At 51.1% G+C, this 70,906-nt stretch overlaps 2 protein-coding genes across 2 annotated transcripts in view; both read left to right on the forward strand.

Moving 5' to 3' along the window:
- LOC142475786 (uncharacterized) overlaps nt 1–9,444 on the forward strand; it is a 17,041-nt gene extending 7,597 nt beyond the window's left edge. Inside the window, exons 6-8 of the mRNA XM_075581506.1 lie at nt 225–635; nt 1,332–1,487; nt 9,358–9,444. Of these exons, the coding sequence (XP_075437621.1) occupies nt 225–635; nt 1,332–1,487; nt 9,358–9,444 (654 nt within the window). The remainder of the gene's footprint in view (nt 1–224; nt 636–1,331; nt 1,488–9,357) is intronic.
- Nucleotides 9,445–22,298: 12,854 nt separating this feature from the next.
- On the forward strand, nt 22,299–49,259 carry LOC142475787 (uncharacterized). Its single transcript, XM_075581507.1, has 8 exons — nt 22,299–22,370; nt 23,444–23,494; nt 40,194–40,604; nt 41,066–41,473; nt 42,323–42,730; nt 43,754–44,164; nt 48,133–48,535; nt 49,234–49,259. The coding sequence occupies exons 1-8, from the start codon at nt 22,299–22,301 to the stop codon at nt 49,257–49,259; spliced, it is 2,190 nt and encodes a 729-aa protein (XP_075437622.1).
- The last annotated feature ends 21,647 nt before the right edge of the window (nt 49,260–70,906 follow it).

Raw genomic sequence — 70,906 nt, forward strand, 5'->3', positions numbered from 1 at the left:
GGCTTCGGTAGAGGGTTGAGTGAGAGGGATATTGGAGTGAGAGGGTGAGTGAGACTCAGGAGATATGTAGGACTGCTGTGTGAGATGAAGGTACTAAAGGGTGGAGTGAGAGGGATATTGGAGTGAGAGGGTAGTGAGACTCAGGAGATATGCAGGAGGAAAGTATTTTCATGGACTAATAGACCCTTACAGATTATTCTTTCATTTCTGCTTTACTCCTGCAGGTTTTGGGAATGACGCATGAGAATAAAGGAAGAGGAGACCTGGAAGTGGATGTGGAAGAGGAAGACAGAAACATGGGAGACGTCAATGTGGAGGACGTCCATAACAAGGTCATTGAGGCTACGAACGAGAGGGACTTCACTGAGGACGTGGAAGATGAGGCCTCTTTTTACTATGTGACCGATTCAAGCCTGGGTGAAGAGCTCAGCTTGCACCGGGAGGATGTGGTCACAGAGGATGACGAAGACTGGATACCGGAGTACGTGGACAGCGATGATGATGTATGGATTAAGAAGGAGGTGGACAACGGGGACAACATTGTGGACGTGGCCACTGAAGACACTGGCAACAAGGTTGCTGAAGAGGTTGAGGCCTCTTTTTACTATGTGTCCGATTCAAGCCTGGGTGAAGAGGTCAGCTTGCACCTTCTTCTTCTTCTCTCTCTCCTCCTCTTTTTTCTCTCTCCCTCTATTTTCACTCTCCAGCTCCCTCTTTTTTCTCTTTCCCTCTCTCCCTCTGCATATATATCTGTGTGTGTGTATATATATATATATAAAAATAAAAAGGGTCTTTTTATTAAATCGCACTGTACAACTGAGTGTGCACTCCCTCTCTTACCACCCTCCTGCTCTCACTCCCCTTCCTGCTCACCCCACCATCTGCTCTAACCTCTCCGCCCTTCTGCTCTCACCCCTCTCCCCTCCTGCTGCTCTCAGCCCTCCACCCCCCCACCCTCCTGCTCTTACTCCCCCTTCCTGCTCACCCCCGCCATCTGCTCTAACCTCTCCGCCCCTCCTGCTCTCACTCTCACCCTGCTCACGCCAAAGGACTGTATTATCATAACGCTCCAAGTAAATTACACACAAAATTATTCTGCAAAGAAGCTTTTATAACAATGTAAAGGGAAAAGGAAAGGGATTTTTATCTCCGCAAATGGATTTGGTTAAATGACTGAAACAGTTTCAAAATGTACCTGGTATACAGTGACCTGTAGCAAGAGACATACAGGGATACAGAGCCCAAACTCCCATGGTGTTGGTGCTGTGTGATTGGGGGCAGCTTAGATCCAGTTCTAACAAGATGTCTATGTTCTCTTTTGGAATTTTTAGGCATTGGACCAGGATCCGGAGGATGAGGCGGTACCACTGCCATGTGTTCCGGAGGATTATTTCCATGGGTATAAAACACAGCCGGCACAGGGCACAGAGGGGGATTGGGACGAAGACCAGGAGACACCTGCCCGTTGGTACTGCTGCATCTGTCCAGTAAGACCAAAAAGATCCGTGTTTACTTCCATCAGGAGATGGATCAATAAAAGGAGAGGTAATGTCGTCTCCTTTTAACCCAGCTGCAGGATCCAGTCAACACTAAGACCGTCAGAGAGACCATATTTTCTATGGAAGCCCCTGTGCTAGAGGGGTCTGTAATACATTGTAAAGCAATATAATAACATGCAGAACATGTATAACAAGCCCCTCTGGTAGCAAAGCATCTGTGTCCCCAACACAGAGGGTAAGTGACATAGGGGCGCGCGGGTCCCTTATCCCATAAGCGCAGCCGCGCGTCTGCGCACCTTCATAGAAACAAAGATGCTGAGTGAGTAACATCAACACCTTGCTCCTCACATTTATTTATCACAACGCTTCAGCAGAGAAGTCAGGAACGGGCCCCCGCATGGAACTAGCAGGCGGCCTCAGGAAACAACGCTTCAGCAAAGAAGTCAGGAACGGGCCCCCGCATGGAACTAGCAGGCGGCCTCAGGAAACAACGCTTCAGCAGAGAACTCAGGAACGGGCCCCCGCATGGAACTAGCAGGCGGCCTCAGGAACTAGGAACAAGAACTAGAGAAGTTAGTACACCAGGATACAAGCCAGAACGGCTTGTGGCAGAGACTGTAACGTCCAGGGTAGGAATTATGCTCGGCACTGTTTCAGTGCCAACGCCCAGGGTATAAAGGGCGGAGATCCAATCACAGGAGGAGGGTGTGTGAGCATTCCTCCAATGATAGAGCACAGAGCAGAAGCTGCAATGAGAGACAGCACATGTGCCATTGATTGCCAGAGGAAGCTTGCAACTGCAGATGTCTGCAAGGCTATAGTAAAAGCCAGGAGTGGATTCCTTACAGTACCCCCCCCCCCCATCACAGATTTGGGGGACATGGAGTTGTTTCTAAACCTCCTTAGGCGAGAGGTGGTGTTGAAAGCCCACGGTGTGTTGGGATTCCTTACAGTGCTCCCACCACTGGGTGAGAAGCCTGGGTGGGCAGGACCATTCATAGGTCTGGGAGACATTGAGTTGTTCCTGAAGTGTCTCAGGCGAGATTTAGGTCCAAAATCCAGGTGTACATTGGCGAGTGCCGCAAAGAACAGTGGTGGCACTGCGGTTTTTGGTACACGGGCAATGGGACCAGGGAACTCCGGAATAGGGACATCAGAAGGGCAGCAGCCAGGTGTCCGGTGCATAGTAATAGTCCAAGAATACGGAACACAGGACACTGATTGTCGGACAAAAATGATATTGGGGAATTCGGTGCAGACAATGGCTTTGGTGGAATCAGCATGTAAGAAGTTGCGAGAGTCTGTAGCTCCCAAGGAATTCAGGGCGGTGGTTAGCGAGGGTATTGGGCGGGCGGGTTCACTGCAAGATATTGGAGCAGTAGTCTTGATACGAACCAGGCTTGTAATCCCAAGCAATTCGAGAGAGCTGGTAGTAGTGTTTACGTGATTGTTGGTTGTGGTACATGCAGTTGCAGGATCCGCCTCCTTTAGCCTCTGAAATTTCGGGGGAATCAAATCCGAAGTTATGGCCTTGGCGAAGGGCATAGTTGGCATCATGGAGACAGTAGGGGATAGCACGTCCAAACCCATATCTAGAACAGGGATGGACGCCTCAGACAAAGCAAACAGGTCCAGCATGAGTATCTTCGTCCTAGAGAATGAAGACATGCAATCCAGAAAGGACACTTCAGACACCGCACAGAAACCTGCAAGTAAAGACTCTGTTTGAAAGGTGAGAAAACAGATCTTATCCGAGAAAGCAGGAATCCAGGTAAGCGGTGCAACCAGCTTAGGAATAGAAGTCTTGGGGTTAACACTGGGTACCTCCAACACAGAGAAGGAAAACAGAGAACTAGAGCTTGGCTTAGGAGTGGAGGTCCCAGGTACCCAGGTCTCGCCTGATACTGTGGGAGAAGAAATGCGAGATATTACTGTTTTAAACATAGGGTTCTCAACATCGGTAGCTCCAGGCACTTTCCTGAGAGGTAACCCAAGTTTTGTAACAGGACAGTCAATAGTAAGTACCCCAAGTATTGTGGGAGACACAGGGAAATATAATTCCATTTTAAAGACGGGGTCTTTTGAAAAAAGAGACACAGCGGGTATTACTGAAAGTTCCAAATGCGATACCCCTGAGTTCGTGGTAGTAGACATACAGTCAGAAGTGGATACCCCGAATACTGTGGGCGAATCAGCGTGAAACAGTATTATTAAAGGAGTGGGTATCCCAGACTTAAAGTCATCTTTAATCATCCCAGAGGCTGTGGCATGATCCATGAAAGAAACTGGGGTAGACTTTTCAATAGAAACAAGGGACATCTTGCTTGTCACTGAAGTGGGTGATTGAAAACCAGCAGGAACTGAACTAGCTGCTGTAATAAGATCAGAGAACATTGTGCTTGTTTCTGAATTGGGTCCCTGAGAATCCCTAGTGAGAGCATCAGACTCCATAGGAGACTCAGTGACAGGGGTCTTAGAACCAATTAAAGGAATTGCAGGTATCACAGACTTAATAGGAGAAATACCTTGCAAAACAGGAATCTTAGTAAAGGTGATAGGCATCTCACAGACTACCGCAGAGGTGGAGAGCAGGCAGTCAGGTTCTACCTCAGGAGTCAGAGAGAAGCCAAGGGTTAACACAGGGAGTGCTGGGGAGACCCTAGAAGCCATAAGGGGAGACTCAGACCCTAGTAAGGGATCAGGGGCAGATAAGTTGATCTCTGAAGTGATAGCCTGAGGGACCGTAGAAGGGACGCTAATAGCTGTCACCAGTCCCAAGGAGACAGACTTAGAGTCAAGGACAGGAAGTGAATTAGGGAAGGTTGCTTCTTCAACAGAAGTTTTAGCAGCGGCAGAGCTTAACTCAGCGGCTGCTGGATAACCTTTAACTACAGTGAGAAGGGACTGCAGGTTCACAAAATCAGGGGAAAAGGGAGTTTGAAATTTGAAAACCTGAGCCTTCAAAAAGGAGGGCCCTAACTGTAATTGTACTAAGGGAGTCACAGCAGATACGCTGATCTCAGAAGGGGTCACTTGGAAAGGGGCATAATATGTACTGTTTGCTTTTAACCCTAGGATTTGAGAAGAGGAGAACACAGACAGTACAAGGGGGGCAACCACAACTGTGCTGGTCTCTGAAGTGGGTATTTGGGAAAAAGTGTCTGGGACATCAGAAACGACTACAGATTCCACGGAAAGGGGTCTATGCTCAGAAGCAGGGATTTCAGCTCTCTGAGTGACAGACTGGGTAAGCGACATACCTAGGAGTGGGGATTCTGCTAACAGGCTTAGGGAAACAAACGGTTCCAGAATACTTTTAACTGGAGCCAGTATTATTGCCGAAAGTTCAGGGGGCATAGCCCCGAGAATTTTAGCTGAGTCAGGGGACATAAGGGGTTCAGCCTCTGAAACTAAGGAGGTGCCCTTGACTAGCGGACTACAGGGATTTACCAAGGGAGGTTCACAGGGCTGACCTGCAGGGGTTAACATAGGAAAAACCTCAAGGGTTAAGTTAGGCTGTACCTGAGAATCAGGAGAAGATACGCTAGTCTCCGAGAGTGGGGACATAGGGTTTTCAGCTTCTTGCCCTAGAGACCTCAGCTTAGTCTGCGGGATACAAGGGTTAACAATGGGGACCTCAAATAGCAGACTAGCAGGGGTTAAAACAGAAATAACCTCGGGAACAGAGCTTAGAAATTCTGGTTTAGAACGAGAGGGCAAACAGGATTCATTTTCTGGTGCTAGGGAAGACACACTGACCTGGGGGATGCAGGGATTTACAGTGGGGGACTCATAGACCTGACTAGCAGGGGTTAAGACAGGAATAACCTCGGGGACAGAACCCAGGGAGGTTAACTCAGGACTAGGGACAGTGGCAGCTTCTTCCTTAGCGGGAGTGACAGGGAGATGGTTTGGCCTTTCTTAGGAGAGGGTGGTAACCCCACAGGTTTAGTAACAGGACTGGCAGCATAGAAATTGTGATTAGAAAGTGCGTAGGCAGTGAGAAGAGGGTCCCGCTCACTTAAGATTAGGTCAAAATCTTGGTATAACACACGGGCGGCATCTAGAATCTGATCTAGAGTCTTTCGATCTGGGGTGGAAATAGCAAGGTGCATCTGGGAGGACAGGGCCTGTTGAGTCTTTCTTTCCTCTTTAAATTGCTGAGATCTAGTAAGGAGTTCTTTACGAATCAGTATTTCCAGAGGGGTTAAACCTTTATATCAGAACTCACTCTCAGGCGGAGGCAGTCTCTCAAACAGGTATGGTCTTCCAAACAGGGACTGGTCCGCAGCCTGGGACATAGGTACAGTAAAAAATTTACCAACCCCCGCCACGGCGCGGTCCAGTTTTGTGGGGCCGAGCATACTGTTACGATTGTGCTCGCCACAAACCGGGACCGGACCGTGGGGCTGAGGTGGGGTTATATAATCACCGATCTTAGTCCGCGCAGACTGATCCGGAGTGCGCAGTTCGTAGTCGTACGTAGCAGGGTAAGGATTGGAGAAGGCAGCATCGTCGTTATTCAAGTAGGAGTTCGGCAACAGGTAGTCAGGAGTTCCCCGCTTCAGCTTAGGAGCGTGAGCGCGGGAGTGGCCTCTTCGTGAGGAGCGGCCTCGGCCCATGACGCCGGTCTCAGCAGAAGGAGACAGCAGGCTGTCCGAAGTACACCGCAAGGCAGCGTCGGGAAACCAACGCTTCAGCACAGAAGTCAGGAACGGGCCCCCGCATGGGACTAGCAGGCGGCCTCAGGAACTAGGAACAAGAACTAGAGAAGTTAGTACACCAGGATACAAGCCAGAACGGCTTGTGGCAGAGACTGTAACGTCCAGGGTAGGAATTATGCTCGGCACTGTTTCAGTGCCAACGCCCAGGGTATAAAGGGCGGAGATCCAATCACAGGAGGAGGGTGTGTGAGCATTCCTCCAATGATAGGGCACAGAGCAGAAGCTGCAATGAGAGACAGCACATGTGCCATTGATTGCCAGAGGAAGCTTGCAACTGCAGATGTCTGCAAGGCTATAGTAAAAGCCAGGAGTGGATTCCTTACAGTGCCGGAACAGCGCATGCGCCATGCAATGCTGCCGGACTGAGGGGGTATGGCCTTGGGTAGCTCCGGTGGAAGTTTGGGGACCCACCTGTTCACCTGGGAAGCGCTAATGCTGTGACACGAATGGCTGGGTGGTAAGTGGAGGGCCTTGCCCTCTGTGTCTTTTAATATTGATTATTTTCCCATCCCAGTGGGGTATAGGTGGGGTTTCTCCCTCACTTGTGCTCCCGCTGGGATGTGAGGGAGAGACTCCTACTTATACCCCCAGTCGTATGGACTCGGGGGGAGACCCCACTTATACCCTTCCGGGATTTGGATCAGAGATGGAATGGGAGGAAGAGAGACCCACTTATACCCCCTTTGGGTTTGAGGTGGGCTGAGATCCCATTCATTTGGCAGGGCTCTCCGTATGTCCATATGGTGAAATTGGGGGCAGGAAATCACCCCTATATCGGGGATCATGCTGTATTGGTGGATTTTAGGGGTGAGATACTATTTTGCTGTCAAACTACAGGGAGGTGTTGGCAGTGTGTAGCATGAAGGATGAACAGGAGGAGCCTCGGGGCTCATACAGCTGGTGGCAGTTGAGCCAGTCAACTTGAGTTAATGGCCGAGTTCAGTCTCAGCCAATGGGAGGGGGAGGGGGAATTGTACATTCCGGTAAGATTAAGATGAGTTTGGGGGTCACTGAGCTGGTTGGACGTGTTGCAGCAGACAAGTTGAAAGAAAGGCTGAGTTAATCTCAGACAGTGGAAGGATAAAGTTGGACAGATATGGAAATTGGAGGGTGTATATGGGTCTCAAAGTAGGTGCCTGGGGGTGTAGCGGCCTCCATTATGGAGCAGTGGGGGGTGTAGTGGCCTCCAGCATGGAGCTGTTGGGGGGGGGCCTTGCCTTGCTGGCAAAGGTCAGTTATTGCCAGGGCCGTGCCTAGCTTGCTCTGGGTGGAGAGACTGTGGTGGCGCTGCCTGGCCTCTCAGTGGTACCAGCTGACGCGGGAAAAGTTTTTGATAGTTGTTTTAATTCGCTTATACGTGCATCACCAGATGGTTGGGGTGACATTTACCAGCCGAGCTAGAGAAGATCCAGAGAGGATAGTGAGGTATCGTTGCTCACAGGCTTCATCTAGCTAGAAGGGCGGCTAGGTTGAGCTTATGGCTCACAGGGCTAGTTGGCAGTGTTGCACCAGACAGGTGAAGGTAAAAGAGGAAGAAGAAATTGGGCAGCTATAAAAATTTGGACAGGTCATGTGGTTGTCAAGGGGGTAAGCTGTCGCTAGTACAAATGCCTGGGGTTGTAGACGAGTCCAGCAACGCTGGAGCAGGGGAAGTGGTCCCCCATTTGCAGGCCGTGGTAAGTTCTTGCCTGGGTAAGACTAAGTAGCAAGTGAAGGGGTGTCGCCTGCTCTGGGGAGAGGTGGCGGTGGCGCTGTCTGACCCTCGGTGGGCCTATCTGACATAGCTAAAGTCTCTCATGGTGCGTTCAGTATTTGTGTAGTGGTGGCATTTATTGGCGAGTGGGCAGGACTCATTGTGCTTTGGGTTCCTGGGGCCCTTTCTCACCGGAGATTAAGAGGAAGATAGGGACGAAGACCACACGTCATCTGCCTGTTGGTATTTCTGCATCTGTGCAGTAACACCCAAAAGGTCCCTGTTTAGGAGATGGACCAATAAGAGGAGAGGCAATTTCGCCTCCTTTTAAACCAGCTGCAGGATCCAGTCAACACTAGGACAGTCAGAGAGACCATATTTTCTATGGAAGCCCCTGTGCTAGAGGGGTCTGTAATACATTGTAATGCAATATAATAACATGCAGAACATGTGTAACAAGCCCCTCTGGTAGCAAAGCATCTGTGTCCCCAACACAGAGGGTAAGTACCATAGGGGCGCGCGGGTCCCTTATCCCATAAGCGCAGCCGCGCGTCTGCGCACCTTCATAGAAACAAAGATGCTGAGTGAGTAACATCAACACCTTGCTCCTCACATTTATCCTAACAGTGTAAGATTATTACGCCAGTCAGCTTCTCACATATTACACGTGTGTGAGTAAAATGTCCCCAGCAGGAACCCACCTCGTTTTGGGATTTTCTCTCTGTCCTATTAAGCGGGGTTTGTGTTACTGTGCGTAGATAGGAGGGGGCTCACTTGTAGGAAGAAACATGACCTGGAGTCCCTTAGATTAAAGGGTCCATGACCAACAGGGTTCGGCTCTGAGGTGCCACAGGAAGGTAATTTAAATCCTGTGCAGGGGTCTAAAGTCAGTCAGTGCCCTGCCACAAAGGTTCTTAGTCTGGAGCTGGCTGTAGGGTCCAGGCCTTGGCCTGCTCCGACGTTGCGGCCAACTAGGTGGCATTCACCAGCCTAGGTGGAGAATAAGATCAAATGAGGGGGATTTGGAGGCATATCTGCTGACAGGCTTCAGGGAAGCGGTGGCTACAGTAGCTAGAAAGGCAGATAGGTTGACCTTGTTGGTCACGGGGCTGGGGGGCAATGTTGCACCAAACATGTTGAGGTAAAGGCTGGGTTCCATTAGCCTGAAAAAATATCAAATTGGGACCTGAAAGGGTCATATGTGGGTTAAAGGGGGTGTGCTGGTGCAAGTAGCTACGCCTGGGGGTGTAGCGACCTTCAGAATAGAGCTGTGGGGGGTTGGGCCCTGCCTTGCTGACAAAGGTCAGTTATTGCCAGGGCAGTGCCTAGTTTGCTCTGGGTGGAGAGACTGTGGTGGCGCTGCCTGGCCTCTCAGTGGTCCCAACTGACGCGGGAAATGTTTTTGATAGTTGTTTTAATTCGCTTATACGTGCATCACCAGATGGTTGGGGTGACATTTACCAGCCGAGCTAGTGAAGATCCAGAGAGGATTGTGAGTTATCGTTGCTCGCAGGCTTCATCTAGCTAGAAGGGCGGCTAGGTTGAGCTTATGGCTCACAGGGCTGGTTGGCAGTGTTGCACCAGAAAAGTGAAGGTACTGTAAAAGAGGAGGAAGAAATTGGGCAGCTATAAAAATTTGGACAGGTCATGTGGTTGTCAAAGGGGGTAAGCTGTCGCTAGTACACATGCCTGGGGTTGTAGTGGAGTCCAGCAAGGCAGCAGCAGGGGAAGAGGTCCCGCATTTGTTGGCCGTGGTCAGTTCTTGCCTGGGTGAGGCTAAGTAGCAAGTGAAGGGGCGGCGCCTGCTCCAGGGGAGAGGTGGCGGTGGCGCTGTCTGACCCTCGGAGGGCATATCTGACATAGCTAAAGTCTCTCATGGTGCGTTCAGTAATTGTGTAGTGGTGGCATTTATTGGCGAGTGGGCAGGACTCGTTGTGCTTTGGGTTCTTGGTCCCTTTCTCGCTGAAGATTAAGAGGAAGATAGGGACGAAGACCACACGTCATCTGCCTGTTGGTATTTCTGCATCTGTGCAGTAACACCCAAAAGGTCCCTGTTTAGGAGATGGATCAAGAAGAGGAGAGGCAATTTCGCCTCCTTTTTAACCAGCTGCAGCATCCAGTCAACACTAAGACCATCAGAGAGACCATATTTTCTATGGAAGCCCCTGTGCTAGAGGGGTCTGTAATACATTGTAATGCAATATAATAACATGCAGAACATTTGTAACAAGCCCCTCTGGTAGCAAAGCATCTGTGTCCCCAACACAGAGGGTAAGTAACATAGGGGCGCGCGGGTCCCTTATCCCATAAGCGCAGCCGCGCGTCTGCGCACCTTCATAGAAACAAAGATTCTGAGTGAGTAACATCAACACCTTGCTCCTCACATTTATCCTAACAGTGTAAGATTATTACGCCAGTCAGCTCCTCGCATATTACACGTGTGTGAGTAAAATGTCTCCAGCAGGAACCCAACTCGTCTTGGGATTTTCTCTCTGTCCTATTAAGCGGGGTTTGTGTTACTGTGCATAGATAGGAGGGGGCTCACTTGTAGGAAGAAACATGACCTGGAGTCCCTTAGGTGAAAGGGTCCATGACCGACAGGGTTCGGCTCTGAGGTGCCACAGGAAGGTAATTTAAATCCTGTGCAGGGGTCTAAAGTCAGTCAGTGCCCTGCCACAAAGATTCTTAGTCTGGAGCTGGCTGTAGGGTCCAGGCCTTGGCCTGCTCCCACGTTGCGGCCAACTAGGTGGCATTCACCAGCCTAGGTGGAGAATAAGATCAAATGAGGGGGATTTTGAGGCATATCTGCTGACAGGCTTCAGGGAAGCGGTGGCTAGCTAGAAAGGCAGATAGTTTGACCTTGTTGGTCACGGGGCTGGGGGGCAATGTTGCACCAAACATGTTGAGGTAAAGGCTGGGTTCCATTAGCCTGAAAAAATATCAAATTGGGACCTGAAATGGTCATATGTGGGTTAAAGGGGGTGTGCTGGTGCAAGTAGCTACGCCTGGGGTTGTAGCGACCTTCAGAATAGAGCTGTGGGGGTTTGGGCCCTGCCTTGCTGACAAAGGTCAGTTATTGCCAGGGCAGTGCCTAGTTTGCTCTGGGTGGAGAGACTGTGGTGGCGCTGCCTGGCCTCTCAGTGGTCCCAACTGACGCGGGAAATGTTTTTGATAGTTGTTTTAATTCGCTTATACGTGCATCACCAGATGGTTGGGGTGACATTTACCAGCCGAGCTAGTGAAGATCCAGAGAGGATTGTGAGTTATCGTTGCTCGCAGGCTTCATCTAGCTAGAAGGGCGGCTAGGTTGAGCTTATGGCTCACAGGGCTGGTTGGCAGTGTTGCACCAGAAAAGTGAAGGTAAAAGAGGAGGAAGAAATTGGGCAGCTATAAAAATTTGGACAGGTCATGTGGTTGTCAAAGGGGGTAAGCTGTCGCTAGTACACATGCCTGGGGTTGTAGTGGAGTCCAGCAAGGCAGCAGCAGGGGAAGAGGTCCCGCATTTGTTGGCCGTGGTTAGTTCTTGCCTGGGTGAGGCTAAGTAGCAAGTGAAGGGGCGGCGCCTGCTCCAGGGGAGAGGTGGCGGTGGCGCTGTCTGACCCTCGGAGGGCATATCTGACATAGCTAAAGTCTCTCATGGTGCGTTCAGTAATTGTGTAGTGGTGGCATTTATTGGCGAGTGGGCAGGACTCATTGTGCTTTGGGTTCTTGGTCCCTTTCTCGCTGAAGATTAAGAGGAAGATAGGGACGAAGACCACACGTCATCTGCCTGTTGGTATTTCTGCATCTGTACAGTAACACCCAAAAGGTCCCTGTTTAGGAGATGGACCAATAAGAGGAGAGGCAATTTCGCCTCCTTTTAAACCAGCTGCAGGATCCAGTCAACACTAGGACAGTCAGAAAGACCATATTTTATATGGAAGCCCCTGTGCTAGAGGGGTCTGTAATACATTGTAATGCAATATAATAACATGCAGAACATGTGTAACAAGCCCCTCTGGTAGCAAAGCATCTGTGTCCCCAACACAGAGGGTAAGTACCATAGGGACGCGCGGGTCCCTTATCCCATAAGCGCAGCCGCGCGTCTGCGCGCCTTCATAAAAACAAAGATGCTGAGTGAGTAACATCGACACCTTGCTCCTCACATTTATCCCAACAGTGTAAGATTATTACGCCAGTCAGGTCCTCACATATTACACGTGTGTGAGTAAAAGGTCCCCAGCAGGAACCCAAATCCTCTTGGGATTTTCTCTCTGTCCTATTAAGCGGGGGTTCTGTTATTGTGCGTGGATAGGAGGGGGCTCACTTGTAGGAAGCAACATCACCTGGAGTCCCTTAGGTGACATGGTCCATGACCGACAGGATTAGGCTCTGATGTGCCCTTGGGAGGTTATTTAAATCCTGGGCAGGGGTGTAAATCAGTCAGTGCCCTGCCACGACAGTTCTCAGTCTGGAGCTGGTTGTAGGGTCCAGGCCTTGGCCTGCTCCCACGTGGCGGCCAGCTAGGCGGCATTTACCAACCTAGGTGGAGAATAAGATCAAATGAGGGGAGATTTTGAGGCATATCTATTGACAGGCTTCAGGGAAGCGGTGGCTAGCTAGAAAGGCAAATACCTTGTAGGTCACAGGGCTGGGGGGCAATGTTGCACCAAACATGTTGAGGTAAAGGCTGGCTTCAATCAGCCTGAAAAAAGATAAAATTGGGACCTGATAGGGTCATATATGGGCAAAAGGGTGTGTGCTGGTGCAAGTAGCTATGCCTGGGGGTGTAGCGGCCTCCAGCATGGGCAGTGGGAGATGGGGCCCTGCCTTGCTGGCAAAGGTCAGTTATTGCCAGGGCAGTGCCTAGTTTGCTCTGGGTGGAGAGACTGTGGTGGCGCTGCCTGGCCTCTCTGTGGCCCAGCTGACGCGGGAAATGTTTTTGATAGTTGTTTTAATTAGCTCATACGTGCATCACCAAATGGTTGGGGTGACATTTACCAGCCGAGCTAGAGAAGATCCAGAGAGGACAGTGAGGTATCGTTGCTCACAGGCTTCATCTAGCTAGAAGGGCGGCTAGGTTGAGCTTATGGCTCACAGGGCTAGTTGGCAGTGTTGCACCAGACAAGTGAAGGTAAATGAGGAGGAAGAAATTGGGAAGCTATAAAAATTTGGACAGGTCATGTGGTTGTCAAAGGGGATAAGCTATCACTAGTACACATGCCTGGGGTTGCAGTGGAGTCCAGCAAGGCAGCAGCAAGGGAAGGGGCCCCCATTTGTTGGCCGTGGTCAGTTCTTGCCTGGGGAAGACAAAGTAGCAAGTGAAGGTGCAGCGCCTTCTCTGGAGGAGAGGTGGCGGTGGCGCTGTCTGGCCCTCGGTGGCCCTATCTGATATAGTCTCTCATGGTGCGTTCAGTAATTGTGTAGTGGTGGCATTTATTGGCGAGTGAGCAGGACTCATTGTGCTTTGGGTTCCTGGTCCCTTTCTCGCTGAAGATTAAGAGGAAGATAGGGACGAAGACCACACATCATCTGCCTGTTGGTATTTCTGCATCTGTGCAGTAACACCCAAAAGGTCCCTGTTTAGGAGATGGATCAAGATGAAGAGAGGCAATTTCGCCTCCTTTTTAACCGGCTGCAGCATCCAGTCAACACTAAGACCGTCAGAGAGACCATATTTTCTATGGAAGCCCCTGTGCTAGAGGGGTCTGTAATACATTGTAATGCAATATAATAACATGCAGAACATGTGTAACAAGCCCCTCTGGTAGCAAAGCATCTGTGTCCCCAACACAGAGGGTAAGTACCATAGGGACGCGCGGGTCCCTTATCCCATAAGCGCAGCCGCGCGTCTGCGCGCCTTCATAAAAACAAAGATGCTGAGTGAGTAACATCGACACCTTGCTCCTCACATTTATCCTAACAGTGTAAGATTATTACGCCAGTCAGCTTCTCACATATTACACGTGTGTGAGTAAAATGTCCCCAGCAGGAACCCAACTCGTTTTGGGATTTTCTCTCTGTCCTATTAAGCGGGGTTTGTGTTACTGTGCGTAGATAGGAGGGGGCTCACTTGTAGGAAGAAACATGACCTGGAGTCCCTTAGGTGAAAGGGTCCATGACCGACAGGGTTCGGCTCTGAGGTGCCACAGGAAGGTAATTTAAATCCTGTGCAGGGGTCTAAAGTCAGTCAGTGCCCTGCCACAAAGGTTCTTAGTCTGGAGCTGGTTGTAGGGTCCAGGCCTTGGCCAGCTCCCACATTGCGGCCAACTAGGTGGCATTCACCAGCCTAGGTGGAGAATAAGATCAAATGAGGGGGATTTTGAGGCATATCTGCTGACAGGCTTCAGGGAAGCGGTGGCTAGCTAGAAAGGCAGATAGGTTGACCTTGTTGGTCACGGGGCTGGGGGGCAATGTTGCACCAAACATGTTGAGGTAAAGGCTGGGTTCCATTAGCCTGAAAAAATATCAAATTGGGACCTGAAAGGGTCATATGTGGGTTAAAGGGGGTGTGCTGGTGCAATTAGCTACGCCTGGGGGTGTAGCGACCTTCAGAATAGAGCTGTGGGGGGTTGGGCCCTGCCTTGCTGACAAAGGTCAGTTATTGCCAGGGCAGTGCCTAGTTTGCTCTGGGTGGAGAGACTGTGGTGGCGCTGCCTGGCCTCTCAGTGGTCCCAACTGACGCGGGAAATGTTTTTGATAGTTGTTTTAATTCGCTTATACGTGCATCACCAGATGGTTGGGGTGACATTTACCAGCCGAGCTAGTGAAGATCCAGAGAGGATTGTGAGTTATCGTTGCTCGCAGGCTTCATCTAGCTAGAAGGGCGGCTAGGTTGAGCTTATGGCTCACAGGGCTGGTTGGCAGTGTTGCACCAGAAAAGTGAAGGTACTGTAAAAGAGGAGGAAGAAATTGGGCAGCTATAAAAATTTGGACAGGTCATGTGGTTGTCAAAGGGGGTAAGCTGTCGCTAGTACACATGCCTGGGGTTGTAGTGGAGTCCAGCAAGGCAGCAGCAGGGGAAGAGGTCCCGCATTTGTTGGCCGTGGTCAGTTCTTGCCTGGGTGAGGCTAAGTAGCAAGTGAAGGGGCGGCGCCTGCTCCAGGGGAGAGGTGGCGGTGGCGCTGTCTGACCCTCGGAGGGCATATCTGACATAGCTAAAGTCTCTCATGGTGCGTTCAGTAATTGTGTAGTGGTGGCATTTATTGGCGAGTGGGCAGGACTCATTGTGCTTTGGGTTCTTGGTCCCTTTCTCGCTGAAGATTAAGAGGAAGATAGGGACGAAGACCACACGTCATCTGCCTGTTGGTATTTCTGCATCTGTGCAGTAACACCCAAAAGGTCCCTGTTTAGGAGATGGATCAAGAAGAGGAGAGGCAATTTCGCCTCCTTTTTAACCAGCTGCAGCATCCAGTCAACACTAAGACCGTCAGAGAGACCATATTTTCTATGGAAGCCCCTGTGCTAGAGGGGTCTGTAATACATTGTAATGCAATATAATAACATGCAGAACATGTGTAACAAGCCCCTCTGGTAGCAAAGCATCTGTGTCCCCAACACAGAGGGTAAGTAACATAGGGGCGCGCGGGTCCCTTATCCCATAAGCGCAGCCGCGCGTCTGCGCACCTTCATAGAAACAAAGATTCTGAGTGAGTAACATCAACACCTTGCTCCTCACATTTATCCTAACAGTGTAAGATTATTACGCCAGTCAGCTCCTCGCATATTACACGTGTGTGAGTAAAATGTCTCCAGCAGGAACCCAACTCGTCTTGGGATTTTCTCTCTGTCCTATTAAGCGGGGTTTGTGTTACTGTGCATAGATAGGAGGGGGCTCACTTGTAGGAAGAAACATGACCTGGAGTCCCTTAGGTGAAAGGGTCCATGACCGACAGGGTTCGGCTCTGAGGTGCCACAGGAAGGTAATTTAAATCCTGTGCAGGGGTCTAAAGTCAGTCAGTGCCCTGCCACAAAGGTTCTTAGTCTGGAGCTGGCTGTAGGGTCCAGGCCTTGGCCTGCTCCCACGTTGTGGCCAACTAGGTGGCATTCACCAGCCTAGGTGGAGAATAAGATCAAATGAGGGGGATTTTGAGGCATATCTGCTGACAGGCTTCAGGGAAGCGGTGGCTAGCTAGAAAGGCAGATAGTTTGACCTTGTTGGTCACGGGGCTGGGGGGCAATGTTGCACCAAACATGTTGAGGTAAAGGCTGGGTTCCATTAGCCTGAAAAAATATCAAATTGGGACCTGAAAGGGTCATATGTGGGTTAAAGGGGGTGTGCTGGTGCAAGTAGCTACGCCTGGGGTTGTAGCGACCTTCAGAATAGAGCTGTGGGGGGTTGGGCCCTGCCTTGCTGACAAAGGTCAGTTATTGCCAGGGCAGTGCCTAGTTTGCTCTGGGTGGAGAGACTGTGGTGGCGCTGCCTGGCCTCTCAGTGGTCCCAGCTGACGCGGGAAATGTTTTTGATAGTTGTTTTAATTCGCTTATACGTGCATCACCAGATGGTTGGGGTGACATTTACCAGCCGAGCTAGAGAAGATCCAGAGAGGATTGTGAGTTATCGTTGCTCGCAGGCTTCATCTAGCTAGAAGGGCGGCTAGGTTGAGCTTATGGCTCAGAGGGCTGGTTGGCAGTGTTGCACCAGACAAGTGAAGGTAAAAGAGGAGGAAGAAATTGGGCAGCTATAAAAATTTGGACAGGTCATGTGGTTGTCAAAGGGGGTAAGCTGTCGCTTGTACACATGCCTGGGGTTGTAGTGGAGTCCAGCAAGGCAGCAGCAGGGGAAGAGGTCCCACATTTGTTGGCCGTGGTCAGTTCTTGCCTGGGTGAGGCTAAGTAGCAAGTGAAGAGGCGGCGCCTGCTCCGGGGGAGAGGTGGCGGTGGCGGTGGCGCTGTCTGACCCTCGGAGGGCATATCTGACATAGCTAAAGTCTCTCATGGTGCGTTCAGTAATTGTGTAGTGGTGGCATTTATTGGCGAGTGGGCAGGACTCATTGTGCTTTGGGTTCTTGGTCCCTTTCTCGCTGAAGATTAAGAGGAAGATAGGGACGAAGACCACACGTCATCTGCCTGTTGGTATTTCTGCATCTGTACAGTAACACCCAAAAGGTCCCTGTTTAGGAGATGGACCAATAAGAGGAGAGGCAATTTCGCCTCCTTTTAAACCAGCTGCAGGATCCAGTCAACACTAGGACAGTCAGAAAGACCATATTTTATATGGAAGCCCCTGTGCTAGAGGGGTCTGTAATACATTGTAATGCAATATAATAACATGCAGAACATGTGTAACAAGCCCCTCTGGTAGCAAAGCATCTGTGTCCCCAACACAGAGGGTAAGTACCATAGGGACGCGCGGGTCCCTTATCCCATAAGCGCAGCCGCGCGTCTGCGCGCCTTCATAAAAACAAAGATGCTGAGTGAGTAACATCGACACCTTGCTCCTCACATTTATCCCAACAGTGTAAGATTATTACGCCAGTCAGGTCCTCACATATTACACGTGTGTGAGTAAAAGGTCCCCAGCAGGAACCCAAATCCTCTTGGGATTTTCTCTCTGTCCTATTAAGCGGGGGTTCTGTTATTGTGCGTGGATAGGAGGGGGCTCACTTGTAGGAAGCAACATCACCTGGAGTCCCTTAGGTGACATGGTCCATGACCGACAGGATTAGGCTCTGATGTGCCCTTGGGAGGTTATTTAAATCCTGGGCAGGGGTGTAAATCAGTCAGTGCCCTGCCACGACAGTTCTCAGTCTGGAGCTGGTTGTAGGGTCCAGGCCTTGGCCTGCTCCCACGTGGCGGCCAGCTAGGCGGCATTTACCAACCTAGGTGGAGAATAAGATCAAATGAGGGGAGATTTTGAGGCATATCTATTGACAGGCTTCAGGGAAGCGGTGGCTAGCTAGAAAGGCAAATACCTTGTAGGTCACAGGGCTGGGGGGCAATGTTGCACCAAACATGTTGAGGTAAAGGCTGGCTTCAATCAGCCTGAAAAAAGATAAAATTGGGACCTGATAGGGTCATATATGGGCAAAAGGGTGTGTGCTGGTGCAAGTAGCTATGCCTGGGGGTGTAGCGGCCTCCAGCATGGGCAGTGGGAGATGGGGCCCTGCCTTGCTGGCAAAGGTCAGTTATTGCCAGGGCAGTGCCTAGTTTGCTCTGGGTGGAGAGACTGTGGTGGCGCTGCCTGGCCTCTCTGTGGCCCAGCTGACGCGGGAAATGTTTTTGATAGTTGTTTTAATTAGCTCATACGTGCATCACCAAATGGTTGGGGTGACATTTACCAGCCGAGCTAGAGAAGATCCAGAGAGGACAGTGAGGTATCGTTGCTCACAGGCTTCATCTAGCTAGAAGGGCGGCTAGGTTGAGCTTATGGCTCACAGGGCTAGTTGGCAGTGTTGCACCAGACAAGTGAAGGTAAATGAGGAGGAAGAAATTGGGAAGCTATAAAAATTTGGACAGGTCATGTGGTTGTCAAAGGGGATAAGCTATCACTAGTACACATGCCTGGGGTTGCAGTGGAGTCCAGCAAGGCAGCAGCAAGGGAAGGGGCCCCCATTTGTTGGCCGTGGTCAGTTCTTGCCTGGGGAAGACAAAGTAGCAAGTGAAGGTGCAGCGCCTTCTCTGGAGGAGAGGTGGCGGTGGCGCTGTCTGGCCCTCGGTGGCCCTATCTGATATAGTCTCTCATGGTGCGTTCAGTAATTGTGTAGTGGTGGCATTTATTGGCGAGTGAGCAGGACTCATTGTGCTTTGGGTTCCTGGTCCCTTTCTCGCTGAAGATTAAGAGGAAGATAGGGACGAAGACCACACATCATCTGCCTGTTGGTATTTCTGCATCTGTGCAGTAACACCCAAAAGGTCCCTGTTTAGGAGATGGATCAAGATGAAGAGAGGCAATTTCGCCTCCTTTTTAACCGGCTGCAGCATCCAGTCAACACTAAGACCGTCAGAGAGACCATATTTTCTATGGAAGCCCCTGTGCTAGAGGGGTCTGTAATACATTGTAATGCAATATAATAACATGCAGAACATGTGTAACAAGCCCCTCTGGTAGCAAAGCATCTGTGTCCCCAACACAGAGGGTAAGTACCATAGGGACGCGCGGGTCCCTTATCCCATAAGCGCAGCCGCGCGTCTGCGCGCCTTCATAAAAACAAAGATGCTGAGTGAGTAACATCGACACCTTGCTCCTCACATTTATCCTAACAGTGTAAGATTATTACGCCAGTCAGCTTCTCACATATTACACGTGTGTGAGTAAAATGTCCCCAGCAGGAACCCAACTCGTTTTGGGATTTTCTCTCTGTCCTATTAAGCGGGGTTTGTGTTACTGTGCGTAGATAGGAGGGGGCTCACTTGTAGGAAGAAACATGACCTGGAGTCCCTTAGGTGAAAGGGTCCATGACCGACAGGGTTCGGCTCTGAGGTGCCACAGGAAGGTAATTTAAATCCTGTGCAGGGGTCTAAAGTCAGTCAGTGCCCTGCCACAAAGGTTCTTAGTCTGGAGCTGGTTGTAGGGTCCAGGCCTTGGCCAGCTCCCACATTGCGGCCAACTAGGTGGCATTCACCAGCCTAGGTGGAGAATAAGATCAAATGAGGGGGATTTTGAGGCATATCTGCTGACAGGCTTCAGGGAAGCGGTGGCTAGCTAGAAAGGCAGATAGGTTGACCTTGTTGGTCACGGGGCTGGGGGGCAATGTTGCACCAAACATGTTGAGGTAAAGGCTGGGTTCCATTAGCCTGAAAAAATATCAAATTGGGACCTGAAAGGGTCATATGTGGGTTAAAGGGGGTGTGCTGGTGCAATTAGCTACGCCTGGGGGTGTAGCGACCTTCAGAATAGAGCTGTGGGGGGTTGGGCCCTGCCTTGCTGACAAAGGTCAGTTATTGCCAGGGCAGTGCCTAGTTTGCTCTGGGTGGAGAGACTGTGGTGGCGCTGCCTGGCCTCTCAGTGGTCCCAACTGACGCGGGAAATGTTTTTGATAGTTGTTTTAATTCGCTTATACGTGCATCACCAGATGGTTGGGGTGACATTTACCAGCCGAGCTAGTGAAGATCCAGAGAGGATTGTGAGTTATCGTTGCTCGCAGGCTTCATCTAGCTAGAAGGGCGGCTAGGTTGAGCTTATGGCTCACAGGGCTGGTTGGCAGTGTTGCACCAGAAAAGTGAAGGTACTGTAAAAGAGGAGGAAGAAATTGGGCAGCTATAAAAATTTGGACAGGTCATGTGGTTGTCAAAGGGGGTAAGCTGTCGCTAGTACACATGCCTGGGGTTGTAGTGGAGTCCAGCAAGGCAGCAGCAGGGGAAGAGGTCCCGCATTTGTTGGCCGTGGTCAGTTCTTGCCTGGGTGAGGCTAAGTAGCAAGTGAAGGGGCGGCGCCTGCTCCAGGGGAGAGGTGGCGGTGGCGCTGTCTGACCCTCGGAGGGCATATCTGACATAGCTAAAGTCTCTCATGGTGCGTTCAGTAATTGTGTAGTGGTGGCATTTATTGGCGAGTGGGCAGGACTCATTGTGCTTTGGGTTCTTGGTCCCTTTCTCGCTGAAGATTAAGAGGAAGATAGGGACGAAGACCACACGTCATCTGCCTGTTGGTATTTCTGCATCTGTGCAGTAACACCCAAAAGGTCCCTGTTTAGGAGATGGATCAAGAAGAGGAGAGGCAATTTCGCCTCCTTTTTAACCAGCTGCAGCATCCAGTCAACACTAAGACCGTCAGAGAGACCATATTTTCTATGGAAGCCCCTGTGCTAGAGGGGTCTGTAATACATTGTAATGCAATATAATAACATGCAGAACATGTGTAACAAGCCCCTCTGGTAGCAAAGCATCTGTGTCCCCAACACAGAGGGTAAGTAACATAGGGGCGCGCGGGTCCCTTATCCCATAAGCGCAGCCGCGCGTCTGCGCACCTTCATAGAAACAAAGATTCTGAGTGAGTAACATCAACACCTTGCTCCTCACATTTATCCTAACAGTGTAAGATTATTACGCCAGTCAGCTCCTCGCATATTACACGTGTGTGAGTAAAATGTCTCCAGCAGGAACCCAACTCGTCTTGGGATTTTCTCTCTGTCCTATTAAGCGGGGTTTGTGTTACTGTGCATAGATAGGAGGGGGCTCACTTGTAGGAAGAAACATGACCTGGAGTCCCTTAGGTGAAAGGGTCCATGACCGACAGGGTTCGGCTCTGAGGTGCCACAGGAAGGTAATTTAAATCCTGTGCAGGGGTCTAAAGTCAGTCAGTGCCCTGCCACAAAGGTTCTTAGTCTGGAGCTGGCTGTAGGGTCCAGGCCTTGGCCTGCTCCCACGTTGTGGCCAACTAGGTGGCATTCACCAGCCTAGGTGGAGAATAAGATCAAATGAGGGGGATTTTGAGGCATATCTGCTGACAGGCTTCAGGGAAGCGGTGGCTAGCTAGAAAGGCAGATAGTTTGACCTTGTTGGTCACGGGGCTGGGGGGCAATGTTGCACCAAACATGTTGAGGTAAAGGCTGGGTTCCATTAGCCTGAAAAAATATCAAATTGGGACCTGAAAGGGTCATATGTGGGTTAAAGGGGGTGTGCTGGTGCAAGTAGCTACGCCTGGGGTTGTAGCGACCTTCAGAATAGAGCTGTGGGGGGTTGGGCCCTGCCTTGCTGACAAAGGTCAGTTATTGCCAGGGCAGTGCCTAGTTTGCTCTGGGTGGAGAGACTGTGGTGGCGCTGCCTGGCCTCTCAGTGGTCCCAGCTGACGCGGGAAATGTTTTTGATAGTTGTTTTAATTCGCTTATACGTGCATCACCAGATGGTTGGGGTGACATTTACCAGCCGAGCTAGAGAAGATCCAGAGAGGATTGTGAGTTATCGTTGCTCGCAGGCTTCATCTAGCTAGAAGGGCGGCTAGGTTGAGCTTATGGCTCAGAGGGCTGGTTGGCAGTGTTGCACCAGACAAGTGAAGGTAAAAGAGGAGGAAGAAATTGGGCAGCTATAAAAATTTGGACAGGTCATGTGGTTGTCAAAGGGGGTAAGCTGTCGCTTGTACACATGCCTGGGGTTGTAGTGGAGTCCAGCAAGGCAGCAGCAGGGGAAGAGGTCCCACATTTGTTGGCCGTGGTCAGTTCTTGCCTGGGTGAGGCTAAGTAGCAAGTGAAGAGGCGGCGCCTGCTCCGGGGGAGAGGTGGCGGTGGCGGTGGCGCTGTCTGAACCTCGGTGGGCATATCTGACATAGCTAAAGTCTCTCATGGTGCGTTCAGTAATTGTGTAGCGGTGGCATTTATTGGCGAGTGGGCAGGACTCATTGTGGTTTGGGTTTCTGGGTCCCTTTCTCACCGGAGATTAAGAGGAAGATAGGGACGAAGACCACATGTCATCTGCCTGTTGGTATTTCTGCATCTGTGCAGTAACACCTAAAAGGTCCCTGTTTAGGAGATGGATCAAGAAGAGGAGAGGCAATTTCGCCTCCTTTTTAACCAGCTGCAGCATCCAGTCAACACTAAGACCGTCAGAGAGACCATATTTTCTATGGAAGCCCCTGTGCTAGAGGGGTCTGTAATACATTGTATTGCAATATAATAACATGCAGAACATGTGTAACAAGCCCCTCTGGTAGCAAAGCATCTGTGTCCCCAACACAGAGGGTAAGTAACATAGGGGCGCGCGGGTCCCTTATCCCATAAGCGCAGCCGCGCGTCTGCGCACCTTCATAAAAACAAAGATGCTGAGTGAGTAACATCAACACCTTGCTCCTCAAATTTATCCTAACAGTGTAAGATTATTACGCCAGTCAGCTCCTCGCATATTACACGTGTGTGAGTAAAATGTCTCCAGCAGGAACCCAACTCGTCTTGGGATTTTCTCTCTGTCCTATTAAGCGGGGTTTGTGTTACTGTGCATAGATAGGAGGGGGCTCACTTGTAGGAAGAAACATGACCTGGAGTCCCTTAGGTGTAAGGGTCCATGACCGACAGGGTTCGGCTCTGAGGTGCCACAGGAAGGTAATTTAAATCCTGTGCAGGGGTCTAAAGTCAGTCAGTGCCCTGCCACAAAGGTTCTTAGTCTGGAGCTGGCTGTAGGGTCCAGGCCTTGGCCTGCTTCCACCTTGCGGCCAACTAGGTGGCATTCACCAGCCTAGGTGGAGAATAAGATCAAATGAGGGGGATTTTGAGGCATATCTGCTGACAGGCTTCAGGGAAGCGGTGGCTATCTAGAAAGGCAGATAGGTTGACCTTGTTGGTCACGGGGCTGGGGGGCAATGTTGCACCAAACATGTTGAGGTAAAGGCTGGGTTCCATTAGCCTGAAAAAATATCAAATTGGGACCTGAAAGGGTCATATGTGGGTTAAAGAGGGTGTGCTGGTGCAAGTAGCTACGCCTGGGGGTGTAGCGACCTTCAGAATAGAGCTGTGGGGGGTTGGGCCCTGCCTTGCTGACAAAGGTCAGTTATTGCCAGGGCAGTGCCTAGTTTGCTCTGGGTGGAGAGACTGTGGTGCCGCTGCCTGGCCTCTCAGTGGTCCCAGCTGACGCGGGAAATGTTTTTGATAGTTGTTTTAATTCGCTTATACGTGCATCACCAGATGGTTGGGGTGACATTTACCAGCCGAGCTAGTGAAGATCCAGAGAGGATTGTGAGTTATCGTTGCTCGCAGGCTTCATCTAGCTAGAAGGGCGGCTAGGTTGAGCTTATGGCTCACAGGGCTGGTTGGCAGTGTTGCACCAGACAAGTGAAGGTAAAAGAGGAGGAAGAAATTGGGCAGCTATAAAAATTTGGACAGGTCATGTGGTTGTCAAAGGGGATAAGCTGTCACTAGTACACATGCCTGGGGTTGCAGTGGAGTCAAGCAAGGCAGCAGCAGGGGAAGGGGCCCCCATTTGTTGGCCGTGGTCAGTTCTTGCCTGGGGAAGACAAAGTAGCAAGTGAAGGTGCAGCGCCTTCTCTGGAGGAGAGGTGGCGGTGGCGCTGTCTGGCCCTCGGTGGCCCTATCTGATATAGTCTCTCATGGTGCGTTCAGTAATTGTGTAGTGGTGGCATTTATTGGCGAGTGGGCAGGACTCATTGTGCTTTGGGTTCCTGGTCCCTTTCTCACCGGAGATTAAGAGGAAGATAGGGACGAAGACCACACGTCATCTGCCTGTTGGTATTTCTGCATCTGTGCAGTAACACCCAAAAGGTCCCTGTTTAGAAGATGGATCAAGAAGAAGAGAGGCAATGTCGTCTCCTTTTAACCCAAATGCAGGATCCAGTCAACACTAAGACCGTCAGAGAGACCATATTTTCTATGGAAGCCCCTGTGCTAGAGGGGTCTGTAATACATTGTAATGCAATATAATAACATGCAGAACATGTGTAACAAGCCCCTCTGGTAGCAAAGCATCTGTGTCCCCAACACAGAGGGTAAGTAACATAGGGGCGCGCGGGTCCCTTATCCCATAAGCGCAGACGCGCGTCTGCGCACCTTCATAGAAACAAAGTTGCTGAGTGAGTAACATCAACACCTTGCTCCTCACATTTATCCTAACAGTGTAAGATTATTACGCCAGTCAGCTCCTCGCATATTACACGTGTGTGAGTAAAATGTCTCCAGCAGGAACCCAACTCGTCTTGGGATTTTCTCTGTCCTATTAAGCGGGGTTTGTGTTACTGTGCGTAGATAGGAGGGGGCTCACTTGTAGGAAGAAACATGACCTGGAGTCCCTTAGGTGAAAGGGTCCATGACCGACAGGGTTCGGCTCCGAGGTGCCACAGGAAGGTAATTTAAATCCTGTGCAGGGGTCTAAAGTCAGTCAGTGCCCTGCCACAAAGGTTCTTAGTCTGGAGCTGGCTGTAAGGTCCAGGCCTTGGCCTGCTCCCACGTTGCGGCCAACTAGGTGGCATTCACCAGCCTAGGCGGAGAATAAGATCAAATGAGGGGGATTTTGAGGCATATCTGCTGACAGGTTTCATGGAAGCGGTGGCTAGCTAGAAAGGCAGATAGGTTGACCTTGTTGGTCACAGGGCTGGGGGGCAATGTTGCACCAAACATGTTGAGGTAAAGGCTGGGTTCCATTAGCCTGAAAAAATATCAAATTGGGACCTGAAAGGGTCATATGTGGGTTAAAGGGGGTGCGCTGGTGCAAGTAGCTACGCCTGGGGGTGTAGCGGCCTCCAGCATGGAGCAGTGGGGGGTTGGACCCTGCCTTGCTGGCAAAGGTCAGTTATTGCCAGGGTAGAGCCTAGTTTGCTCTGGGTGGAGAGACTGTGGTGGCGCTTCCTGGCCTCTCAGTGGCCCAGCTGACGTGGGAAAAGTTTTTGATAGTTGTTTTAATTCGCTCATACGTGCAACACCAGATGGTTGGGGTGACATTTACCAGCCCAGCTAAAGAAGATCCAGAGAGGATAGTGAGGTATCGTTGCTCACAGGCTTCATCTAGCTAGAAGGGTGGCTAGGTTGAGCTTATGGCTCACAGGGCTGGTTGGCAGTGTTGCACCAGACAAGTGAAGGTAAAAGAGGAGGAAGAAATTGGGCAGCTATAAAAATTTGGACAGGTCATGTGGTTGTCAAAGTGGGTAAGCTGTCGCTAGTACACATGCCTGGGGTTGTAGTGGAGTCCAGCAAGGCAGCAGCAGGGGAAGGGGTCCCCCATTTGTTGGCCTTGGTCAGTTCTTGCCTGGGTGAGGCTAAGTAGCAAGTGAAGAGGCGGCGCCTGCTCCGGGGGAGAGGTGGCGGTGACGCTGTCTGGCCCTCGGTGGCCCTATCTGATATAGTCTCTCATGGTGCGTTCAGTAATTGTGTAGTGGTGGCATTTATTGGCAAGTGGGCAGGACTCATTGTGCTTTGGGTTCCAGGGGCCCTTTCTCGCTGAAGATTAAGAGGAAGATGGGGACGAAGACCACACGTAGTCTGCCTGTTGGTATTTCTGCATCTGTGCAGTAACACCCAAAAGGTCCCTGTTTAGGAGATGGATCAAGAAGAGGAGAGGCAATTTCGCCTCCTTTTAAACCAGCTGCAGGATCCAGTCAACACTAAGACCGTCAGAGAGACCATATTTTCTATTGAAGCCCCTGTGCTAGAGGGGTCTGTAATACATTGTAATGCAATATAATAACATGCAGAACATGTGTAACAAGCCCCTCTGGTAGCAAAGCATCTGTGTCCCCAACACAGAGGGTAAGTACCATAGGGACACGCGGGTCCCTCATCCCATAAGCGCAGCCGCGCGTCTGCGCACCTTCATAGAAACAAAGATCAGGGTCGCCAAAAGAAATCACGGGGCCCAGGACAAATGAAAGGAGCAGCCCCCCCCCCCTGTACCTAACACGGAAAAAAAATTCAGACACAACTTTAAAATGAAATGTTTTCTTGCTATTATTATACTTAAAAAAAACATTACAATGCAATCTATTTATTTTAATAAAGTATAGGCCTGGGTGGGTGGGGGGGTTATGTATAGGCCTGGGGTGGGTTAATATACACCTGGGGTGGGTTAAGTATAGGCCTGGGGGGGGGTGAGTTAAGTATAGGCCTGGGGGGGTTAAGTATAGGCATGGGGGTTAAATATAGGCCTGGGGGGGGGTAAGTATAGGCCTGGGGTTTACGAATAGGCCTGGTGGGGTTAAGTATAGGCCTGGGGAGGTTACGTATGGGCCTGGGGGGAAGGGGTTAAGTATGGGGCTGGGGGGGTTAAGTATGGGTGTAAGTATTGATGATGAGTATTAATTACAGTACCTCTTCAACCGGTCAGGGGGGGCTCTTCAACCGGTCCGTAGGGGGGCCTTCGATCATCTGTCCATGGGGGGAGGATTCAACCGGACGACTCAGCGGAGGATGCTGGTGGTGGTGGGGGGTGGGTAGGGGGACGATGATTACGGTAGGGCCTGCGGGTCCCGAGGATGTCGGAAAGCCTGCTGGGGTGAGGGGGTGGGGGTCTGAGCCTGAGGAGACTGACTGGAGAGGGCACTGGGCGCGTTAAGGCCCGGGTGCCACTGCACTGGAGGCGATGGGCCAGGGAGGATGCCGGTAGGGGGGGGGGAGGAGGAGAGGGAAAAGGATTCCGGTAGGAGTGGTTAGGGGGGGGGGCAATGGATGCCAGTAGGTCGGGCCTGGGGGTAGGGTGACCAGATTTTCAAAAGTAAAAACCGGGACACATTCAAAAATTATTTATAAAACAAGTTACACCACTTAAAAATAAATACTGATATTTGTCTAAAAGCATCCCCATTTATCCTGTATTATTAATTCTCTCTCCCCCAGTGTCTCTCTCCTCTCCCCCAGTGTCTCTCTCTCCTCTCCCCCCAGTGTCTCTCTCCTCTCCCCCAGTGTCTCTCTCTCCTCTCCCCCCAGTGTATCTCGTGTATCCTCTCCCTTCCGCCAGTCTCTCTCTACACCCTTACCCTGGACGTCTGGTTACCCTACGTTAGACCAACTTCTAAAACATGGGAGAAAGGAACTAAAAGACCCTGCATTTGAAGATAGGTACTGTATGTTGTTCCTTATATCAAACCCTGAAGCAGCTTTTCCTCAATTAATAGATACGATCTTGACATTCTTGAAAATCTTGGAATTCAAGATAAACTTAGAAAAATCAGTGAAAGTGAATCCTTTACTTATTAGCACTGTGACGGTGAGGGTGTACCCAGGCCAATAATAAAGGTATTATGCCCGGCTGGGTGCCCCTGAGCCAAATTGGAGAGTTTGAAGTGTCATTTGCATGGCGTGAGTTTCAGGGGGGTTTACGGTAAAAATCTTGTCAGGGTGTGTTTGGGTAGAAGGGGACCAGAGTTGATGGCTACCCAAAAATGTGCCCAGGAATCGTACCAGATTCCTGGGGACATGAAAACACAGTCCACCGAACAAAATCCTCCCTAGGAAGCAGTTAGGCGGCTCATCGCCAGGCCTTCCTGCTTCAGCACAGACCAGAACAGTAAGATGGGACAGGGGGACAAATCACATTCAAGGGCCCCCGGTATATGCCCAAATCCCCAGAACCCAGTATAAGGGTTCGGAGTCTCTCCCACCATGTATAAGGTGGCGAGAGTGAAGTATTTTCTAAAGTCCCGCTCTGGTGAAAATATCAAGAGCTGGGGAGTGTGTCTAAGCTTTTTTCAAAAGTACAACTTTTCTGCTAACTTCTGTTAGGAAGCTCGTCGAGCTCTGAGAATAAACGTGCAGACAGCTTGAGTCAAGCACACACACAGGACTTAGAAATATTTCGGGTAACTTTTTACTAAGTCAATGGGGTAGAGAATGTAGACCTGTTTTACACAGTAAAATAAAATGGGAAAATCTTTCTAAGTCCAGCGCTTAGAGAATAAGAAGCGGCTTTTGCTAACTTCTGGTAGGAAGCTCCTAGCGCTCTGAAACTTGCCATGCGCATAGTTCAGGTAGAAACATATAAAACGACCATAGCTCAATTTTTATAACGTTTCATAAAAATTGATGAATGAAAGTCCCCCTAAATTAATGTATTAAACATGATAGGAATAGTTGGAACACCGGAGACAGGGAAACACTCACTTATTATAGCACTTCACTTAATATGTGTGCAGTGACTCACTGTAAATGAGATGGATGTGCAGCTCCGGACTTCTAAGGCATCCCGCTGGCTTGATGCCACAATGTCTGCAAAAGTCCGGAGCTGAAAGGCTCAGAGTCTCTGAGGTGTCAGGTTTGGAGGGGTAGCCCAAGTACCCCCATCCTAATGTGAAGTCCGGCCGTTGGCAAATGGTTGCCCAGCCCAGACTTACTGTCGCCAGGTAGAGGGGTTGGGTCCCATATGCTAAGTGGCAAAGGAGCTAGGTTGGCACATGTCCTTAGCAGAATAGGAAGCCACCCCTGCCAGGTTTCTGAAGTATTGGCAACTCCGGGATAGGTGGGAAAAGTTATTCACACAGAGAGATTGGCTTCACTTGTTAGGTATAGGGTTCTGAACCCTATAAGAGTTCCTGCAGCCCATCGGGAATCAGATTCACCTAAAATTCATCAAGCTTCATAAATTTCATCAAGATTCCAAGCGCCATTACACCAGCGGCAGATTTGAGAACGGACCAAGGCTTTCGCGAGTAATTCCCTCTCCTGGGAAATTACTCCTACAGACTTTATTTTACAAGATTTTGTTCTGGAAACAAATTATTTTGTTTGCCCCCGTCCCAGTAAATGTATGTTGACTATAATTTTGGAACATTGTGTGTATGTCCTTTGGTGAAATAAATTACAATTTATTTTACCTCCTTGCTTTGCTCAATCATATGATCCCGGTATAAATGTGTTGATAGACCTGGTCTCCCGTGACAAGCACATAGAAATCTGGGCAAATAATTTTTAAAAGGTTTGCAATATATAATAAACTTTATTTTAATTGAAACAGGGAGTTTAAGGAAGGGAAAGCTGGATAATCCGTCACACATTGTGCAAAATAAGGAATATTAAACTTGCTAACAGGTTAGACAATTCCACACATACTTTTCAATGTTTCACAGATAAATATTTACTTGCATTTCTTTTGGTGCGCTCAGCTTCCCTTCTGTTCTACATGCAGTTACCCTGACTAGGTTTTTTCTGCTTGCAGCACCCACTACTATTCCTGTTTGTTGCTCTTGTTCCCATAGAGTTGGGGCATCCCAAGTTGCATTTATCTTGACTCTTGTGTGTTTAGCTCAAAGATAAATATAACATTCTCCAAAAATAAATCTGTTTCTCTGCACGCCAGGCAGTGCTCACTTCATGCGCTCTTACATATGCCATGTTCTCAACAAAAGGGGATGAGAGAAAAAGCATAAATACGTAAGGCCACGAGTATACTCGCTGCGCACGTGATGTGACACGCGAAACTTGCACTGAGGTCCCGGGAGACATGACATCACGTGAGCGTTTCGCCCTCATTGGCTGATCCACGCACGTGACACGGCCATCGCGCGGCACATCGCACATCGCACGCGATGTCGCAGTTACACACACAGACAGTGACACACACACAGACAGTGACACACACACAGACAATGACACAAACACACAGACAGTGACACAAACACACAGACAGTGACACACACACAGACTGACACAAACACAAAGTGACACACACACCGAGTGACATACACACACACACACAGTAACACACACAGTGACACACACACACACAGTGACACACACAGAGGGACACTGTGTGTGTGTGTCACCCTGTGTGTGTGTGTCACTCTGTGTGTGTGTGTGTCACTCTGTGTGTGTGGCCATCGCGCCGTCGCATCGCTCCTACTATACATTTGTTTAGACGCGACGTTGCGTCGCTGTCGCCGGCACTTTAAGCGCAGCCTAAGGAAGGGAGGGGCGGTGCTGGGCTTCTGATGTTGGCGCACACCGGGCCTCTCTGACATCGGCGCACACCGGGCCTCTCTGACATCGGCGCACACCGGGCCTCTCTGACATCGGCGCACACTGGGCCTCTCTGACATCGGCGCACACCGGGCCTCTCTGACATCGGCGCACACCGGGCCTCTCTGACATCGGCGCACACCGGGCCTCTCTGACATCGGCGCACACTGGGCCTCTCTGACATCGGCGCACATTGGGCCTCTCTGACATCGGCGCACACTGGGCCTCTCTGACATCGGCGCACACCGGGCCTCTCTGACATCGGCGCACACTGGGCCTCTCTGACATCGGCGCACACCGGGCCTCTCTGACATCGGCGCACACTGGGCCTCTCTGACATCGGCGCACACCGGGCCTCTCTGACATCGGCGCACACTGGGCCTCTCTGACATCGGCGCACACCGGGCCTCTCTGACATCGGCGCACACCGGGCCCCTCTGACATCGGCGCACACTGGGCCTCTCTGACATCGGCGCACACTGGGCCTCTCTGACATCGGCGCACACTGGGCCTCTCTGACATCGGCGCACACTGGGCCTCTCTGACATCGGCGCACACCGGGCCTCTCTGACATCGGCGCACACCGGGCCTCTCTGACATCGGCGCACATTGGGCCTCTCTGACTCCGCGCACACTGGGCCTCTCTGACATCGGCGCACACTGGGCCTCTCTGACATCGGCGCACACTGGGCCTCTCTGACATCGGCGCACACCGGGCTTCTCTGACATCGGCGCACACCGGGCCTCTCTGACATCGGCGCACACTGGGCCTCTCTGACATCGGCGCACACTGGGCCTCAGCTTCCCACGCGTACCAGCATCAGAGAGAGGCCCAGGCCGCGCCAGCATCAGAAGCTCGGCATGGGACAGAGTGAGAGAGGCCTGCAGCTAGGGGAGAGCCGGGCCCAGCGGTAACTGCTTTGACGGGCCGCCGGGCCCCCAGCAGCCACCGGGCCCTCCCCCCTCCACGGTCAGAGAGGTAATACCGGACACACACATACCGCTATTATCTCATGTTTTACCTGACGCAGGGGCAAAATACCGGCCAGTCCTGTTCCAAACCGGACACCTGGAAACCTCGTGGAGAAGACACGTGACTCCCTTCACATGGACATCGTTAGCTGGATAAAACCCCGGCCAATTGAATAAAATGAAAAAAATAATTATTAAACATTTTCTCAATGTAACCGTCTTCCTGAGAAACATTCAGCACCACTAAAGTAACAATATTACCTATTTATCTCTGGGAAATGTTATATACATATATATTGTATTTACTTTATTAAAGCGGCGATCCTAGCGCTGCTTCCTACATGTTTGTATAACACAGGATTGAAGTCGGGGGTCTCTGGAGCTGACCCCCATTCAAACAGAGGGAGGTAGGGGGCGCCGCTAGCGCTCGGCTAGCAGGGATTACGTAATGGCGGCGTCAGAGCCGTTAATCCCCACACTGCACAGCGCAGTGTGTGTTCCTTAGGGGTGGGAGAATGAGGTATGGGGAGAGGGGGTAGGAAGGACAGAGAGGAGGAGAGAGATGGGGGAAGGAGAGGGAGAAGGGGAAGGAGAGAGAGAGGAGGAAGGAGAGAGATGGGAGAAGGAGAGGGAGAAGGGGAAGGAGAGAGGAGGAAGGAGAGAGGGGAAGGAGAGGCGGAAAGTAAAGAGGGGGGAAAGAGAGGGGGAAGGAGAGAGGGAGTGGGGAAGGAGAGAGGGGGAAGGGAATAGAGGGGGAAGGAGAGAGGGAGTGGGGAAGGAGAGAGGGGGAAGGGAATAGAGGGGGAAGGAGAGGGAGTGGGGAAGGAGAGAGGGGGAAGGGAATAGAGGGGGAAGGAGAGAGGGGGAAGGAGAGAGGGGGAAGGGAATAGAGGTGGAAGGATAGAGGGGGAAGGATAGAGGGGGAAGGATAGAGGTGGGAAGGAGAGAGAGGTGGGAAGGAGAGAGGTGGGAAGGAGAGAGAGGGGGGAAGGAGAGAAGGGGGGAGAGAGGGGGGGTAAGAGAGAGAGGGGGGAAGAGAGAGAGGGGGGAAGAGAGAGGGGGGAAGAGAGAGAAGGTTGGGAAGGAGAGAGGGAGTGAGGAAGGACAGAGAGAGGGGGAAGGAGAGAATGGAAGGAAATAGAGGGGGAATGATAGAGGGTGAAATTATAGAGGGGGAAGGAGAGAGAAGGGGGAAGGAGAGAGAGAAGGGGAAGGAGAGGGGGCAAGGAGAGAGAGGGGGAGGAAGGACAGAGAGAGGGGGAAGGAGAGAGAATGGAAGGGAATAGAGGGGGGAGAGAGAGAGGGGGAAAGAGAGAGGGAAGGAGAGAGAGGGGGAAAGAGAGGTGGGAAGGAAAGAGATGGGGAGGAGAGAGGGGGAAGGAGAGAGAGAGGGGGAATCTGAGATAGAGGGGGAAAGATAGAGAGGGGAAGGAGAGAGGGAGAGGTGGGGAATGAAAGAAAAGGGAATGGAATAGAGGGGGAAGGAGAGAGAGGGGGAAGGAGAGAGAGGGGGAAGGAGAGGTGGAAGGAAAATGACAGGAAGGGAATAGAGGGGGTAAGGAGAGAGGGGGGAAGGGTAAAGAAAGGAAGGGAATAGAGGGGGAAGGAGAGAGAGGTGGGAAGGAGAGAGAGGTGGGAAGGAGAGAGAGGTGGGAAGGAGACAGAGGGGGAAGGAGAGAGAGGGGGAAGGAGAGAGAGGGGGAAGGAGAGAGGGGGAAGGAGAGAGAGGGGAATCTAAGATAGGGGGAAGGAGAGAGAGAGGTGGGAAGGAGAGAGGGGGAAGGAGAGAGAGAGGGGAAGGAGAGAGAGGGGGAAGGAGAGAGAGGGGGAAGGAGAGAGAGGGGGGAGGAGAGAGAGGGGGCAGGAGAGAGAGGTGGGAAGGAGAGAGAGGTGGGAAGGAGAGAGAGGGGGAAGGAGAGAGAGGTGAGAAGGAGAGAGAGATGAGAAGGAGAGAAAGGTGAGAAGGAGAGAGAGGGGGAATGAGAGAGAGGGGGAAGGAGAGAGAGGGGGAAGGAGAGAGAGGGGGAAGGAGAGAGAGGGGAATCTAAGATAGGTGGGAAGGAGAGAGGTGAAGGAGAGAGAGAGAGTGGGGAAGGAGAAAGAGAGGGGAAGGAAATAGAGGGGGGAGGAGAGAGAGAGGGCGAAGGAGAGAGGGGGAAGGAGAGAGAGGGGGAAGGAGAGAGAGGGGGAAGGAGAGAGAGGGGGAAGGAGAGAGAGGGGGAAGGAGAGAGAGGGGGAAGGAGAGGGGGGAAGAGAGAAAGGGGTGAAGGAGAGAAAGGGGGGAATGAGAGAAAGGGGGGAAGGAGACAGGGGGAAGGAGAGAGAGAGGGGAAGGAGGGAGAGGGGAAGGAGAAGGGGGAAGGAGAGTGGGGGGAATGATAGAGGGGGAGAAGCAGAGAGGGGGGAAGAGTGAGGGGGAAGGAGAGAAAGAGGGAAAGGAGAGAGAGGAGGAAAGGAGAGAGAGGGGGAAGGAGAGAGAGAAAGGGGAATGAGAAGAGAGGGGGGAAGGAGAGAGAAGGGAAGGGAGTAGAGAGGGAAGGAGAGATGGGGGGAACGAGAGAGAGAGAGAGGGGGGGAGAGAGAGAGGGAAGGAGACAGGGGGAAGGAGAGAGAGAGAGAGGGTGAAGGAGAGAAAGGGAAGGGAATTGAGGGAAGAAGAGAGGGGGAAGGAGAGAGAATGGAAGGGAATAGAGGGGGAATGATAGAGGGGGAAGGAGAGGGGGGAAGAGAGAAAGGGGTGAAGGGGAGAAAGGGGGAATGAGAGAAGGGGGGAAGGAGACAGGGGGAAGGAGAGAGAGGGGAAGGAGGGAGAGGGAAGGGAATTGTGGGAAGAAGAGGGGGGAAGGTGAGAGAATGGAAGGAATAGAGGGGGAATGATAGAGGGGTAAAGGATTGAGGGGAAGAAGAGAGAGTGAGGGAAGTGAGAGAAGTGAGGGGAAGGAGAGAGGGGTAGTGTGTGAGAAGAGAAGAGGGATGGGAGGAGAGTGGGGGAAGGAGAGAGGGGAAGGACGAGGGGGAAGAGAGGAAGGGAAGGAGTAGAGGGGGATGGAGAGAGTTGGGGGAACGAGAGATAGAGGGTGGAAGGAGTGAGAGAGAGAGAGAGAGAGAGAGTGAGACGAGAGAGAGAGAGAGAGAGAGAGGGGGGGGGGCAGAGAGAGAGGGAGAGAGAGAGGAAGGAGAGAGAGAGAGGGAAGGAGAGAGAGGTAGGAAGGAGAAAGAGGTGGGAAGGAGAGAGATGGGGAAGGAGAAAGAGGGAGGGAGAGACAGGGGGAAGGAGAGAGGGAGGGGGTAGGAGAGAGAAGGGGAAAAGAGGGGAAGGAGAGAGGGGGAAGGAGAGGGGTTGGAATGGAGAGAGAGGGGAGAAGAGAGAATGGGGGAAAGATAGAGGGGGGAAGGAGAGAAAGGTGGAAGGAGAGAGAGGGGAAGAGAGAGGGGGGAGAAGAGAGACGGGGGAAGGAGAGATGGGTAAGGAGAGAGGGGGAAGGAGAGAGAGTGTGGTGTAAAGAAAGAGGGTGGTAAGTAAAAGAGTGGGGGACAGAAAGGAGGGGAGAGCTAGAGGGAAAGAGAGGGGGTGATAGAGGGGTAAGGAAAGAGAGGGGGAAGGGAGGAAAGGGAGTCGGGTTGGTGGCAAGAGAGAGATGGAGAAGGGAAGAGAGAGGGGGAAAAGAGCGGCGAGAGGAGTGTAAGGGGGGAGAGGGGGGAGACAGGGGAGAGGGGTGGTGTACGGGAGACCAGGGTTATTAACACCTTTTCCTACCAGGATCATCCTGATTGAACAAGAGCACAGCTGTAAAATACATTGTAATTTATTCCAGCATTGGCATACACACAGAGAAACACAATTTACACCGGTTAACACACTTACTGGGAACAGGGGAAACGAATAAAGACTTCCTTAAATGAAATTGTCACAAACGACCTCTGTAGGAGCCCTTTCCAATGACCGGGAGGTACACTGAAAGTCCTGGAACGCAATTCGGCATGCAGTCCCAGCAACGACCGATACGTACTCAAAAAGCAGGACTTAGAATGTCTTCAGTCAAAATCTTTGAAGCGGCTCGCGTCTATTCCTTACAGATAGAGGTGACCAGATGTCCTAGTTTAGCCGGGACAGTCCCATTTTTTTAATGTCTGTCCCGGCTGCCCGACATTCTTTAAAATGTCCCGTTTTTTTGTGGCTGTCCCGATTTTGACATCAGAGCAGGGGGGGGGGGGTGCAGCAGAGAGCAGAGAATGCAGGGAGGAGAGCAGGGGGAGAGCGGAGGCCGGGTCTGACTGCAGTTGCAGAGGATGGGGGTGGGGTTAGCTGCAGTGGGTGGGGGCGGGGTTAGTGCGAGTGGAGCCTCAGCAGTGAGACCCAGAAGTGAGGTGCCTGCTGCCGGGGCCCAAGATGGCTTCCCCCCCAACCATGCTCCCCAGTGAAAGGTAGGACACACACACCACCCCCCTCCCCCCTGTAGCTGCTCCTCAGAGATGGTGTCAGTGTTTGTGCAGGTCAGGGTCAGTGTCAGTGCAGGTCAGGGTCAGTGTCTGTGCAGAGTCAGTGTCTGTGCAGGTCAGTGTCAGTGCAGGTCAGTGTCTGTGCTGGTCAGTGTCTGTGCAGGTCAGTGTCTGTGCAGGTCACTGTCTGTGCAGGTCAGTGTCAGTGTCTGTGCAGGGTCAGTGTCTGTTCTGGTCAGTGTCTGTGCAGGTCAGTGTCAGTACAGGTCAGTGTCTGTGCATGTCACTGTCTGTGCAGGTCAGTGTCAGTGTCTGTGCAGGGTCAGTGTCAGTGTCTGTGCAGGTCAGTGTCAGGTCAGTGTCAGTGCAGGTCAGTGTCTGTGCAGGTCAGTGTCTATACAGGTCAGTGTCTGTGCAGGTCAGTGTCTGTGCAGGTCAGTGTTTGTGCAGGGTCAGTGTCATGTCTCTGCAGGTCAGTGTCAGTGCCTGTGCAGGTCAGTGTTTGTGCAGGTCTGTGTCATGTTTGTGCAGGTCAGTGTCAGTGTCTGTGCAGGTCAGTGTCTGTGCAGGGTCAGTGTCTGTGCAGGTCAGTGTCTGTGCAGGTCAGTATTTGTGCAGGTCAGTGTCAGTGTCTTTGCAGGTCAGTGTCAGTGTCTGTGCAGGTCAGTGTGAGTGTATGTGCAGGGTCAGTGTCAGTTCACATCAGTGTCTGTGCAGGTCAGTATCTGTGCAGATCAGTGTCAGTGTCTGTGCAGGTCAGTGTCTATGCAGGTCAGTGGCTGTGCAGGTCAGTGTCAGTGTCTGTGCAGGTCAGTATCTGTGCAGATCAGTGTCTGTGCAGGTCAGTGTCTGTGCAGGCTCAGTGTCAGTGCAGGTCAGTGTCAGTGTCTGTGCAGGACAGTGTCTGTGCTGGTCAGTGTCTGTGCAGGTCAGTGTCTGTGCAAGTCAGGGTCAGTATCTGTGCAGATCAGTGTCAGGTTCTGTGCAGGTCAGTGTCTGTGCAGGTCAGTGTCTGTGCTGGTCAGTGTCAGTGCAAGTCAGTGTTGTGCAGGTTAGTGCCTGTGCAGGTCAGTGTCCGTGTCTGTTCAGGGTCAGTGTCTGTGCAGGTCAGTGTCAGTTCACATCAGTGTCTGTGCAGGTCAGTGTCTGTGCAGGTCAGTGTCAGTGAAGGTCAGTGTCTGTGCAGGTCAGTGTTAGTTCACATCAGTGTCTGTGCTGGTCAGTGTCTGTGCAGATCACTGTCTGTGTCTGTGCAGGTCACTGTCTGTGTCTGTGCAGGTCAGTGCATGTGCAGGTCAGTGTCTGTGAAGGTCACTGTCTGTGTCTATGCAGGGTCAGTGTCTGTGTCTGTGCAGGTCAGTGGATGTGCTGGTCAGTGGCTGTGTGAGTGAGAGAAAATGGAGGAGCGGAGGAAGAGAGAGAATGGGGGGGGGGAGAATGGGGGGAGGAAAGGGAGAGATTGGGTTGGAAGGGGTAGGAATAGGAGATAATGGAGAGAGGAAGGGAGAGAAACTGGGGGGGGGGAGGCAAGGGAGAGAGACTGGTGGGGGTGAGAGAAAATGGGGGGGAGGGTGAGAGGGGAGAGAGGGGAGAGAGAGAGAGAGAAGTGAGAGGGGGAAAGAGAGGAGTGAGAGAGTGGAGAGAGAGTAGTGAGAGATATCGGGGAGAGAGATGGTGGAGAGAGGAGTGAGAGAGGGGGAGAGAGAGACTAGGGAGAGGGGGAGAGAGAGGAGTGAGAGAGGGGGAGAGAGAGGAGTGAGAGAGGGGGGGGAGAGAGGAGAGAGATGAGTGAGAGTGACATGGAGTGAGAAAGGAGTGAGAGATAGGGGAGAGAGAGGGGAGAGAAAGAGGTGAAAGAGAGGGGGAGAGAGAGGATTGATAGAGGCGAGAGAAAGAAGTGAGAGAGAGGGAGGGAGAGGGAGTGAGAGAGAGGGAGTGAGAGAGGAGTGAGAGAGAGGAGTGAGAGAGGGGGATAGAGACTAGGGAGAGAGAGGGGAGGAGTGAGAGAGGGGAAGAGAGAGGAGTGAGAGAGGGTGAGAGAGAGGAATGAGAGAGGGGGTGAGAGAGGAGTGAGAGAGAGGAGTGAGAGAGAGGAGAGAGAGGGGACAGGGATATGTGAGAGAGAGGGGACAGGGATATGAGAGAGAGAGGAGTGAGAGGGGGGAGAGCGGGAGAGAGAGGAGTGAGAGAGGGGAGAGAGAGAAGTGAAAGAGAGGGAGAGAGAGAGAGGAGTGATAGAGGGGGAGAGAGAGATGAGTGAGAGAGAGGAGTGAGAAAGGGGGAGAGAGACTATGGAGAGAGAGGGGAGGAGTGAGAGAGGGGGAGGGAGAGGAATGAGAGAGAGGGGATGAGAGAGGTGTGAGAGAGAGGAGAGAGAGAGAGAAGTAGTGAGAGGGTACAGGGATATTGGAAGAGAGGAGTGAGAGAGAGAGGGGGAGAGGAGGGAGAGAGGGGACATGGATATTGGGAGAGAGGATGTGTTGGCCTCACTGGGCTCCCTGGAGTATTGAGGGGGCCTGTAAGAGGCCTGTGGAGGGGGCCTGCCAATCTGCCTGCTGAAAGGTGTCCACGGAGGTGCCTGTCTGGGGAACCACCCTCCTACCAGTGTACAGCCTCCTGCCTGGACAGGCCTCTCCAGGACAGCTTCCAGCAGACCCCCTCTGCGGATCAGGCCAGATTAGCTTTGCCGGTAGGGGGCCCGGGCCCCTTTACTCCGCTGGCCTGGGACAGGAATCACAGCTGTCCCCCCCCTCTCAGAGACCCTGGGCGGCGTTTCAAAGCTCCCGCGTCCCGCGTCCTGCGGACCAATAGAAAGTCAGGACATCATCAGGCTCGGCTTCCTATTGGCCCATGTGACGCGGGAGCTTTATACTTTGCAGAGATACCAGCGCCCCCTGTATCTGTATCTGCGGCAGCAGGGGGGCCCCCAGAGCTGCTGAAATTATTGGGGTTCAGCCCCGGAGACTCTGCTTCAAATCTGTTAAATAATAATAATAGTTACAAAGCAGCGCACGAATTTCTCCTTTAAGGGTCCTATGTAATTCTAATTGTATCTGCTACTTATTGTTCTTCTCCTTTCTCTACGAGGCTAACGATAGCAGCACAATTAGGATAAACAAGAAAGCATGTTTTAAAAAGTGTAGAATGACAATTTTCCTGCATATAGAAAAGGCTCAGTTTGAAAAATCACAAGATGTTTAATCCAACTTTTTCATTGAACATTTGTAGAGAAAATGAGCCATGCGGCCAGAAGCTATTTTTCAATATTTAGCATCTTTACTAATTAGTGTAAATGACACTTTAAAGCACTATAAAGCAGGTTATGGGACACAGTATTAAATGACAATTATGCCTCTTATCATATCCCAGTATATGGATATCTTCTATTATCACCCGCTGGTAACACCTGACAGAGCTCAGGGGCTGAGCCCACAATGTGACAGACATTTGCATTCTCAAATAATGCCATGTTTATTTACGACCTGACTTCCATGGTTACAGCTCAACCGCCCTGTGCCTGAGTTCTATGGGAGTGATGTCACCACTCTGCCATTAAGCAGCTGGCGGTGAACCTGCGAGGAGCTTATTCTGAGAGGTGGAGGAGATTTTAGAGACTTAAACAGACCATTTGAGGATACGTCACTACTAGTCGACACAACGTCATCACGCAGGAGCGCGACCAGGCCGGATCGCGCCCGGAGCAGTATCGAGGCCAGACAACACCAGAGGCTTCACTGAGGCTTAACACGGAGCTGTGGACTTATTGTTCAAGGTGTTCCAGTTTTCCAGCTGACCGCTGTCCCCCTCACGGTGTGAGATAACATCTTTGGATCGCGGATACTGGTGTGCTTGGTTGGCGGTGATATTACTCACAAATTGCCTGATTTTTTACTACCTTTGTGAGTGAACCTGTTTCCCTTCCTTCCCTTCCTAATAAATGCACTGTTTTACGCTATGGGGCATGCGTCTTCTTTTTATTCTTGTTCTTCTCTCTCTCTCTTCCTCTGTTTTCTCTCTCCCTCTTTTTTCACTCTCCAGCGCCCTCTTTTCTCTCTCCCTCTCTCCCTCTGCATATATATCTGTGTGTGTGTGTGTGTATATATATATATATATATATATATATATATATATATATATATAAATAAAAAGGGTCTTTTTATTAAATCGCACTTTACAACTGAGTGTGCACTTCCTCTCTTACCACCCCTCCTGCTCTCACTCCCCCATCCTGCTCACCCCCGCCATCTGCTCTAACCTCTCCCCCCATTCTGCTCTCACCCCTCCCGCCCTCCTGCTGATCTCAACCCTCCACCCCCCCACCCTCCTGCTCTCACTCTCATTTACCAGGCTTCGGTAGAGGGTTGAGTGAGAGGTATATTAGAGTAAGAGGGTGAGTAAGACTCAGGAGATATGTACGACGGCTGTGTGAGATGAAGGTACTAAAGGGTGGAGTGAGAGGGATATTGGAGTGAGAGGGTAGTGAGACTCAGGAGATATGCGGGAGGAAAGTATTTTCATGGACTAATAGACCCACACAGATTATTCTTTCATTTCTGCTTTACTCCTGCAGGTCTTGGGAATGACGCATGAGAATAATGGAAGAATAGACCTGGAAGTGGATGTGGAAGAGGAAGACAGAAACATGGGAGACGTCAATGTGGAGGACGTCCATAACAAGGTCATTGAGGCTACGAACGAGAGGGACTTCACTGAGGACGTGGAAGATGAGGCCTCTTTTTACTATGTGACCGATTCAAGCCTGGGTGAAGAGCTCAGCTTGCACCGGGAGGATGTGGTCACAGAGGATGACGAAGACTGGATACCGGAATACGTGGACAGCGATGATGATGTATGGATTAAGAAGGAGGTGGACAACGGGGACAACATTGTGGACGTGGCCACTGAAGACACTGGCAACAAGGTTGCTGAAGAGGTTGAGGCCTCTTTTTACTATGTGTCCGATTCAAGCCTGGGTGAAGAGGTCAGCTTGCACCTTCTTCTTCTTCTCTCTCCCTCTTTTTTCACTCTCCAGCTCCCTCTTTTCTCTCTCTCCTCTCTCCCTCTGCATATATATCTGTGTGTGTGTTTATATATATATAAAAAAATTAAAAGGGTCTTTTTATTAAATCGCCCTGTACAACTGAGTGTGCACTCCCTCTCTTACCACCCTCCTGCTCCCAGTCCCCCTTCCTGCTCACCCCCGCCATCTGCTCTAACCTCTCCTCCCCTTCTGCTCTCACCCCTCCCCCTCCTGCTTCTCTCAGCCCTCCATCCCCCACCTCCTGCTCTCACTCTCATTTACCAGGCTTCGGTAGAGGGTTAAGTGAGAGGGATATTGGAGTGAGAGGGTAGTGAGACTCAGGAGATATGCAGGAGGAAAGTATTTTCATGGACTAATAGACCCTTACAGATTATTCTTTCATTTCTGCTTTACTCCTGCAGGTCTTGGGAATGACGCATGAGAATAAAGGAAGATTAGACCTGGAAGTGGATGTGGAAGAGAAAGACAGAAACATGGGAGACGTCAATGTGGAGGACGTCCATAACAAGATCATTGAGGCTACGAACGAGAGGGACTTCACTGAGGACGTGGAAGATGAGGCCTCTTTTTACTATGTGACCGATTCAAGCCTGGGTGATGAGGTCAGCTTGCACCTGGAGGATGTGTTCACAGAGGATGACGAAGACTGGATACCGGAGTACGTGGATAGCGATGGCGATGTATGGATTAAGAAGGAGGTGGACAACGGGGACATTGTGGACGTGGCCACTGAAGACACTGGCAACAAGGTTGCTGAAGAGGTTGAGGCCTCTTTTTACTATGTGGCAGATTCAAGCCTGGGTGAAGAGGTCAGCTTGCACCTTCTTCTTCTTCTCTCTCTCCTCCTCTTTTTTCTCTCTCCCTCTATTTTCACTCTCCAGCTCCCTCTTTTTTCTCTCTCCCTCTCTCCCTCTGCATATATATCTGTGTGTGTGTATATATATATATATAAAAATAAAAAGGGTCTTTTTATTAAATCGCACTGTACAACTGAGTGTGCACTCCCTCTCTTACCACCCTCCTGCTCTCACTCCCCCCTCCTGCTCTCACTCCCCCTTCCTGCTCACCCCGTCATCTGCTCTAACCTCTCCCCCCATTCTGCTCTCACCCCTCCCCCCTCCTGCTGCTCTCAGCCCTCCACCCCCCCCACCCTCCTGCTCTCACTCTCATTTACCAGGCTTCGGTAGAGTATTGAGTGAGAGGGATATTGGAGTGAGAGGGTGAGTGAGACTCAGGAGATATGTAGGATGGCTGTGTGAGATGAAGGTACTAGAGGGGTGAGTGAGAGTGATATTGGAGTGAGAGGGTGAGTGAGACTCAGGAGATATGTAGGACGGCTGTGTGAGATGAAGGTACTAAAGGAGTGAGTGAGAGGGATATTGGAGTGAGAGGGTAGTGAGACTCAGGAGATATGTAGGATGGCTGTGTGCGATGAAGGTACTAGAGGGGTGAGTGAGAGGGATATTTTGGAGTGAGAGGGTAGTGAGACTCAGGAGATATGTAGGACGGCTGTGTGAGATGAAGGTACTAGAGGGTTGAGTGAGAGGGATATTGGAGTGAGAGGGTAATGAGACTCAGGAGATATGCGGGAGGAAAGTATTTTCATGGACTAATAGACCCTTACAGATTATTCTTTCATTTCTGCTTTACTCCTGCAGGTCTTGGGAATGACGCCTGAGAATAAAGGAAGATTAGACCTGGAAGTGGATGTGGAAGAGGAAGACAGAAACATGGGAGACGTCAATTTAGAGGACGTCCATAACAAGGTCATTGAGGCTACGAAGGAGAGGGACTTCACTGAGGACGTGGAAGATGAGGCCTCTTTTTACTATGTGACCGATTCAAGTCTGGGTGATGAGGTCAGCTTGCACCTGGAGGATGTGTTCACAGAGGATGACGAAGACTGGATAGCGGAGTACGTGGATAGCGATGGCGATGTATGGATTAAGAAGGAGGTGGACAACGGGGACATTGTGGACGTGGCCACTGAAGACACCGGCAACAAGGTTGCTGAAGAGGTTGAGGCCTCTTTTTACTATGTGGCAGATTCAAGCCTGGGTGAAGAGGTCAGCTTGCACCTTCTTCTTCTTCTTCTTCTTCTTCTTCTCTCTCCTCCTCTTTTTTCCCTCTCCCTCTTTTTCCACTCTCCAGCTCCCTATTTTCTCTCTCTCCCTCTCTCCCTCTGTATATATATCTATGTGTGTGTGTGTATATATATATATAAAAAAATAAAATAAAAAGGGTCTTTTTATTAAATCGCACTGTACAACTGAGTGTGCACTCCCTCTCTTACCACCCCTCCTGCTCTCACTCCCCCTTCCTGCTCACCCCGTCATCTGCTCTAACCTCTCCCCCCATTCTGCTCTTACCCCTCTCCCCCTCCTGCTGCTCTCAGCCCTCCACCCCCCCACCCTCCTGCTCTCACTCTCGTTTACCAGGCTTCGGTAGAGGGTTGAGTGAGAGGGATATTGGAGTGAGAGGGTGAGTGAGACTCAGGAGATATGTAGGACGGCTGTGTGAGATGAAGGTACTAGAGGGGTGAGTGAGAGTGATATTGGAGTGAGAGGGTGAGTGAGACTCAGGAGATATGTAGGACGGCTGTGTGAGATGAAGGTACTAAAGGAGTGAGTGAGAGGGATATTGGAGTGAGAGGGTAGTGAGACTCAGGAGATATGTAGGACGGCTGTGTGAGATGAAGGTACTAGAGGGGTGAGTGAGAGGGATATTGGAGTGAGAGGGTAGTGAGACTCAGGAGATATGTAGGACGGCTGTGTGAGGTGAAGGTACTAGAGGGGTGAGTGAGAGTGATATTGGAGTGAGAGGGTGAGTGAGACTCAGGAGATATGTAGGACGGCTGTGTGAGATGAAGGTACTAAAGGAGTGAGTGAGAGGGATATTGGAGTGAGAGGGTAGTGAGACTCAGGAGATATGTAGGACGGCTGTGTGAGATGAAGGTACTAGAGGGTTGAGTGAGAGGGATATTGGAGAAAGAAGGTGAGTGAGACTCAGGAGATATGTAGGAGGAAAGTATTTTCATGGACTAATAGACCCACACAGATTATGCTTTCATTTCTGCTTTACTCCTGCAGGTTTTGGGAATGACGCATGAGAGTAAAGGAAGAGGAGACCTGAAAGTGGATGTGGAAGAGGAAGACAGAAACATGGGAGACGTCAATGTGGAGGACGTCCATAACAAGGTCATTGAGGCTACGAAGGAGAGGGACTTCACTGAGGACGTGGAAGATGAGGCCTCTTTTTACTATGTGACCGATTCAAGCCTGGGTGAAGAGCTCAGCTTGCACCGGGAGGATGTGGTCACAGAGGATGACGAAGACTGGATACCGGAATACGTGGACAGCGATGACGATGTATGGATTAAGAAGGAGGTGGACAACGGGGACAACATTGTGGACGTGGCCACTGAAGACACTGGCAACAAGGTTGCTGAAGAGGTTGAGGCCTCTTTTTACTATGTGGCCGATTCAAGCCTGGGTGAAGAGGTCAGCTTGCACCTTATTCTTCTCTCTCTTCTTCTTTTTTCTCTATCCCTCTTATTTCACTCTCCAGCTCCCTCTTTTTTCTCTCTCCGTCTCTCCCTCTGCATATATATCTGTGTGTGTGTGTGCGTGTATCTTATACTATATAATTGAAAGCACTGTATGCCTGCCTGTCTGGATGTCCGGTGTCCCTAGGGGAAATCTCATTGGTCCCTTGGGCCACCCGCCCCCGCACACCTCTCATTGGCCTGAGGCGGAGTGACGGGCCAAAGGACACACAGTGTCACACACACAGTGTCACAAACACACACAGTGTCACACACACACACAGTGTCACACACACACACACACCTCACCCCCCCCAAGCTCATCCCACCCCCCCAAGCTCACACCCCCCCCCCCAAGCTCACACCCCGGCGCCGCTACAGTCAGCGGGGGGGCCACAACACGCTGCCTCCCGCCTCACATCCACGTGGGAGCGGCCGGATGGTCGAGGCAGCAGCCGGATGGGTGAGGCAGCGGCCGGATGGGTGAGGCAGCATACCCACGGGCCTCGCCGCACGCTCCTCGGCACCGCCTCACCTCTCCCACCCCCCCTCACAGCAAAGCCCAGCCTACCAGGCGCCACCTGCAACGCTCCTCGGCACCGCCTCACCTCGAGGCGGAGGCCAGCGGGGGGGGGGCTCCCGCCAGCCTTGCATGAGGGACCCCACACATGCCCCATGCTGCTCAACCCCCCTCCACCTGCCCCGTGCTGCTCACCCCCCCTCCACATGCCCCGTGCTGCTCACCCCCCCTCCACATGCCCCGTGCTGCTTTACCCCCTCCACATGCCCTGTGCTGCTCTCCCCCCTCCCCCCTCCACATGCCCCGTGCTGCTCTCCCTGCAGCTTCCCCCCCCCCCTCCACATGCCCTCTGTCCGGCTCCCATCCGATCCCCGCCCCTCCGTACCAGATGACTGCAGGGTCCGTCTCCCGGCCTGCACGAGGAAGATGCTGCCGACTGTAAAGTAAGCAGCTCCCCTCCCCCCCACACACACATTCCTTCATCTCCAGCCTGATCCCTCCGTACACACACACACACACACACTATATATATCTCTATACATAAGACACACACACACATGTAGACACACACACAGATGTAGACACACATGTAGGCAGACACACACACACACGTACACAGACACACACACGTACACAGACACACACACACACACACACGTAGACACACACACACACACATAGACACACACACACACACACACATAGACACACACACACACGTAGACACACACACACACACACCTATACAGTCACCTATACAGACACACGTATACACACAGACACACGTATACACACAGACACACGTATACACACAGACACACGTATACACACACACACACACGTATACACAGACACACGTATACACACAGACACACGTATACACACAGACACACGTATACACACACACACACACACGTATACACACAGACACACGTACGTATACACACAGATACACGTATACACACAGACACACGTATACACACAGACACACGTATACACATGTATACACACACACGTATATACACACACGTATACACACACGTATACACACACGTACACACACACGTATACACACGTACACACACACATAGGCACACGTATACACACACACGTAGGCACACGTATACACACACAGACACACGTAGACACACGTATACACACACACACACATGTAGACACACACACGTAGACACACACACGTACACACACATATACACACACACGTATACACACACACGTACACACACGTACACACACGTGTACACACACGTATACATACACACGTAGACACACGTATACACACAGGCACACGTTGACACACGTATACACGCAGACACGTATACACACGTATACACGCAGACACACGTATACACGCAGACACACGTATACATGCAGGCACACGTAGACACGCAGGCACACGTAGACACGCAGGCACACGTAGACACGCACACACGTACACACGCACACACACGTAGACACGCACACACACGTAGACACGCACACACACGTAGACACGCACACACACGTACACACGCACACACACGTAGACACGCACACACACGTACACACACACACGTAGACACACACACACGTAGACACACACACGTAGACACACACACGCACGTAGACACACACACGTAGGCACATACACGTAGACACGCACACACACGTAGACACGCACACACACGTACACACGCACACACACATACACATGCACACACACGTAGACACGCACACACACGTAGACACGCACACACACGTACACACGCACACACACGTAGACACGCACACACACGTACACACACACACACGTAGACACACACACACGTAGACACACACACGTAGACACACACACGCACGTAGACACACACACGCACGTAGACACACACACGTACACGTAGACACGTACACACACACACATGTACGCGTATACTCACACACATGTACACGTACACACACACATGGAGTCATACACACACACATGTAGACATACACACACACACACACGTATACACACACACACACACACACACACACACACACACACACACACACGTATACATACACATCATGTATACACACACACATGTATACACACACACACACACACATGTATACACACACACATGTATACACACACACACATACATGTATACACACACATGTATACACACACATGTATACACACACAAATGTATACACACACATGTGTAGATACACATGTGTATACACACACATGTGTATACACACACACACATGTATACACACACACACAAACATGTATGCACACAAACATGTATACACACACATGTATACACAAACAAATGTACACACACACACACGTAGACATACACACACACGTACACATACACACACAACATGTATACACACACACACTTATACACACACACACACATACAATGTATACACACAAACATGTATACACACATGTATACACACACACACGTGTGTATACACACACACACACGTATACACACACACACTATCCCCAGCACCACCACATCAGCACACCGGTATCCCATGCCCCCCCCAGCACACTGGCATTTTCGGCTCCCCACCATTCCCAGCCCCCATCAACACCATCAGCACCCACACATTGGCACCTTCGCACCTCCCCCATCGGCACCCCCACATCCGCACCCCCACATCAGCAACAAACCCTCCCAAATCAGCACACCGATACAATCACCATCAGTACAGCCACAGCAGCAGTACCACCGCACACCGCCATGGGCCGCGTGGACCACTCCCCACCCAAATGCCACCCCCACACCACAAACATCCCGGGCAACGCCGGGGCTCTCAGCTAGTATATATATATAAAAAAATAAAAAGGGTCTTTTTATTAGATCGCACTGTACAACTGAGTGTGCACTCCCTCTCTTACCACACTCCTGCTCTCACTCCTCCCTCCTGCTCTCACTCCCCTTCCTGCTCACCCCCGCCACCTGCTCTAACCTCTCCCCCCTTCTGCTCTCACCCATCCCCCCTCCTGCTGCTCTCAGCCCTCCACCCCCCCTCCCTCCTGCTCTCACTCCCCTTCCTGCTCACCCCCGCCACCTGCTCTAACCTCTCCCCCCTTCTGCTCTCACCCCTCCCCCCTCCTGCTGCTCTCAGCCCTCCACCCCTCCAACCTCCTGCTCTCACTCTCATTTACCAGGCTTCGGTAGAGGGTTGAGTGAGAGGGATATTGGAGTGAGAGGGTGAGTGAGACTCAGGAGATATGTAGGACTGCTGTGTGAGATGAAGGTACTAAAGGGTGGAGTGAGAGGGATATTGGAGTGAGAGGGTAGTGAGACTCAGGAGATATGCAGGAGGAAAGTATTTTCATGGACTAATAGACCCTTACAGATTATTCTTTCATTTCTGCTTTACTCCTGCAGGTTTTGGGAATGACGCATGAGAATAAAGGAAGAGGAGACCTGGAAGTGGATGTGGAAGAGGAAGACAGAAACATGGGAGACGTCAATGTGGAGGACGTCCATAACAAGGTCATTGAGGCTACGAACGAGAGGGACTTCACTGAGGACGTGGAAGATGAGGCCTCTTTTTACTATGTGACCGATTCAAGCCTGGGTGAAGAGCTCAGCTTGCACCGGGAGGATGTGGTCACAGAGGATGACGAAGACTGGATACCGGAGTACGTGGACAGCGATGATGATGTATGGATTAAGAAGGAGGTGGACAACGGGGACAACATTGTGGACGTGGCCACTGAAGACACTGGCAACAAGGTTGCTGAAGAGGTTGAGGCCTCTTTTTACTATGTGTCCGATTCAAGCCTGGGTGAAGAGTTCAGCTTGCACCTTCTTCTCTCTCTCCTCCTCTTTTTTCTCTCTCCCTCTATTTTCACTCTCCAGCTCCCTCTTTTTTCTCTCTCCCTCTCTCCCTCTGCATATATATCTGTGTGTGTGTATATATATATATATAAAAATAAAAAGGGTCTTTTTATTAAATCGCACTGTACAACTGAGTGTGCACTCCCTCTCTTACCACCCTCCTGCTCTCACTCCCCTTCCTGCTCACCCCACCATCTGCTCTAACCTCTCCGCCCTTCTGCTCTCACCCCTCTCCCCTCCTGCTGCTCTCAGCCCTCCACCCCCCCACCCTCCTGCTCTTACTCCCCCTTCCTGCTCACCCCCGCCATCTGCTCTAACCTCTCCGCCCCTCCTGCTCTCACTCTCACCCTGCTCACGCCAAAGGACTGTATTATCATAACGCTCCAAGTAAATTACACACAAAATGATTCTGCAAAGAAGCTTTTATAACAATGTAAAGGGAAAAGGAAAGGGATTTTTATCTCCGCAAATGGATTTGGTTAAATGACTGAAACAGTTTCAAAATGTACCTGGTATACAGTGACCTGTAGCAAGAGACATACAGGGATACAGAGCCCAAACTCCCATGGTGTTGGTGCTGTGTGATTGGGGGCAGCTTAGATCCAGTTCTAACAAGATGTCTATGTTCTCTTTTGGAATTTTTAGGCATTGGACCAGGATCCGGAGGATGAGGCGGTACCACTGCCATGTGTTCCGGAGGATTATTTCCATGGGTATAAAACACAGCCGGCACAGGGCACAGAGGGGGATTGGGACGAAGACCAGGAGACACCTGCCCGTTGGTACTGCTGCATCTGTCCAGTAAGACCAAAAAGATCCGTGTTTACTTCCATCAGGAGATGGATCAATAAAAGGAGAGGTAATGTCGTCTCCTTTTAACCCAGCTGCAGGATCCAGTCAACACTAAGACCGTCAGAGAGACCATATTTTCTATGGAAGCCCCTGTGCTAGAGGGGTCTGTAATACATTGTAAAGCAATATAATAACATGCAGAACATGTATAACAAGCCCCTCTGGTAGCAAAGCATCTGTGTCCCCAACACAGAGGGTAAGTGACATAGGGGCGCGCGGGTCCCTTATCCCATAAGCGCAGCCGCGCGTCTGCGCACCTTCATAGAAACAAAGATGCTGAGTGAGTAACATCAACACCTTGCTCCTCACATTTATTTATCACAACGCTTCAGCAGAGAAGTCAGGAACGAGCCCCCGCATGGAACTAGCAGGCGGCCTCAGGAAACAACGCTTCAGCAAAGAAGTCAGGAACGGGCCCCCGCATGGAACTAGCAGGCGGCCTCAGGAAACAACGCTTCAGCAGAGAACTCAGGAACGGGCCCCCGCATGGAACTAGCAGGCGGCCTCAGGAACTAGGAACAAGAACTAGAGAAGTTAGTACACCAGGATACAAGCCAGAACGGCTTGTGGCAGAGACTGTAACGTCCAGGGTAGGAATTATGCTCGGCACTGTTTCAGTGCCAACGCCCAGGGTATAAAGGGCGGAGATCCAATCACAGGAGGAGGGTGTGTGAGCATTCCTCCAATGATAGAGCACAGAGCAGAAGCTGCAATGAGAGACAGCACATGTGCCATTGATTGCCAGAGGAAGCTTGCAACTGCAGATGTCTGCAAGGCTATAGTAAAAGCCAGGAGTGGATTCCTTACAGTACCCCCCCCCCCCCCTTTAGGTGAGACCTCCAGACGAACAAGGTCCATCACAGATTTGGGGGACATGGAGTTGTTTCTAAACCTCCTTAGGCGAGAGGTGGTGTTGAAAGCCCACGGTGTGTTGGGATTCCTTACAGTGGGTGAGAAGCCTGGGTGGGCAGGACCATTCATAGGTCTGGGAGACATTGAGTTGTTCCTGAAGTGTCTCAGGCGAGATTTAGGTCCAAAATCCAGGTGTACATTGGCGAGTGCCGCAAAGAACAGTGGTGGCACTGCGGTTTTTGGTACACGGGCAATGGGACCAGGGAACTCCGGAATAGGGACATCAGAAGGGCAGCAGCCAGGTGTCCGGTGCATAGTAATAGTCCAAGAATACGGAACACAGGACACTGATTGTCGGACAAAAATGATATTGGGGAATTCGGTGCAGACAATGGCTTTGGTGGAATCAGCATGTAAGAAGTTGCGAGAGTCTGTAGCTCCCAAGGAATTCAGGGCGGTGGTTAGCGAGGGTATTGGGCGGGCGGGTTCACTGCAAGATATTGGAGCAGTAGTCTTGATACGAACCAGGCTTGTAATCCCAAGCAATTCGAGAGAGCTGGTAGTAGTGTTTACGTGATTGTTGGTTGTGGTACATGCAGTTGCAGGATCCGCCTCCTTTAGCCTCTGAAATTTCGGGGGAATCAAATCCGAAGTTATGGCCTTGGCGAAGGGCATAGTTGGCATCATGGAGACAGTAGGGGATAGCACGTCCAAACCCATATCTAGAACAGGGATGGACGCCTCAGACAAAGCAAACAGGTCCAGCATGAGTATCTTCGTCCTAGAGAATGAAGACATGCAATCCAGAAAGGACACTTCAGACACCGCACAGAAACCTGCAAGTAAAGACTCTGTTTGAAAGGTGAGAAAACAGATCTTATCCGAGAAAGCAGGAATCCAGGTAAGCGGTGCAACCAGCTTAGGAATAGAAGTCTTGGGGTTAACACTGGGTACCTCCAACACAGAGAAGGAAAACAGAGAACTAGAGCTTGGCTTAGGAGTGGAGGTCCCAGGTACCCAGGTCTCGCCTGATACTGTGGGAGAAGAAGTGCGAGATATTACTGTTTTAAACATAGGGTTCTCAACATCGGTAGCTCCAGGCACTGTCCTGAGAGGTAACCCAAGTTTTGTAACAGGACAGTCAATAGTAAGTACCCCAAGTATTGTGGGAGACACAGGGAAATATAATTCCATTTTAAAGACGGGGTCTTTTGAAAAAAGAGACACAGCGGGTATTACTGAAAGTTCCAAATGCGATACCCCTGAGTTCGTGGTAGTAGACATACAGTCAGAAGTGGATACCCCGAATACTGTGGGCGAATCAGCGTGAAACAGTATTATTAAAGGAGTGGGTATCCCAGACTTAAAGTCATCTTTAATCATCCCAGAGGCTGTGGCATGATCCATGAAAGAAACTGGGGTAGACTTTTCAATAGAAACAAGGGACATCTTGCTTGTCACTGAAGTGGGTGATTGAAAACCAGCAGGAACTGAACTAGCTGCTGTAATAAGATCAGAGAACATTGTGCTTGTTTCTGAATTGGGTCCCTGAGAATCCCTAGTGAGAGCATCAGACTCCATAGGAGACTCAGTGACAGGGGTCTTAGAACCAATTAAAGGAATTGCAGGTATCACAGACTTAATAGGAGAAATACCTTGCAAAACAGGAATCTTAGTAAAGGTGATAGGCATCTCACAGACTACCGCAGAGGTGGAGAGCAGGCAGTCAGGTTCTACCTCAGGAGTCAGAGAGAAGCCAAGGGTTAACACAGGGAGTGCTGGGGAGACCCTAGAAGCCATAAGGGGAGACTCAGACCCTAGTAAGGGATCAGGGGCAGATAAGTTGATCTCTGAAGTGATAGCCTGAGGGACCGTAGAAGGGACGCTAATAGCTGTCACCAGTCCCAAGGAGACAGACTTAGAGTCAAGGACAGGAAGTGAATTAGGGAAGGTTGCTTCTTCAACAGAAGTTTTAGCAGCGGCAGAGCTTAACTCAGCGGCTGCTGGATAACCTTTAACTACAGTGAGAAGGGACTGCAGGTTCACAAAATCAGGGGAAAAGGGAGTTTGAAATTTGAAAACCTGAGCCTTCAAAAAGGAGGGCCCTAACTGTAATTGTACTAAGGGAGTCACAGCAGATACGCTGATCTCAGAAGGGGTCACTTGGAAAGGGGCATAATATGTACTGTTTGCTTTTAACCCTAGGATTTGAGAAGAGGAGAACACAGACAGTACAAGGGGGGCAACCACAACTGTGCTGGTCTCTGAAGTGGGTATTTGGGAAAAAGTGTCTGGGACATCAGAAACGACTACAGATTCCACGGAAAGGGGTCTATGCTCAGAAGCAGGGATTTCAGCTCTCTGAGTGACAGACTGGGTAAGCGACATACCTAGGAGTGGGGATTCTGCTAACAGGCTTAGGGAAACAAACGGTTCCAGAATACTTTTAACTGGAGCCAGTATTATTGCCGAAAGTTCAGGGGGCATAGCCCCGAGAATTTTAGCTGAGTCAGGGGACATAAGGGGTTCAGCCTCTGAAACTAAGGAGGTGCCCTTGACTAGCGGACTACAGGGATTTACCAAGGGAGGTTCACAGGGCTGACCTGCAGGGGTTAACATAGGAAAAACCTCAAGGGTTAAGTTAGGCTGTACCTGAGAATCAGGAGAAGATACGCTAGTCTCCGAGAGTGGGGACATAGGGTTTTCAGCTTCTTGCCCTAGAGACCTCAGCTTAGTCTGCGGGATACAAGGGTTAACAATGGGGACCTCAAATAGCAGACTAGCAGGGGTTAAAACAGAAATAACCTCGGGAACAGAGCTTAGAAATTCTGGTTTAGAACGAGAGGGCAAACAGGATTCATTTTCTGGTGCTAGGGAAGACACACTGACCTGGGGGATGCAGGGATTTACAGTGGGGGACTCATAGACCTGACTAGCAGGGTTTAAGACAGGAATAACCTCGGGGACAGAACCCAGGGAGGTTAACTCAGGACTAGGGACAGTGGCAGCTTCTTCCTTAGCGGCAGTGACAGGGAGATGGTTTGGCCTTTCTTAGGAGAGGGTGGTAACCCCACAGGTTTAGTAACAGGACTGGCAGCATAGAAATTGTGATTAGAAAGTGCGTAGGCAGTGAGAAGAGGGTCCCGCTCACTTAAGATTAGGTCAAAATCTTGGTATAACACACGGGCGGCATCTAGAATCTGATCTAGAGTCTTTCGATCTGGGGTGGAAATAGCAAGGTGCATCTGGGAGGACAGGGCCTGTTGAGTCTTTCTTTCCTCTTTAAATTGCTGAGATCTAGTAAGGAGTTCTTTACGAATCAGTATTTCCAGAGGGGTTAAACCTTTATATCAGAACTCACTCTCAGGCGGAGGCAGTCTCTCAAACAGGTATGGTCTTCCAAACAGGGACTGGTCCGCAGCCTGGGACATAGGTACAGTAAAAAATTTACCAACCCCCGCCACGGCGCGGTCCAGTTTTGTGGGGCCGAGCATACTGTTACGATTGTGCTCGCCACAAACCGGGACCGGACCGTGGGGCTGAGGTGGGGTTATATAATCACCGACCTTAGTCCGCGCAGACTGATCCGGAGTGCGCAGTTCGTAGTCGTACGTAGCAGGGTAAGGATTGGAGAAGGCAGCATCGTCGTTATTCAAGTAGGAGTTCGGCAACAGGTAGTCAGGAGTTCCCCGCTTCAGCTTAGGAGCGTGAGCGCGGGAGTGGCCTCTTCGTGAGGAGCGGCCTCGGCCCATGACGCCGGTCTCAGCAGAAGGAGACAGCAGGCTGTCCGAAGTACACCGCAGGGCAGCGTCGGGAAACCAACGCTTCAGCACAGAAGTCAGGAACGGGCCCCCGCATGGGACTAGCAGGCGGCCTCAGGAACTAGGAACAAGAACTAGAGAAGTTAGTACACCAGGATACAAGCCAGAACGGCTTGTGGCAGAGACTGTAACGTCCAGGGTAGGAATTATGCTCGGCACTGTTTCAGTGCCAACGCCCAGGGTATAAAGGGCGGAGATCCAATCACAGGAGGAGGGTGTGTGAGCATTCCTCCAATGATAGGGCACAGAGCAGAAGCTGCAATGAGAGACAGCACATGTGCCATTGATTGCCAGAGGAAGCTTGCAACTGCAGATGTCTGCAAGGCTATAGTAAAAGCCAGGAGTGGATTCCTTACAGTGCCGGAACAGCGCATGCGCCATGCAATGCTGCCGGACTGAGGGGGTATGGCCTTGGGTAGCTCCGGTGGAAGTTTGGGGACCCACCTGTTCACCTGGGAAGCGCTAATGCTGTGACACGAATGGCTGGGTGGTAAGTGGAGGGCCTTGCCCTCTGTGTCTTTTAATATTGATTATTTTCCCATCCCAGTGGGGTATAGGTGGGGTTTCTCCCTCACTTGTGCTCCCGCTGGGATGTGAGGGAGAGACTCCTACTTATACCCCCAGTCGTATGGACTCGGGGGGAGACCCCACTTATACCCTTCCGGGATTTGGATCAGAGATGGAATGGGAGGAAGAGAGACCCACTTATACCCCCTTTGGGTTTGAGGTGGGCTGAGATCCCATTCATTTGGCAGGGCTCTCCGTATGTCCATATGGTGAAATTGGGGGCAGGAAATCACCCCTATATCGGGGATCATGCTGTATTGGTGGATTTTAGGGGTGAGATACTATTTTGCTGTCAAACTACAGGGAGGTGTTGGCAGTGTGTAGCATGAAGGATGAACAGGAGGAGCCTCGGGGCTCATACAGCTGGTGGCAGTTGAGCCAGTCAACTTGAGTTAATGGCCGAGTTCAGTCTCAGCCAATGGGAGGGGGAATTGTACATTCCGGTAAGATTAAGATGCGGTTTGGGGGTCACTGAGCTGGTTGGACGTGTTGCAGCAGACAAGTTGAAAGAAAGGCTGAGTTAATCTCAGACAGTGGAAGGATAAAGTTGGACAGATATGGAAATTGGAGGGTGTATATGGGTCTCAAAGTAGGTGCCTGGGGGTGTAGCGGCCTCCATTATGGAGCAGTGGGGGGTGTAGTGGCCTCCAGCATGGAGCTGTTGGGGGGGGGCCTTGCCTTGCTGGCAAAGGTCAGTTATTGCCAGGGCCGTGCCTAGCTTGCTCTGGGTGGAGAGACTGTGGTGGCGCTGCCTGGCCTCTCAGTGGTACCAGCTGACGCGGGAAAAGTTTTTGATAGTTGTTTTAATTCGCTTATACGTGCATCACCAGATGGTTGGGGTGACATTTACCAGCCGAGCTAGAGAAGATCCAGAGAGGATAGTGAGGTATCGTTGCTCACAGGCTTCATCTAGCTAGAAGGGCGGCTAGGTTGAGCTTATGGCTCACAGGGCTAGTTGGCAGTGTTGCACCAGACAGGTGAAGGTAAAAGAGGAAGAAGAAATTGGGCAGCTATAAAAATTTGGACAGGTCATGTGGTTGTCAAGGGGGTAAGCTGTCGCTAGTACAAATGCCTGGGGTTGTAGACGAGTCCAGCAACGCTGGAGCAGGGGAAGTGGTCCCCCATTTGCAGGCCGTGGTAAGTTCTTGCCTGGGTAAGACTAAGTAGCAAGTGAAGGGGTGTCGCCTGCTCTGGGGAGAGGTGGCGGTGGCGCTGTCTGACCCTCGGTGGGCCTATCTGACATAGCTAAAGTCTCTCATGGTGCGTTCAGTATTTGTGTAGTGGTGGCATTTATTGGCGAGTGGGCAGGACTCATTGTGCTTTGGGTTCCTGGGGCCCTTTCTCACCGGAGATTAAGAGGAAGATAGGGACGAAGACCACACGTCATCTGCCTGTTGGTATTTCTGCATCTGTGCAGTAACACCCAAAAGGTCCCTGTTTAGGAGATGGACCAATAAGAGGAGAGGCAATTTCGCCTCCTTTTAAACCAGCTGCAGGATCCAGTCAACACTAGGACAGTAAGAGAGACCATATTTTCTATGGAAGCCCCTGTGCTAGAGGGGTCTGTAATACATTGTAATGCAATATAATAACATGCAGAACATGTGTAACAAGCCCCTCTGGTAGCAAAGCATCTGTGTCCCCAACACAGAGGGTAAGTACCATAGGGGCGCGCGGGTCCCTTATCCCATAAGCGCAGCCGCGCGTCTGCGCAGCTTCATAGAAACAAAGATGCTGAGTGAGTAACATCAACACCTTGCTCCTCACATTTATCCTAACAGTGTAAGATTATTACGCCAGTCAGCTTCTCACATATTACACGTGTGTGAGTAAAATGTCCCCAGCAGGAACCCACCTCGTTTTGGGATTTTCTCTCTGTCCTATTAAGCGGGGTTTGTGTTACTGTGCGTAGATAGGAGGGGGCTCACTTGTAGGAAGAAACATGACCTGGAGTACCTTAGATTAAAGGGTCCATGACCAACAGGGTTCGGCTCTGAGGTGCCACAGGAAGGTAATTTAAATCCTGTGCAGGGGTCTAAAGTCAGTCAGTGCCCTGCCACAAAGGTTCTTAGTCTGGAGCTGGCTGTAGGGTCCAGGCCTTGGCCTGCTCCGACGTTGCGGCCAACTAGGTGGCATTCACCAGCCTAGGTGGAGAATAAGATCAAATGAGGGGGATTTGGAGGCATATCTGCTGACAGGCTTCAGGGAAGCGGTGGCTACAGTAGCTAGAAAGGCAGATAGGTTGACCTTGTTGGTCACGGGGCTGGGGGGCAATGTTGCACCAAACATGTTGAGGTAAAGGCTGGGTTCCATTAGCCTGAAAAAATATCAAATTGGGACCTGAAAGGGTCATATGTGGGTTAAAGGGGGTGTGCTGGTGCAAGTAGCTACGCCTGGGGGTGTAGCGACCTTCAGAATAGAGCTGTGGGGGGTTGGGCCCTGCCTTGCTGACAAAGGTCAGTTATTGCCAGGGCAGTGCCTAGTTTGCTCTGGGTGGAGAGACTGTGGTGGCGCTGCCTGGCCTCTCAGTGGTCCCAACTGACGCGGGAAATGTTTTTGATAGTTGTTTTAATTCGCTTATACGTGCATCACCAGATGGTTGGGGTGACATTTACCAGCCGAGCTAGTGAAGATCCAGAGAGGATTGTGAGTTATCGTTGCTCGCAGGCTTCATCTAGCTAGAAGGGCGGCTAGGTTGAGCTTATGGCTCACAGGGCTGGTTGGCAGTGTTGCACCAGAAAAGTGAAGGTACTGTAAAAGAGGAGGAAGAAATTGGGCAGCTATAAAAATTTGGACAGGTCATGTGGTTGTCAAAGGGGGTAAGCTGTCGCTAGTACACATGCCTGGGGTTGTAGTGGAGTCCAGCAAGGCAGCAGCAGGGGAAGAGGTCCCGCATTTGTTGGCCGTGGTCAGTTCTTGCCTGGGTGAGGCTAAGTAGCAAGTGAAGGGGCGGCGCCTGCTCCAGGGGAGAGGTGGCGGTGGCGCTGTCTGACCCTCGGAGGGCATATCTGACATAGCTAAAGTCTCTCATGGTGCGTTCAGTAATTGTGTAGTGGTGGCATTTATTGGCGAGTGGGCAGGACTCGTTGTGCTTTGGGTTCTTGGTCCCTTTCTCGCTGAAGATTAAGAGGAAGATAGGGACGAAGACCACACGTCATCTGCCTGTTGGTATTTCTGCATCTGTGCAGTAACACCCAAAAGGTCCCTGTTTAGGAGATGGATCAAGAAGAGGAGAGGCAATTTCGCCTCCTTTTTAACCAGCTGCAGCATCCAGTCAACACTAAGACCGTCAGAGAGACCATATTTTCTATGGAAGCCCCTGTGCTAGAGGGGTCTGTAATACATTGTAATGCAATATAATAACATGCAGAACATTTGTAACAAGCCCCTCTGGTAGCAAAGCATCTGTGTCCCCAACACAGAGGGTAAGTAACATAGGGGCGCGCGGGTCCCTTGTCCCATAAGCGCAGCCGCGCGTCTGCGCACCTTCATAGAAACAAAGATTCTGAGTGAGTAACATCAACACCTTGCTCCTCACATTTATCCTAACAGTGTAAGATTATTACGCCAGTCAGCTCCTCGCATATTACACGTGTGTGAGTAAAATGTCTCCAGCAGGAACCCAACTCGTCTTGGGATTTTCTCTCTGTCCTATTAAGCGGGGTTTGTGTTACTGTGCATAGATAGGAGGGGGCTCACTTGTAGGAAGAAACATGACCTGGAGTCCCTTAGGTGAAAGGGTCCATGACCGACAGGGTTCGGCTCTGAGGTGCCACAGGAAGGTAATTTAAATCCTGTGCAGGGGTCTAAAGTCAGTCAGTGCCCTGCCACAAAGGTTCTTAGTCTGGAGCTGGCTGTAGGGTCCAGGCCTTGGCCTGCTCCCACGTTGCGGCCAACTAGGTGGCATTCACCAGCCTAGGTGGAGAATAAGATCAAATGAGGGGGATTTTGAGGCATATCTGCTGACAGGCTTCAGGGAAGCGGTGGCTAGCTAGAAAGGCAGATAGTTTGACCTTGTTGGTCACGGGGCTGGGGGGCAATGTTGCACCAAACATGTTGAGGTAAAGGCTGGGTTCCATTAGCCTGAAAAAATATCAAATTGGGACCTGAAATGGTCATATGTGGGTTAAAGGGGGTGTGCTGGTGCAAGTAGCTACGCCTGGGGTTGTAGCGACCTTCAGAATAGAGCTGTGGGGGGTTGGGCCCTGCCTTGCTGACAAAGGTCAGTTATTGCCAGGGCAGTGCCTAGTTTGCTCTGGGTGGAGAGACTGTGGTGGCGCTGCCTGGCCTCTCAGTGGTCCCAGCTGACGCGGGAAATGTTTTTGATAGTTGTTTTAATTAGCTCATACGTGCATCACCAAATGGTTGGGGTGACATTTACCAGCCGAGCTAGAGAAGATCCAGAGAGGATAGTGAGGTATCGTTGCTCACAGGCTTCATCTAGCTAGAAGGGCGGCTAGGTTGAGCTTATGGCTCACAGGGCTAGTTGGCAGTGTTGCACCAGACAAGTGAAGGTAAATGAGGAGGAAGAAATTGGGAAGCTATAAAAATTTGGACAGGTCATGTGGTTGTCAAAGGGGATAAGCTGTCACTAGTACACATGCCTGGGGTTGCAGTGGAGTCCAGCAAGGCAGCAGCAAGGGAAGGGGCCCCCATTTGTTGGCCGTGGTCAGTTCTTGCCTGGGGAAGACAAAGTAGCAAGTGAAGGTGCAGCGCCTTCTCTGGAGGAGAGGTGGCGGTGGCGCTGTCTGGCCCTCGGTGGCCCTATCTGATATAGTCTCTCATGGTGCGTTCAGTAATTGTGTAGTGGTGGCATTTATTGGAGAGTGGGCAGGACTCATTGTGCTTTGGGTTCCTGGTCCCTTTCTCGCTGAAGATTAAGAGGAAGATAGGGACGAAGACCACACGTCATCTGCCTGTTGGTAATTCTGCATCTGTGCAGTAACACCCAAAAGGTCCCTGTTTAGGAGATGGATCAAGAAGAGGAGAGGCAATTTCGCCTCCTTTTTAACCAGCTGCAGCATCCAGTCAACACTAAGACCGTCAGAGAGACCATATTTTCTATGGAAGCCCCTGTGCTAGAGGGGTCTGTAATACATTGTAATGCAATATAATAACATGCAGAACATGTGTAACAAGCCCCTCTGGTAGCAAAGCATCTGTGTCCCCAACACAGAGGGTAAGTACCATAGGGGCGTGCGGGTCCCTTATCCCATAAGCGCAGCCGCGCGTCTGCGCACCTTCATAGAAACAAAGAGAGTAACATCAACACCTTGCTCCTCATAAGATCAAATGAGGGGGATTTTGAGGCATATCTGCTGACAGGCTTCAGGGAAGCGGTGGCTAGCTAGAAAGGCAGATAGGTTGACCTTGTTGGTCACGGGGCTGGGGGGCAATGTTGCACCAAACATGTTGAGGTAAAAGCTGGGTTCCATTAGCCTGAAAAAATATCCAATTGGGACCTGAAAGGGTCATATGTGGGTTAAAGGGGGTGTGCTGGTGCAAGTAGCTACGCCTGGGGGTGTAGCGACATTAAAATAGAGCAGTGGGGGGTTAGGCCCTGCCTTGCTGGCAAAGGTCAGTTATTGCCAGGGCAGTGCCTAGTTTGCTCTGGGTGGAGAGACTGTGGTGGCGCTGCCTGGCCTCTCAGTGGTCCCAGCTGACGCGGGAAATGTTTTTGATAGTTGTTTTAATTCGCTTATACGTGCATCACCAGATGGTTGGGGTGACATTTACCAGCCGAGCTAGAGAAGATCCAGAGAGGACATTGAGGTATCGTTGCTCACAGGCTTCATCTAGCTAGAAGGGCGGCTAGGTTGAGCTTATGGCTCACAGGGCTAGTTGGCAGTGTTGCACCAGACAAGTGAAGGTAAATGAGGAGGAAGAAATTGGGAAGCTATAAAAATTTGGACAGGTCATGTGGTTGTCAAAGGGGATAAGCTGTCACTAGTACACATGCCTGGGGTTGCAGTGGAGTCCAGCAAGGCAGCAGCAAGGGAAGGGGCCCCCATTTGTTGGCCGTGGTCAGTTCTTGCCTGGGGAAGACAAAGTAGCAAGTGAAGGTGCAGCGCCTTCTCTGGAGGAGAGGTGGCGGTGGCGCTGTCTGGCCCTCGGTGGCCCTATCTGATATAGTCTCTCATGGTGCGTTCAGTAATTGTGTAGTGGTGGCATTTATTGGCGAGTGAGCAGGACTCATTGTGCTTTGGGTTCCTGGTCCCTTTCTCGCTGAAGATTAAGAGGAAGATAGGGACGAAGACCACACATCATTTGCCTGTTGGTATTTCTGCATCTGTGCAGTAACACCCAAAAGGTCCCTGTTTAGGAGATGGATCAAGATGAAGAGAGGCAATTTCGCCTCCTTTTTAACCGGCTGCAGCATCCAGTCAACACTAAGACCGTCAGAGAGACCATATTTTCTATGGAAGCCCCTGTGCTAGAGGGGTCTGTAATACATTGTAATGCAATATAATAACATGCAGAACATGTGTAACAAGCCCCTCTGGTAGCAAAGCATCTGTGTCCCCAACACAGAGGGTAAGTACCATAGGGGCGCGCGGGTCCCTTATCCCATAAGCGCAGCCGCGCGTCTGCGCACCTTCATAGAAACAAAGATGCTGAGTGAGTAACATCAACACCTTGCTCCTCACATTTATCCTAACAGTGTAAGATTATTACGCCAGTCAGCTTCTCACATATTACACGTGTGTGAGTAAAATGTCCCCAGCAGGAACCCAACTCGTTTTGGGATTTTCTCTCTGTCCTATTAAGCGGGGTTTGTGTTACTGTGCGTAGATAGGAGGGGGCTCACTTGTAGGAAGAAACATGACCTGGAGTCCCTTAGGTGAAAGGGTCCATGACCGACAGGGTTCGGCTCTGAGGTGCCACAGGAAGGTAATTTAAATCCTGTGCAGGGGTCTAAAGTCAGTCAGTGCCCTGCCACAAAGGTTCTTAGTCTGGAGCTGGTTGTAGGGTCCAGGCCTTGGCCAGCTCCCACATTGCGGCCAACTAGGTGGCATTCACCAGCCTAGGTGGAGAATAAGATCAAATGAGGGGGATTTTGAGGCATATCTGCTGACAGGCTTCAGGGAAGCGGTGGCTAGCTAGAAAGGCAGATAGGTTGACCTCACGGGGCTGGGGGGCAATGTTGCACCAAACATGTTGAGGTAAAGGCTGGGTTCCATTAGCCTGAAAAAATATCAAATTGGGACCTGAAAGGGTCATATGTGGGTTAAAGGGGGTGTGCTGGTGCAAGTAGCTACGCCTGGGGGTGAAGCGACCTTCAGAATAGAGCTGTGGGGGGTTGGGCCCTGCCTTGCTGACAAAGGTCAGTTATTGCCAGGGCAGTGCCTAGTTTGCTCTGGGTGGAGAGACTGTGGTGGCGCTGCCTGGCCTCTCAGTGGTCCCAACTGACGCGGGAAATGTTTTTGATAGTTGTTTTAATTCGCTTATACATGCATCACCAGATGGTTGGGGTGACATTTACCAGCCGAGCTAGTGAAGATCCAGAGAGGATTGTGAGTTATCGTTGCTCGCAGGCTTCATCTAGCTAGAAGGGCGGCTAGGTTGAGCTTATGGCTCACAGGGCTGGTTGGCAGTGTTGCACCAGAAAAGTGAAGGTAAAAGAGGAGGAAGAAATTGGGCAGCTATAAAAATTTGGACAGGTCATGTAGTGGTCAAAGGGGGTAAGCTGTCGCTAGTACACATGCCTGGGGTTGTAGTGGAGTCCAGCAAGGCAGCAGCAGGGGAAGAGGTCCCGCATTTGTTGGCCGTGGTCAGTTCTTGCCTGGGTGAGGCTAAGTAGCAAGTGAAGGGGCGGCGCCTGCTCCAGGGGAGAGGTGGCGGTGGCGCTGTCTGACCCTCGGAGGGCATATCTGACATAGCTAAAGTCTCTCATGGTGCGTTCAGTAATTGTGTAGTGGTGGCATTTATTGGCGAGTGGGCAGGACTCATTGTGCTTTGGGTTCTTGGTCCCTTTCTCGCTGAAGATTAAGAGGAAGATAGGGACGAAGACCACACGTCATCTGCCTGTTGGTATTTCTGCATCTGTGCAGTAACACCCAAAAGGTCCCTGTTTAGGAGATGGATCAAGAAGAGGAGAGGCAATTTCGCCTCCTTTTTAACCAGCTGCAGCATCCAGTCAACACTAAGACCGTCAGAGAGACCATATTTTCTATGGAAGCCCCTGTGCTAGAGGGGTCTGTAATACATTGTAATGCAATATAATAACATGCAGAACATGTGTAACAAGCCCCTCTGGTAGCAAAGCATCTGTGTCCCCAACACAGAGGGTAAGTAACATAGGGGCGCGCGGGTCCCTTATCCCATAAGCGCAGCCGCGCGTCTGCGCACCTTCATAGAAACAAAGATTCTGAGTGAGTAACATCAACACCTTGCTCCTCACATTTATCCTAACAGTGTAAGATTATTACGCCAGTCAGCTCCTCGCATATTACACGTGTGTGAGTAAAATGTCTCCAGCAGGAACCCAACTCGTCTTGGGATTTTCTCTCTGTCCTATTAAGCGGGGTTTGTGTTACTGTGCATAGATAGGAGGGGGCTCACTTGTAGGAAGAAACATGACCTGGAGTCCCTTAGGTGAAAGGGTCCATGACCGACAGGGTTCGGCTCTGAGGTGCCACAGGAAGGTAATTTAAATCCTGTGCAGGGGTCTAAAGTCAGTCAGTGCCCTGCCACAAAGGTTCTTAGTCTGGAGCTGGCTGTAGGGTCCAGGCCTTGGCCTGCTCCCACGTTGCGGCCAACTAGGTGGCATTCACCAGCCTAGGTGGAGAATAAGATCAAATGAGGGAGATTTTGAGGCATATCTGCTGACAGGCTTCAGGGAAGCGGTGGCTAGCTAGAAAGGCAGATAGTTTGACCTTGTTGGTCACGGGGCTGGGGGGCAATGTTGCACCAAACATGTTGAGGTAAAGGCTGGGTTCCATTAGCCTGAAAAAATATCAAATTGGGACCTGAAAGGGTCATATGTGGGTTAAAGGGGGTGTGCTGGTGCAAGTAGCTACGCCTGGGGTTGTAGCGACCTTCAGAATAGAGCTGTGGGGGGTTGGGCCCTGCCTTGCTGACAAAGGTCAGTTATTGCCAGGGCAGTGCCTAGTTTGCTCTGGGTGGAGAGACTGTCGTGGCGCTGCCTGGCCTCTCTGTGTCCCAGCTGACGCGGGAAATGTTTTTGATAGTTGTTTTAATTAGCTCATACGTGCATCACCAAATGGTTGGGGTGACATTTACCAGCCGAGCTAGAGAAGATCCAGAGAGGATAGTGAGGTATCGTTGCTCACAGGCTTCATCTAGCTAGAAGGGCGGCTAGGTTGAGCTTATGGCTCACAGGGCTAGTTGGCAGTGTTGCACCAGACAAGTGAAGGTAAATGAGGAGGAAGAAATTGGGAAGCTATAAAAATTTGGACAGGTCATGTGGTTGTCAAAGGGGATAAGCTGTCACTAGTACACATGCCTGGGGTTGCAGTGGAGTCCAGCAAGGCAGCAGCAAGGGAAGGGGCCCCCATTTGTTGGCCGTGGTCAGTTCTTGCCTGGGTGAGGCTAAGTAGCAAGTGAAGAGGCGGCGCCTGCTCCGGGGGAGAGGTGGCGGTGGCGGTGGCGCTGTCTGAACCTCGGTGGGCATATCTGACATAGCTAAAGTCTCTCATGGTGCGTTCAGTAATTGTGTAGCGGTGGCATTTATTGGCGAGTGGGCAGGACTCATTGTGGTTTGGGTTTCTGGGTCCCTTTCTCACCGGAGATTAAGAGGAAGATAGGGACGAAGACCACATGTCATCTGCCTGTTGGTATTTCTGCATCTGTGCAGTAACACCTAAAAGGTCCCTGTTTAGGAGATGGATCAAGAAGAGGAGAGGCAATTTCGCCTCCTTTTTAACCAGCTGCAGCATCCAGTCAACACTAAGACCGTCAGAGAGACCATATTTTCTATGGAAGCCCCTGTGCTAGAGGGGTCTGTAATACATTGTATTGCAATATAATAACATGCAGAACATGTGTAACAAGCCCCTCTGGTAGCAAAGCATCTGTGTCCCCAACACAGAGGGTAAGTAACATAGGGGCGCGCGGGTCCCTTATCCCATAAGCGCAGCCGCGCGTCTGCGCACCTTCATAAAAACAAAGATGCTGAGTGAGTAACATCAACACCTTGCTCCTCAAATTTATCCTAACAGTGTAAGATTATTACGCCAGTCAGCTCCTCGCATATTACACGTGTGTGAGTAAAATGTCTCCAGCAGGAACCCAACTCGTTTTGGGATTTTCTCTCTGTCCTATTAAGCGGGGTTTGTGTTACTGTGCATAGATAGGAGGGGGCTCACTTGTAGGAAGAAACATGACCTGGAGTCCCTTAGGTGTAAGGGTCCATGACCGACAGGGTTCGGCTCTGAGGTGCCACAGGAAGGTAATTTAAATCCTGTGCAGGGGTCTAAAGTCAGTCAGTGCCCTGCCACAAAGGTTCTTAGTCTGGAGCTGGCTGTAGGGTCCAGGCCTTGGCCTGCTCCCACCTTGCGGCCAACTAGGTGGCATTCACCAGCCTAGGTGGAGAATAAGATCAAATGAGGGGGATTTTGAGGCATATCTGCTGACAGGCTTCAGGGAAGCGGTGGCTATCTAGAAAGGCAGATAGGTTGACCTTGTTGGTCACGGGGCTGGGGGGCAATGTTGCACCAAACATGTTGAAGTAAAGGCTGGGTTCCATTAGCCTGAAAAAATATCAAATTGGGACCTGAAAGGGTCATATGTGGGTTAAAGAGGGTGTGCTGGTGCAAGTAGCTACGCCTGGGGTTGTAGCGACCTTCAGAATAGAGCTGTGGGGGGTTGGGCCCTGCCTTGCTGACAAAGGTCAGTTATTGCCAGGGCAGTGCCTAGTTTGCTCTGGGTGGAGAGACTGTGGTGCCGCTGCCTGGCCTCTCAGTGGTCCCAGCTGACGCGGGAAATGTTTTTGATAGTTGTTTTAATTCGCTTATACGTGCATCACCAGATGGTTGGGGTGACATTTACCAGCCGAGCTAGAGAAGATCCAGAGAGGATTGTGAGTTATCGTTGCTCGCAGGCTTCATCTAGCTAGAAGGGCGGCTAGGTTGAGCTTATGGCTCACAGGGCTGGTTGGCAGTGTTGCACCAGACAAGTGAAGGTAAAAGAGGAGGAAGAAATTGGGCAGCTATAAAAATTTGGACAGGTCATGTGGTTGTCAAAGGGGATAAGCTGTCACTAGTACACATGCCTGGGGTTGCAGTGGAGTCAAGCAAGGCAGCAGCAGGGGAAGGGGCCCCCATTTGTTGGCCGTGGTCAGTTCTTGCCTGGGGAAGACAAAGTAGCAAGTGAAGGTGCAGCGCCTTCTCTGGAGGAGAGGTGGCGGTGGCGCTGTCTGGCCCTCGGTGGCCCTATCTGATATAGTCTCTCATGGTGCGTTCAGTAATTGTGTAGTGGTGGCATTTATTGGCGAGTGGGCAGGACTCATTGTGCTTTGGGTTCCTGGTCCCTTTCTCGCTGAAGATTAAGAGGAAGATAGGGACGAAGACCACACGTCATCTGCCTGTTGGTAATTCTGCATCTGTGCAGTAACACCCAAAAGGTCCCTGTTTAGGAGATGGATCAAGAAGAGGAGAGGCAATTTCGCCTCCTTTTTAACCAGCTGCAGCATCCAGTCAACACTAAGACCGTCAGAGAGACCATATTTTCTATGGAAGCCCCTGTGCTAGAGGGGTCTGTAATACATTGTAATGCAATATAATAACATGCAGAACATGTGTAACAAGCCCCTCTGGTAGCAAAGCATCTGTGTCCCCAACACAGAGGGTAAGTACCATAGGGGCGTGCGGGTCCCTTATCCCATAAGCGCAGCCGCGCGTCTGCGCACCTTCATAGAAACAAAGAGAGTAACATCAACACCTTGCTCCTCATAAGATCAAATGAGGGGGATTTTGAGGCATATCTGCTGACAGGCTTCAGGGAAGCGGTGGCTAGCTAGAAAGGCAGATAGGTTGACCTTGTTGGTCACGGGGCTGGGGGGCAATGTTGCACCAAACATGTTGAGGTAAAGGCTGGGTTCCATTAGCCTGAAAAAATATCCAATTGGAACCTGAAAGGGTCATATGTGGGTTAAAGGGGGTGTGCTGGTGCAAGTAGCTACGCCTGGGGGTGTAGCGACATTAAAATAGAGCAGTGGGGGGTTGGGCCCTGCCTTGCTGGCAAAGGTCAGTTATTGCCAGGGCAGTGCCTAGTTTGCTCTGGGTGGAGAGACTGTGGTGGCGCTGCCTGGCCTCTCAGTGGTCCCAGCTGACGCGGGAAATGTTTTTGATAGTTGTTTTAATTCGCTTATACGTGCATCACCAGATGGTTGGGGTGACATTTACCAGCCGAGCTAGAGAAGATCCAGAGAGGATTGTGAGTTATTGTTGCTCGCAGGCTTCATCTAGCTAGAAGGGCGGCTAGGTTGAGCTTATGGCTCACAGGGCTGGTTGGCAGTGTTGCACCAGACAAGTGAAGGTAAAAGAGGAGGAAGAAATTGGGCAGCTATAAAAATTTGGACAGGTCATGTGGTTGTCAAAGGGGGTAAGCTGTCGCTAGTACACATGCCTGGGGTTGTAGTGGAGTCCAGCAAGGCAGCAGCAGGGGAAGAGGTCCCACATTTGTTGGCCGTGGTCAGTTCTTGCCTGGGTGAGGCTAAGTAGCAAGTGAAGAGGCGGCGCCTGCTCCGGGGGAGAGGTGGCGGTGGCGCTGTCTGAACCTCGGTGGGCATATTTGACATAGCTAAAGTCTCTCATGGTGCGTTCAGTAATTGTGTAGCGGTGGCATTTATTGGCGAGTGGGCAGGACTCATTGTGGTTTGGGTTTCTGGGTCCCTTTCTCACCGGAGATTAAGAGGAAGATAGGGACGAAGACCACACGTCATCTGCCTGTTGGTATTTCTGCATCTGTGCAGTAACACCCAAAAGGTCCCTGTTTAGAAGATGGATCAAGAAGAAGAGAGGCAATGTCGTCTCCTTTTAACCCAAATGCAGGATCCAGTCAACACTAAGACCGTCAGAGAGACCATATTTTCTATGGAAGCCCCTGTGCTAGAGGGGTCTGTAATACATTGTAATGCAATATAATAACATGCAGAACATGTGTAACAAGCCCCTCTGGTAGCAAAGCATCTGTGTCCCCAACACAGAGGGTAAGTAACATAGGGGCGCGCGGGTCCCTTATCCCATAAGCGCAGCCGCGCGTCTGCGCACCTTCATAGAAACAAAGATGCTGAGTGAGTAACATCAACACCTTGCTCCTCACATTTATCCTAACAGTGTAAGATTATTACGCCAGTCAGCTCCTCGCATATTACACGTGTGTGAGTAAATTGTCCCAGGCAGGAATTTAACTCGTCTTGGGATTTTCTCTGTCCTATTAAGCGGGGTTTGTGTTACTGTGCGTAGATAGGAGGGGGCTCACTTGTAGGAAGAAACATGACCTGGAGTCCCTTAGGTGAAAGGGTCCATGACCGACAGGGTTCGGCTCCGAGGTGCCACAGGAAGGTAATTTAAATCCTGTGCAGGGGTCTAAAGTCAGTCAGTGCCCTGCCACAAAGGTTCTTAGTCTGGAGCTGGCTGTAAGGTCCAGGCCTTGGCCTGCTCCCACGTTGCGGCCAACTAGGTGGCATTCACCAGCCTAGGCGGAGAATAAGATCAAATGAGGGGGATTTTGAGGCATATCTGCTGACAGGTTTCATGGAAGCGGTGGCTAGCTAGAAAGGCAGATAGGTTGACCTTGTTGGTCACAGGGCTGGGGGGCAATGTTGCACCAAACATGTTGAGGTAAAGGCTGGGTTCCATTAGCCTGAAAAAATATCAAATTGGGACCTGAAAGGGTCATATGTGGGTTAAAGGGGGTGCGCTGGTGCAAGTAGCTACGCCTGGGGGTGTAGCGGCCTCCAGCATGGAGCAGTGGGGGGTTGGACCCTGCCTTGCTGGCAAAGGTCAGTTATTGCCAGGGTAGAGCCTAGTTTGCTCTGGGTGGAGAGACTGTGGTGGCGCTTCCTGGCCTCTCAGTGGCCCAGCTGACGTGGGAAAAGTTTTTGATAGTTGTTTTAATTCGCTCATACGTGCAACACCAGATGGTTGGGGTGACATTTACCAGCCCAGCTAAAGAAGATCCAGAGAGGATAGTGAGGTATCGTTGCTCACAGGCTTCATCTAGCTAGAAGGGTGGCTAGGTTGAGCTTATGGCTCACAGGGCTGGTTGGCAGTGTTGCACCAGACAAGTGAAGGTAAAAGAGGAGGAAGAAATTGGGCAGCTATAAAAATTTGGACAGGTCATGTGGTTGTCAAAGTGGGTAAGCTGTCGCTAGTACACATGCCTGGGGTTGTAGTGGAGTCCAGCAAGGCAGCAGCAGGGGAAGGGGTCCCCCATTTGTTGGCCTTGGTCAGTTCTTGCCTGGGTGAGGCTAAGTAGCAAGTGAAGAGGCGGCGCCTGCTCCGGGGGAGAGGTGGCGGTGACGCTGTCTGGCCCTCGGTGGCCCTATCTGATATAGTCTCTCATGGTGCGTTCAGTAATTGTGTAGTGGTGGCATTTATTGGCAAGTGGGCAGGACTCATTGTGCTTTGGGTTCCAGGGGCCCTTTCTCGCTGAAGATTAAGAGGAAGATGGGGACGAAGACCACACGTAGTCTGCCTGTTGGTATTTCTGCATCTGTGCAGTAACACCCAAAAGGTCCCTGTTTAGGAGATGGATCAAGAAGAGGAGAGGCAATTTCGCCTCCTTTTAAACCAGCTGCAGGATCCAGTCAACACTAAGACCGTCAGAGAGACCATATTTTCTATTGAAGCCCCTGTGCTAGAGGGGTCTGTAATACATTGTAATGCAATATAATAACATGCAGAACATGTGTAACAAGCCCCTCTGGTAGCAAAGCATCTGTGTCCCCAACACAGAGGGTAAGTACCATAGGGACACGCGGGTCCCTCATCCCATAAGCGCAGCCGCGCGTCTGCGCACCTTCATAGAAACAAAGATCAGGGTCGCCAAAAGAAATCACGGGGCCCAGGACAAATGAAAGGAGCAGCCCCCCCCCCCCCCCCCTGTACCTAACACGGAAAAAAAATTCAGACACAACTTTAAAATGAAATGTTTTCTTGCTATTATTATACTTAAAAAAAACATTACAATGCAATCTATTTATTTTAATAAAGTATAGGCCTGGGTGGGTGGGGGGGTTATGTATAGGCCTGGGGTGGGTTAATATACACCTGGGGTGGGTTAAGTATAGGCCTGGGGGGGGGGGGTGAGTTAAGTATAGGCATTGGGGGGGTTAAGTATAGGCATGGGGGTTAAATATAGGCCTGGGGGGGGGTAAGTATAGGCCTGGGGTTTACGAATAGGCCTGGTGGGGTTAAGTATAGGCCTGGGGAGGTTACGTATGGGCCTGGGGGGAAGGGGTTAAGTATGGGGCTGGGGGGGTTAAGTATGGGTGTAAGTATTGATGATGAGTATTAATTACAGTACCTCTTCAACCGGTCAGGGGGGGCTCTTCAACCGGTCCGTAGGGGGGCCTTCGATCATCTGTCCATGGGGGGAGGATTCAACCGGACGACTCAGCGGAGGATGCTGGTGGTGGTGGGGGGTGGGTAGGGGGACGATGATTACGGTAGGGCCTGCGGGTCCCGAGGATGTCGGAAAGCCTGCTGGGGTGGGGGGGTGGGGGTCTGAGCCTGAGGAGACTGACTGGAGAGGGCACTGGGCGCGTTAAGGCCCGGGTGCCACTGCACTGGAGGCGATGGGCCAGGGAGGATGCCGGTAGGGGGGGGGGGAGGAGGAGAGGGAAAAGGATTCTGGTAGGAGTGGTTAGGGGGGGGGGCAATGGATGCCAGTAGGTCGGGCCTGGGGGTAGGGTGACCAGATTTTCAAAAGTAAAAACCGGGACACATTCAAAAATTATTTATAAAACAAGTTACACCACTTAAAAATAAATACTGATATTTGTCTAAAAGCATCCCCATTTATCCTGTATTATTAATTCTCTCTCCCCCAGTGTCTCTCTCCTCTCCCCCAGTGTCTCTCTCTCCTCTCCCCCAGTGTCTCTCTCCTCTCCCCCAGTGTCTCTCTCTCCTCTCCCCCCAGTGTATCTCATGTATCCTCTCCCTTCCGCCAGTCTCTCTCTACACCCTTACCCTGGACGTCTGGTTACCCTACGTTAGACCAACTTCTAAAACATGGGAGAAAGGAACTAAAAGACCCTG

The sequence above is a fragment of the Ascaphus truei genome, unplaced genomic scaffold (genome assembly GCF_040206685.1).
Source record: "Ascaphus truei isolate aAscTru1 unplaced genomic scaffold, aAscTru1.hap1 HAP1_SCAFFOLD_1383, whole genome shotgun sequence".
Taxonomy (NCBI): domain Eukaryota; kingdom Metazoa; phylum Chordata; class Amphibia; order Anura; family Ascaphidae; genus Ascaphus; species Ascaphus truei.

Coding starts and splice junctions, on each gene's coding strand:
- LOC142475787 (XM_075581507.1), top strand. CDS start 22,299: ATGGATCAAGAAGAGGAGAGGCAATTTCGCCTCCTTTTTAACCAGCTG. Junction 41,474..42,322: donor ATTCAAGCCTGGGTGAAGAG/GTCAGCTTGCAC, acceptor TTACTCCTGCAG/GTCTTGGGAATGACGCCTGA. Junction 44,165..48,132: donor ATTCAAGCCTGGGTGAAGAG/GTCAGCTTGCAC, acceptor TTACTCCTGCAG/GTTTTGGGAATGACGCATGA.